The 72,089-nt window shown below is 38.5% G+C and overlaps 2 protein-coding genes across 2 annotated transcripts in view; one reads left to right on the top strand and one right to left on the bottom strand.

The window, feature by feature from the left end:
- Positions 1-17,246: 17,246 nt before the first annotated feature.
- On the top strand, positions 17,247-36,533 carry LOC124596089 (transmembrane protein 147). Its single transcript, XM_047135083.1, has 4 exons — positions 17,247-17,477; positions 17,707-17,836; positions 34,354-34,575; positions 36,037-36,533. The coding sequence occupies exons 1-4, from the start codon at positions 17,401-17,403 to the stop codon at positions 36,280-36,282; spliced, it is 675 nt and encodes a 224-aa protein (XP_046991039.1). The 5' UTR covers positions 17,247-17,400; the 3' UTR covers positions 36,283-36,533.
- An 18,475-nt stretch (positions 36,534-55,008) lies between these two features.
- LOC124595368 (cyclin-dependent kinase 8) overlaps positions 55,009-72,089 on the bottom strand; it is a 59,932-nt gene continuing 42,851 nt past the window's right edge. The window contains exons 8-10 of the mRNA XM_047134086.1: positions 71,538-71,635; positions 61,341-61,446; positions 55,009-55,692 (exon numbers count right to left, since the gene is read on the bottom strand). Coding sequence (XP_046990042.1) covers positions 55,363-55,692; positions 61,341-61,446; positions 71,538-71,635 — 534 coding nt within the window. The 3' untranslated portion in view covers positions 55,009-55,362. The remainder of the gene's footprint in view (positions 55,693-61,340; positions 61,447-71,537; positions 71,636-72,089) is intronic.

Here is a 72,089-nt window from a genome sequence, read left to right as displayed (position 1 = left end):
TCACTTCACCGAGACGTTTTGAGCAGCCACCGAAGGGTTGTGGCGCATCTTGCGCCCACCAACGAAGTGCACAAACTCGTCGCAATGGCTGAGGGCGCTCTCCGGGGTCTGCTCCAGTGGGGCGGGTTTCCGAGTGTGCTGCCCCCTGTCGAGCGTTCACTATGGAAGCAATGTCTGTCATCACTCCTATTGCCCATGGGTTGAGTGTGCCTAGTGGGCTGTTCCATGTGAATCGGAAATCTTGTATCTTGATGACCATCATATTTTCTTCTATTGCTGGAGCAGCAGTCTTGGTTGCTGACATCCTCCTGTGTGGATACAAAAGAAGATTCCAGATATACTAATTTTATTTCGTATGTTAAATGATTAAGATGTTGCTGCCATTTGAATTCACATTAAAACTGTTTTATTCCACACTTGTAATATCTTTGAAATAAACCCAATAATGAAAAATGCTTAAAATAAATGCCTTCAGTTCGAAGAAACTCCTACACCACTCACCTGCAATGAAGAACCAAGATAATGCAAAAGCTGGAAAGGTGCGAGTAGCATACATGCACTGAAGCTTCTGTACGTACTTCATTGTGTACACAGACAGTTCACCCACTCTGGGAATCGAGGATTTCGACGATTTTCGCGTTTTGTCCACATTGATACCGGCAAAATATCGGTCCAAGTGTTTGCAAGACTTTCTAGAATGTTCTAAAAGCATGTCTGAAGTTAGATAACAAATGACAGAAGAAATACAGAATGAAATTTTCTCTCTGCAGCATAGTTTCTTTGAGGAAAGAAATATTTTTGTGTGATATATTCACTAAACAACGTTTTTCCGATTCTTTTCTTTATTTTTCCTGTGAAAGATTGCATCTTGCCGAACTGGATGATTCTACATCAAGAGGAAGTGCTTTATAGGTTTTAATGAGTGAGTTTGCGAGTATCAAAATATGTGACATAAATGGCCATATCTTTTGTTTGCATTGACTTATAAGCTCCAGTTTTTTACATCGCCCAAAGACAACTGACCTTAGTATGTGACAAATTTCGAATTGATACACGCACCCGCTTCTGAGAAAACAGGGTGTTAACAGACATACAGACAGACAAACTGATATAATTACAAATTAATAATTTTCTCATTTTTTCTTTTGCTTGTACTGTGAAACCTTTATTCTTCCCAGATGCCATGATCCTGTGTCAAGGGAAACTACTAAATAGGCTTTCATGATTGAGTAATTTTTGGGAACATTTATTGTGGAGGGATAGCGATCTGGCTAAAATACTTTAAAAATGGATTTCAAACAGTCTCGACCTCAAAAACGTTTATTTCGTTGGTAACTGGTTTCAGTCAATACTTGACCATCCACTGACTGTCATACAGAAATATGAAGATAGAATGGGTTTAGAGAGCTGCCTAATAATAGTAATAACGTATAAAATTTACCATATATTACAAATATTAAAAGAAGAAATTATACCCATGATGGTAGATGATGGTGGTGAACAGAGTGGATGTTGTAACTCCATTAATGTCAACTGCAAAGGAGAGCATTTTTTTTATTGTTATCTCAATTCTCCCAATATGAGTGGATTGAGAGACGATAAAAACCGACCTTCAGCCAAAGGTAACATTAACTGTAGTTAAAGGTGGTTACAATTCATTTGGTACAAAATATTTAGGTGGACAATATTGATGATTTTTGCACAAAAATGAGTGGCGGTAAATAAAATTTTGTAAAATACACATAGATGGAATATATTGATCCATTTTAAAACTTGTTTCATGATTTTATATTACAGTCAAAATATAGTCAGTGATGAATGTGAATGATGCTGTGGTGTAATGATGATGTTAGGTGACAATGAAAAAATTGGCATTAAGAAGTTATGATGATGACTATGACCATGGGGTCCTGTAGGACTGCAGGTATCGACTAGAAGTCAGCAACTTGGATGAAGGAGGAAGGAGAAAATGGATGGATGGTGTGAGGTGGAGTGTTGTGATTAGGGTTGGAAAGAGGGGTATATCCCAGGACGAATTTTATCATTGTGGAGTGGGAACTGGTTAAAATTCTGGTACAAGAGGGTGGATAAGGAATGGAGGGGGATGAAAAATGGAATATGGGGGGTACTTGGATTGATTGTTAATGGGTGGGAGATTGGATGTTGGAAATGGGTTTTGCGATTCATGTCTTGGATCCGAACGTGCTCTATGAAGAGAAGAAAGTGTGAAAAGTGGATGAGTTGGTAAAGGAAGCGAGTTGAGGAAGGCAAGCAGATGTGGAAGGCAAGGCAAAGTGCATGTCTTTCCAGGATTTTAAAAGACTTACAGAACTTAGGTGAGGCAGAAATCCAGACAATGTTGGTGTCATCTAGGAAGGGGCATATGAGGTATTTACAGGTGAGGATAATGGTAGTAGGAAGTAGACCACAAATGCGACCTGTTAGTAGTCTTAGTCAGTTTCTGGCTTTATGTTCAATGATAAGAAGATCCACATTCCATGTTAGTTTCCTGTCGAGAGCTAGTCCTAAACATGCTAGTTGTTGCATGTTTTTCACTACCTCAATGGCTCAATGAAATCTTGTGTAGTAATTCTTTTGATGTAGGTCATTTTTCCATGCTTTAGATATTATGAACCCTATTTTTTGTTATCTTGTTAGTTACTTGGTCCATGTCATCTGGGGCCTCTAACACATATTAGAATATATTATAACAGTATTTGCATACCAGTATTTAGAAACAGATGGTCGCTGTCTCAACTTCAGATTCGTTTTCTGTTGAAACATGCACATCGACACATTGCATGGTAAATAACAGCATCACTCAAGCAGCATTCTCAAGGCACTGCTTGGAGCAATTCCACATGTCTGTTTACATTTCAGTACTTATTTACCATGTAGTCACTGTCACAGCTTTGAAAATGTCTTCTGCTGGAATCTGCATATCGATACGACAATGCACGGGAATAATTGGCAGCTGCTTAGTAAGAATCAGGTTTTAGAATTAGAAATACAAAAGATGTTGGCGAATTATGAAGAAGTGAAAAAGGAGAAGCTCAGGCTATACGAAGAGAATCTCGAATTGCACACAAAACTGCTTTGGTTAGGAAGTGACTGGATGCCACACATTCTTACTCTTGGCACTTAAAGCAGGGAATACCCAGTGTGAGCGAGGCAGTACCTCATCATGCCAGTAACACACATATACAGTCGGGATATACGGCATTGCACAACTTATCACAAATACAGATCAGTAGGGTGAACTTCTGTAACAGTCTGCATGCGTCTCCCAGATGTGTCCCCTTGTTCCCCTGACAACGAATGTGACACTGCAACAGGGAGATGTTAGACAGACACTGTGCACAAAGTTAATACTACACCAGGTTCGCCAGTCTGCCACAAGGATCGCAGACTGGCATCAGGCAATGAGCAGCTAAAACTGCTACTGATGAATTACTGCAGCTGACGTAGCCAGGTAGTCAGATAGCCCCCAAGAAAGATGGAACATACAGATAAATGGGCGATTATTGGGCCTTCAACACTCACACAGTACTCACCAGTTGTATATTACTGAACATCCAAGATTTTACTAACACCTTAGCAGGTGCTTCCATGTTTAGTGTTTTAGACTGTAAAGAAGCTTACCTTCAAATTCCCATGACTACTGAAGCATATCCAAAACAACAGTTATAACAGCGATCAGATGCATCCAAAATATGGAAACGCTTCACTGATAACATTCTCTTCACATCTCCCTTATGCTATGGATGCCTGTACAATGTTATAGGTTGTTTTTTTTGCGTCTCTGGAAGAACATGAGAACATCTAACACTCATTTTCGAGATCCTTGAACATTTCAATGTTGTGATAAACAACAAGTGCTAACTTCAACGAACTGAAGTAGCATTCATGGTTCTGTTAGTCGGAATAGGTTTCAATGCATGACCAAATCCATGAAACTTATCTGTCAGTTTCTATGGCTCAGAAATTATCTTGAGCTATGGCAATTTCTCAGCATGATTAATTTCTACAGAAGCCACTTGCCACAAACGGCAGCCAGATGGGTACCATTGGCAAACACTTGACTGGCAAAAACACATGCAGCACACAGATTCTGACTTGCGACTCTCAAATGTAAGAAGAATTTCACCAAATTAAGCTCAGCTTATTACATGTTGAAACGTTATCCCATCCAATCATGACAACTTAATGCAAGTGATATTGCAAACAGAGCTGTTCTTCAACAGATAGTTGCAGGTGAGCAACAACTGTTATGCTTCTTCTCAAAGAAGCTAACTGAGTCTCAGTGTGAGTGGTCAGCTTATGATAGAGAACTGCTCACTGAATACAAGGAAGCGTGGCAATTCAAAAATGACATCAAAGATAGATCATTCAATACTTACGTGGACCACTACCCACTGGCAGATTCCATATGTAATCCAGCAAAAGATTGTTGTCAATATCATTTCTGCCACCTCAATTATGCTGTACAGTTTACAACTGACGTTCAGCATCTCAAAAGTGCGGAAAATGTTGCGTTTGATTTCCTATCTTGAGTAAATACACTATCAGTTGTCAGTTACGACAAACTCGCCCAGCCCCAACAACAGGATATGCAAATCTATAACCACCTACAAGATACTACGACTGATTTGAAGCTTGTGCGGCACACTATCCCTGTTTTCCACACACAAGTCTGGTATGATGTGTCGCAAAACTGCACCTGTCCACTAGCCCCACTCACTAGGAGGAAGCTTATTTTCGATAGCTTGCATGGGCTGTCAGACTTGGGTGTATCCCCCATTACTAAACTTGTTACAGGAGGTTTTCCTGGCCATATGTCAAGCAAGACCGCAAACCATGAACCAAACCTACACAGCTTGCCAGCAGATTACCATTGCAGTGCCCCTGTCGTTATGAGAAGAAATGTAACCTCTGTGAGCTGCGACAATGTGTAGCTAAACCTCTCAGATAGGGTGTTACTCGTTTTGAGTACACATCGCGCCAGCCCTAGTTGTCTTTCAGAATTGGCCAGGCTCATTAAGTTAAAGGTGTGTAATATCTGTTCGGCCGTGTGCGTGAATAACGTTTAACTTTAGCGCAAGTGTAGAGAATGTCGTACCAGAAGGACTCATTTCAGAACGCAAGGCTTTGTTAGAATCTTGTAGTATGATATCATTATTTTTATTTCAGACCTGATGTCTACAAAGGCGTTAATGAATCAATTGTTGCAACCTAAGTCTGTTGTATCTTCTGAACTTCATCCACCGGTAATAGAATGTTATTAACTAGTCAACAAGTCATCCTTAGAAAGAACAGGTGTTATTATCAAGTGAGACAAAGAAGAGGAAGGTCTCACAACCGGCGACCCGCTTGTTGAACAATGATTTCATCCCAATCTTCGGCCAGCCAACGCAGCAAAAATGTAGCAAATGGTGAGTGCACAGCATTCCAGACAGCAGCGCTTCGTTTAGTTAAAACCTATGTTGGAAAGGAATGATGATTTATCAACAGTAAACTGCGTATAGCTGTGACTTTTAGAAGTAAGAGCCCGCATGTTGTAATTGACAATGAATACTAATGTTAATTGTGATGATACAGTCAGGAGTGTAGGAGATATCAATATGCAGGAAAATCCAGCCGAAAACGTTCATTCCGAGAATAAACTGGGAAGTTTGGTAAGTAACAGCAACATAAATAGTGAGAATAATGAACATTGCCGTCTGCTAACTGGCTAAACAATGGAGGTTGCCACACCAACAATTAGCCATCGACCAGTAACGGTGGGACTAAATCAGGTGTTTGCACACATTAAGGAAGTGAGCAATGATGTTATGCAAAAAATTATGATCTTAAACAGCAGACTGCCGATGTTCTTAAGCAACAAACTGTTGAAATTATCTGTCACATGGAGGATCAGGTAAAAAAGAGTGCACACGAACTTCGAGAAGCGTTAAAAAAAGGCGCAAAAGGAACTCATCAATATGTTCACAGTTAACAGGAAAGCACAATGAGTTCCATAACGAAGTCTAATAAAGTCGCATTCGGTCTGGTTGAAAATAAAATTAAAGATGAATCACGAGAGTAAAGGAGGACTGTTCACAGCACAAGGAGACACACTTTAAAGTGGTAATTGGTATAGGAACAATGTGTGATCCTGGCCAATCAAGTTTAAAACATGCAGAAACCCACTTCAGTTGAATATTGCTAGAAGAAAAAAATCAGTGATCCGATACAAGAGAAATGTCGCGTTATGTTGCGTGCAGCACCAAGCATGATTGTTGATACCAGTACTGTCACACGCAAATTTCACGAACTCAAGCCGAGTCAAGCATTGCACCCCATTGCGTTCGTACGTCAGTTTAAGCATGCTTTCTAAACATTGAGTTCCGAGAAATAAAAAATAGGTATTTATGCGAGTAACCTTAAAGACAGTGCACAAGCTTTGGACACGAGAGTCGTTGGTAATTACAGTCGTTTCGGTGGATTTCAGACGGCGTTCTTGAATAAATTTTGGTCTGTCGAACAACAGTGAGTAGTCTAAAGTCAAAATTATTTACACCGCCACCTTATGGCTGCAGTGACGGTGCCATTCGTGACTTCTTACAGATGTATTGGGATGAACCCGTGAAAGACACAGAACTCATAGAAATTCTTATTCAGTATTTTACCACTGGACGTCTGTGAGAAATTAGCTCTCTCAAGATACAAAGCCATCGATGATATATATTTGGTGGCAGAGCGAATTGAAGCTCTTGGCACCAAGAAAATAAGGCATGAGAATAATGATTCCGACGTTAGAAACCAAGCCAATGAGACATGGCGAAATGGGTACCATAGTGGACGGAATTTCGGGGCACCGAATCTGTGAAATGATCGTAACGGATCACGGATGTACGATGACCATTTTACAGACAGCAAGGATATCGTGAAGTTCGAAGGAGCGACAACACTGAGACTTGTGATCGATCCCCAAAACAGGGGATATACCATAACGCAGTTTAATTTCAGACACGACCCACTACGAAACTGAATGTACCGACATGGGTTCACCTATTACAAGACAAACAATGCAGACAGACAACGGAGGCGACGTTATGGAAGATGAACGCCGTCAGACCGATTGTTACAGTCGATGTATGCGGGGTTGATGTTGATATCTTATTGGATCCTGGCTTGCAACTGCAGAGAAGTTATTTCATGAACTCGGTGATAGTGCGACTATGCCAATTTTTCCGGTGGATAGACGCAGAATTGTAACCGTGGTTGGGAATCGAAGCAAGCCAATCTGAGATCAAGTTCTGTTGAAGTACGGAATTGGGAGAATAGTTTTTGAGCGGCCAATTTTTGTTGTTCCATTTTTGAACCTTCGAATCATATTCGATACCCAGTGGACGATATAAAGATGTTGCCGATTAGATTTTGTAGAAGGATGGGCTTACATAAAGAATTAGGAAGAAGAGATGAAGATTTGTTTTAAAGGCATTGTAGATGAGGATTCTGAGTGCACTGTGGGCGCAAACTTTCGTTAGGTTAGCATGAAAGAAGAAGTGGCACTTGTGACTCCACGAATTCCAAGGGTAGATAATAACATGAAATCGCTGTATGACGTTAATGATGCTGCACCAAATATTCAAACAAAGCTAAATAAATTAACAGAAGTGACCGAACGTCAAAGTGAATAACTGAGAAATATTCTGGTTACACTAAGGTGTATTTTCGTCTCATAATGGGATAATGAGAGGATGTGTTTGCAAATTAAATGTACATTCTCATGAACCATTTCATGTGAACTCTTACTCTGTTGCATCAAACAAGAAACCTGCAGTTGACAAATAAATTCAAAGAGTGTTAGATAAGAGAATCATCCAGCAATCAGATAGTGAGTAATTTGGTCCAATACGTCCAGTAACAAAGCAAGATGGTACGACCAGTGTTGATTTGGATGCCAGAGGAATCAACTAAGTAATTATTCTGCAAAGAGATCAATCCAAAAATTTAGAAGAAGTGCTGTAGCTATTTAATGGCGTTAAGCACCTGAACAGTTTAGACTTCACCGGTGTTATTGGCAACTTTTACTGCAGGCAGAAAGCCGAAAATGCGGTTTTACAAAATGGGAGGATCTATCAACTGTAGGGGACCCCTTTTGATTTAACGTATCTTCTGCCACCTTTATGAGGTCAGTTGGTCAAGTATTAGGACCAGAGCTACTTAAGTACATTATCGTATATGTGGATAATATTATACTCAGTTCAGCGTCGTGGGAAGAACTTTCTATACTTAAGAGAAATGGAGTTACTATAAACTTGGTGAAGTCAGAGTTTGGAGGAAACAGGTAAGCTTTCTCGGATATCATCACACAAGATGGGATTGATCCCAACCAACAGAATATGGAGGCATATTAGAACTTCCCTGTACCAACGTGTAAAAAACAATTGGAGATGTATTTGGGAGTGGCTGCTTTGTAGCGTCCCTTTTTCACTGGACACAACCTTTCGTCACCTCCTCTATTGAAACTACTAAAGAAAGACACAGTCCAGACATAAGGAGAGGAACCGCAGAAGGCTTTTGAAGATACTTCTTCAGACTTGTTATCTACACCAATTTTGCGCCAACTGGATCTGTCACAACCATTTTACTTAGGCTCAGATAGTAATGAACACAGCATCAGAGCCCATCTGTTTCAAGTTTACAAGGTCGATGGTAGAAATGAAACGCATATAGTCGCATTCACCAGTAGAGCCTTAGGGATACAGGGTACTTGTAAATGGTGGAAAAATTGAAATTTTTTATGACTTTATTAAATTCTATAGTCTTTCCTGATTACATTGATATATACGTTATTGGGTTTCAAATGAAAAATAACCTATATATACCAAATTTTAAAGTTACAGTCATGTATGACTCCACGCCCCCTTTATTTCTGTTACAGAAACCAGTATTATTTCAATAAGAACTGTGAACCTTCTGTTTCCAGCAATTATACGTATGATACATTGTATATGTTGGTAACAGTGCAGGCTTCTAGTGTCTGTAAATGATTATCATTTCTAGTATTTACCTTTGTTTCGTTGAAGCACTTTATTCATGTGTTACTGAATGTTTGTTGCCCAAATGCTACATATATTTGTGGAAGTACATATCCTTTAGTGTGCAATAAATACGAACTATACCATGCATCAAGAAATTCAATAAAAGGAAATTCCGTGGTAACCAGTTCACAAACAAAGCAAATCACACTGTTGCAAGTAACCTATGTATCAGCTCTTCAGGAAAGAAACTCCCACATGGCATGTGATTCAAATTTTTGTGGTAACAATGACGCTGTTTGTAGTGAATATGTTGTTGTTGATGTGGGCATTTTATCTTCTTTGGTAAAGGAAGTGGCGAAATGAAAACAATGGCTGTCTGGAAATAACTGGAGAACAAAGTAACAGGAAGAGTTTAGCGTCAAAATTAGTTGTTCTGTGTAGATCCTGCAATAAATCTACCTGCAATAAATGACTTCAAACATTGTGCATAATTCACATTATGTGAATTTGTAGTTAGTGCATGCAATGTGTGCAATAGGAAAAGGAAAAAAGGCTGCTCAAACGTTTTGTGGTTTGATGGTCCTTCCTCCTCCTCCCAGTAGGTTCAACAAGTATATAAAAATACTTTTAGGTGCATTGACGGTTGTGTCTAAAGCATCTATGGAACGTGCAGTAGAAGAAACTGTAAATATTAGTGGAATCAGGGACATTGCTGTTGCACTTGATGGGACATGACAATGTCAAGGACATCGTTCCTTGAATTATGTTGTAAGTACCACTTCGCTGGAGAATGGAAAAGTTATTGATGTTGAGTGCTTATCTAAGTACTGCCACACCGGCCATGGTAACACTGAAGGACATATTAAACATTAGTGTTCTAAGAATTATCATGGTTACAGAGTAGGTATGGAATGTGATGAAGCTCTAAAAATATTTCAGAGGTTGGTGCCCGTTTATAACGTTAGATATATGAAGTACCTAGGCGATGGGGACACTAAAGCTTTCAATAAAATTAATGAGTTCAATGTTTATGGTGATACCTCGGTAACAAAACTGGAGTGTTGTGGACATGTGCAAAAGAGGATGCTAGACTGAGGAAGCTAAGATGAGAAATGAAAGGAAAGTTGCTATGTGATCGTAAATCTCTTGGCCATTAGATGAACTGTACCTCTTGGTGTGGTTACCAAAAAGCAAAAGAAAGTGGTCAAATACACCATCATAAGCATTCTCTTCCTGAGCCTGTCCTGAATGAAGTAAAACTAATTTTTAGAAACCTGAGTGACTGTGCTTTGCTTAGTAAATGTCTTCATGGGGGCACTCAGAATACAAACGAAAGTTTCAACCATTGCATATGGGAAAGCTTACCCAAGAATGTTTTTGTAGGACTAAATACATTAAAAGTTAGTGTACTAGATGCAGTGATATGTTTCAATGATGGAGTTATAGGAAGGTTGGATGTCCTGAGATATTTAGGCATAAAATGTGGCTCTAATATGGAAGATCAGTTGCTTGCATGTGACAGACAACGAGTGTATGAAGCTGAAAGATTCACTCTTCAAGTTAGCAAAGAAGCAAGAAGTGTTAAAATGAATGCCAAGAGGAAGCTTGAAGATGAAGAAATGTTGCAGGATGAAGACTATGCTTCACAAATGTTCTGAGGCATAGTTTAATTAGACTCACATCTTCAATAGCAATTTTCTGCAGGTTGTATTTTGCAGAATTGAGGTACAAATGTTTCCTAGAGTTTATAATGCATTGCTCTAATTTTTTCTGTAACTTGCAATAGTCCATACTTATGTAGTAGACCTAAGCTTTATTGCAGAATCAAATAAATTATAGAAAAAATAACATTTTTATTAGGAAGAAAATTATAAAAATTAAAATGTAACATGTGATTTTTTTATCCTTGTATCATACATAATAGGTGGAATTAAATAGGTCTAGTACTTCAGTCATAATATCATGCATATCTGGCAAAAATATGGTCTCCTTCAAATGTATAACATTGGATTAAGTGGTACCTCAATTTGAGGAAGCATTTTGGAAAAAAATTGCATCAATTTAATTGTATTTTTTTAATAACCCTAAGCAGGTTCGAAGATATTCGAAATACTTCTAATTCGTTTAGAGAGTGTGTTGCATTACCTGATATCAACCAAAAATCTGTAAAACATATACATTACAAACAGTGCCTGGAAGAAATAGGTGTTGATTTTTACATAATATTGAGCCAGAAAAGTACCCTGTATCCTTAACTGTATGGGAAAGAAAATACACCATTACTGAGAGAGAACCATTGACCATTGTGTAGGGTTTGAATAACTTCAGATTCTATTTGCTTCGAAGACATGTCATTTTACACAAAGACCACAAAGCATTATCAGTTTTAATAAAGTGTAAACTGATGCAGAACTACCTGACAAGATGCGCCCTCAGAATTCAGTAAAACGACTTTGAAACTGAATACATGCAGAAATAGATAATATTACTCCTGACACACCTTCACGATTACCACAAAATCTGGGAGAAGCAAATACTACCCAACCAATAGCTGAGGAGATTTGCACAAGCCATATCAAGGATGTGGCAGGTGAAAAGACTAGAAGAAGCTGCTGAGGATTATTAGCATTGAACAGGATGAAGAAGAAATCTTGAAGATGGGCAAAGACATTTGTGACAAATCCTTACAAGTAAAGACCTGCACTTATTATTGAAACATAAGAATGTGTTATACTAGAGGACATACGCAAATTCTGGTCACTGGAGGCAGAGTATGCCCAGAAATGCAGTGGATAACTTCATCAACTACATACACAACAGTTACGGTAATTTTGGACAAGAAAATGTATACTGAAGTTGCAGGAGCACATGATTTTTAATAACATGGCTCATAGGGTATGTGCAGTTTTAAATGTGCGATCTTTGTCAAAAAAAACACAACTGCAGAACACAAGGAATTCATGCATCACGTGATACCTGATAAACCAGGATGGTTGTTCTCACTGTATCTCGTCGGCCGCCTATCAAACTCGAAAGGAAATTTTTCATAAGTATTGGTAATTTTAGAAATATTCTCAAAATAGGAAGATAATGATCAAAAAATTAATGGAGAACTATTTCGTACATACTATCAAACCAGATAGTATTTCGACAGACAGTGGCTCTTAGTTTAAATCTTATGAATGGAAAACATTTTTAGAAGAGAAAAGATAAGAAGATTGCAGCACTGCATTGATACCAATGGTCATCACTTTGAACACCTTTTGTAAATGGACGTTCATGTCACCTTATGATCTTTGTTGACCTTCAAAGACCTTACTGTTACACATCATTGGATTCATCTCAATAGCCGCTATCAGAATATAAGTACCAAACTATAGCATCCCATTTTAAAAAGTAGTTGACCTTCATATCTCTGACACGACCCCACCTAGCAACAAAAAACCAACATCATATTATGGCCCCCATTGTCCCCTGCAGTATTTGTCCCACAAACTTTCCAGCTACTATCACACTTTTGGAGTTATTCTAGGTGGCAATAGTTAGTGACTCACCCTGTATAGTGCACCATGAAAGAACATCGATATAAAAAGGCAATTTACAAATGTTGAAGGTATTTTTGAACTATTTTCTAACCTTATTTTAAACTTAATGATCCCAATTTTAGTATCCCTTTCTCTGTTGAGATAGTATTATCTAAATACTGTATAACATAGGATTTAATAATGTTGTGTTTACATCTCTGTTTATTTTCTTCTACCATGATTTCTATATACTAAACAGTGTTCTCTATAATTTTGACCTCTTTTTTAACATAGTTAACTATTTTTCTTCGAATGTATTCGCAGCTCAACTGTTATGTCAAAACATTTCTCCAATTGATAAGAGTCATAAACCAGTCAACCTAACAGAACTTTATAAGTTTTTGAATATTTGACACTGATATCATTTTAATTAATTGTCAGAGACAACAAAGTTGTGATTTTTGGCAACCTCCTTTCACCAGTGCTTAGTTTAAAATCTGGTTTTGAAATTTATGTCTTACCATTTTTTGTCACTCTCAAACTTTTCAGTTTCATCAAGTTTCTTCCATGAAATTGTGATTGACATTTATACAGTTATGTACTTGTAACATAGGACAATATATACATATAGTAGTATACACAGTAAATACATATAATAGCTTGCACAGCACACACATAGTGTTACATAATGCACAATGATTTACTATACAAGAGTTAAAAAGACACAATTTTGTGACATAATATTATCCTTAATTGTATATGAGTGGTACTAGTTGTAATTTAGTTTATAACACTAATTTCTAATGCTAGGCCAAACGTGGCAGCCACATGGTCTGGGGCACCTTGCCACGGTTTGTGCAGCTCCCCCTGTCGGAGGTTTGAGACCTCCCTCAGGCATGGGTGTGTTTTTGTCCTTAGCGTAAGTTAGTTTAAGTTAGATTAAGTAGTGTGTAACCCTAGGGACCAATGACCTCAGCATTTTGGTCCCATAGGAACTTACTGAAAATTTCCAATTTTTTCTAATGCTAGTTTCTTTCAATGTGGTACATAAAATTTATCACTCACACGGTAGACATTTGCTCACTGTCCGCTCATGTACTCAGTCATGCTTTAATATCGACCTTCTATTAGAAAATTTTTGGCATTGCAGGGATCATGCTCTCAGTTTTGAGCTTGTGAATTTCTCTTGGTATTGTTTATATTAACCTGATAAGGATTATTTAGGTCCTTTTTGAAAAATCTGTGGTCTACATGAAATGCACTGCAATTGTTTTGTGTTCCTTGTATTATGAGGATTAACAGTCTTATTGGTCTCCAGTTTTGTAGGATCTCATAATGCAGACACAACTGTCTTGACTGTATACAGTTATGGAAATGTCAAAATATTCTTCCATAGTATGAATATTCTTTTCATTCCTGAGGTGGTGATGTTTCCTCATTCTATGATTCCATATTGCATACATACCTCGAAAAGTCCATGATAGACAGTGCAGAAGAGGTCTTGATGTGTGTACTGGGAAAGCTGTTTCATTGCGCATATTGCTTAGTAAAAGTATTTATCTGGTGTTTCCAGTTTAACTAACTGTCTATTGTTACATCTAAAAACTTATTTTAAGCTATTTCTTCCAGTCCTTTTCCATATAAAACTGTCTATGCTTTTATTGTTGAAAATCAGATTAATAGGTAGCTCATTTTCTTTGAGCCATTGTGCTGTATTTTGATTGCAGTGCTTCAGAATTGTTAGAAACATTTAACACCGTCATATCATATGCATACAGTATCTTATTTTCACTTTCATGTGTTTGTACTTTATTTACAAATAAATTGTACAGTATAGGCCCCATTATAGATCCTTGAGGTACACCATATTTAACACCTGTAACTTTAGGTCTGTGTAAGTTGTCAGTGGTTACGTATTGCCCTGTGTTATTGAAATATGATGTTATCCAATCTGTTATATGTCTATGAATACGAGTATTCTCTAGTTTCATTATTAGGACTGCATGATTTTGTGACACGCCTTGGATAAGTCAAAAGAACTCCACACACTACCGTCCTGTAGTTCAAGATCTGCACAATAAATTCTGGTAATTATTCAATTGCTGTTTCCATTGATTATCCTTCCTGGTTTCCTTGCTGTGCTGGATTTATTACGTTATGTTTTTCCAGGTAAGCAGATGCACTGTTGAGCATAAGGATTTCTAGTATTTTTGAGAAGCCTGAAATTAAAAATAGTTGTCCGTAATTGTGACATCATTATCCTCTCCCTTTCTGTACACAACCTGCTACCACAATTCTTAAATCAAGTGTTAGCTATGATAAATTATGCTTATGTAAATTCTGCTGGTCAGCTTTCGCTTTCTTTAATATCCCCCAGTCCATGTGCTACTATTTTTCCTTCTGTAACCTCTCCCTTCGAAATTTTTTATGGACTGTGTACCTACTGTTTGGTGATCAGATTCTTCAGGGAGACAGTTAACAATGCATCATGTATGACAGAGGAAAAAAACCATGTACCTATTGTTCATTAATAGCCATCGACTTGGTAATTACACATTATCAGGATCTGTTATAAAGGGCAACACTACGTATACAAACTTGTTTATTGGTTCCCAGCAATGAAAATTCTTAACTATGCCTTCCACACCCACATTTTTGCAACTCACACTGACAATTTACCATTGTGGACAAATCACTATTTAAGTGAGCTTGATTCTTTCATCTGTACCAGTTTCTAATTTTACTATAGTCTCCTACAGGTCATTAATACAAATAAATACTAATCAGTAACTTCAGTTTAACTCACACTAGAAAGGCTAACTCTCACTCATCATGATTAACTTTCATATATGTAATTATTAAAGAATAACCACTTGTTTGTCCTCTCAACATTGCCTTCAACTTTTACCACAGCCAATCCCTATCCTATTGTCCAATCTACATTTCTACCTTCCGAAGCCAGCCTGCACGTTATGCACTGAAACAATGTTGGAATGACTCGACAATGTTTCCCCACAAAAACAGGCACCTAGCATACTGAAAGCTCCAGAACGTCAGACTCGCTGGTTAGCTTGTACTGACGAAAGAGTGCAAATGTAACAGACAGAGTACTCCAAAATTTCACTTCCTTTTCATATGGAATTCCAGTCTCCCATCACAAATAAATTTTCGTCTACTTTAACTATCTAGTTAATTTCTTTTATCTCATCACACATTCTTTCAACCTCTTAATGGTCTGCAGAGCTAGTTGGCACATACACATGTATTACTGTAGTAGGTGTTGGTTTTGTATATATTTTGGCTATGATAATGCATTCACTATACTGTTCATAGTAGCTACTATCGTTCCTACTTTCTTGTTCATTATTAGACCTACTCCTCCATTACCCCCATTTTGGTTTAGTGTTTATAACCTTATACTCACCCGACCCCCACAGTTCACTAATTACCTAACTTCAGTTTATCCATTTCCCTTTTCCGATTCCAGATTAAGAGATCTAACATTCTCTGACCAGTAGAATGCCTGTTTTGCTTTTTCTCATGACAGCATCCTCCTGAATAGTCCCCAAGTGGAAATCCAAATAGCAGACTATTTGAATGAAAAAGTTCTATGTTTCTGCCTGGAGACAAAGGCAAGTAATCATGGTGCACTGAAAAAGTTCCCAACTGTACTTCAATATTTTGATTACGAAACCAGCGGTATTCAAACAAAGGTCAATGACTTACGAGGCTGTCCAATCAAAACTCCAGAAAGTATTGCCAACTACACCACCACAAAAAATTAGTACACCTGACAACACCAATTTTGATGTGATGACAGACTGTGTCACCTGGGGGATAGCAGATGTATTGATAATGGTTTCAACGTCGTTTTCAATAGATAACGTAGGGGCATAGCTACAAGAGCGCCATTTTTGTCTACTCTATAATAGAGAATGCTCGCAACCAAAAGTCTCTGTGTGGTGCAAACATGTGAAGCAAGTGGGCAACCATGTCCCAGAGATGCACTACTGCTTCCTACAGCCAACTGAGCGAGTTTGAAAGGGGTCAAATTGTGGCCACCCGAATGGCGAGATGGTCCTTTCAGAGAATTGCCACACGAGTTGAACACTGCATCAGTTGTGCAACGATGCTGGTATCCGTGCTCACATCAACATTCTCACACCCGTAGATGAGTTCCTGGACGTCCATACAGCAAAGACACCTACCAGGATCGTCGTATTGTAAGGGCAGCAATGGCATATCATACAGCTTCGAGTACCACACCACAGACAAAAGGGCTTGTGAGCCCAGGCGTGTCAAAACCAACAGTTGTCAAATGGTTATTAGCAATGGGACTACGGGCACTCATACCTTTAGCTCGTCTTCCACCTAACGCCACAGCGTCGTCGTGCATGCCTCAACTGTTGCTACAAGAGGATCACTTGGAAGGTGTACTGGTGGTGACCTCTCCTTTCGAAATTCGAACAAGCGAAAGTTGCTGAAACTTATGGGCGTCAAGCTAGTAATTTAACTTCTCGGAATATCTGGCCAGTTGGCATGGTAGTGACGCAGTACGATGTTTCCTCAGGCAAACTGTCTGGCACGGGAGGCGATGGCGGTAGTCATGTGCAAGTTTTTATTGCCTATGGAAGCCCAGATTCAGTCGATTTCATAAAATGATCGATTATTGCATTGAATAAACAAAAGTCTTGTTTTTTTTTCCTACGATGTTTGGTTGGAAGGTTCCGAAATTAGAAGAAACTAGACAGCTGATAATATTTAGGTTAATGTAAACGTAACTAGGAATATTTATATGTAGCTGATACAAGTTATTTAGGGCATTTGGTCGAAGTGTGTTTTAGAGAATGACGTTATACCATTTTGGAAACTGCGTTGCTCTCGTTTATGTTCCTTATTATCTGACTTACAAATATTCCGGACTGTGAGTGTACACAATGTTTTTCTTTGTATTGATTAAGCCGTGTTACCGGTAGCTGTTAACTTACATGAACAACCACTACATAAAATTCTGCCACAATAATCTATATCTAATATAGTACGTATTTCTGAAAGTATGGAAACTTGAGAGTACACAGGAAAGTGTACCGGTTCCTTATTGTTTTCACCCTTACTATTGCCTTGCGAATGCAGTCTCATTTCTTGTGTTACAGATCCGAATATGGTGCCTTTTGGAAATGTGTTCAGGCAGGAGGCATATATGTGTTTACTCAGCTATGTAAAATGCTTGTGTTGGCTACCTTTTTCCCAGCTAGCGACGTTGGTGGACAAGACGTGATAGCGGTATGTGGAACTAATTAATTCCAACCAGATCTGAGCCAGTTTTCTAACGAAGAACACCGTAATGTTTTCTGGACAATACGTAAAACAACTTGAAATATTAATTTACGAGAATAAACACTATTGGAAGAGACTACCTTTTTGGAAAAAAATGGTTTCATGTTCACGTAGTGAACCAAATTAGTTGTGCAAATGGGCATAAAGAGCCTATGGAATATCGTCGTGGCCGTGTTGGAAAAAATTAAATTTATCAGTAATATTTACTGCTAGCTACTGCAATATGAGGACAGTGTAAGAGTTCCTTTTACTGACAAATGTATTGGTGACTCATCAGTACCTTAAAGTTCCTTTTTATATTATTTATAGCAATATTTTGTGTACCATACATCATTATTCAAAGCTAATGATGAAAGACCCTTCTATTATAAAGCTGTCGAAACATTTAATGAAACAATTTTATTGTCTGTTCCAACATTCAGTTATTATAATTTTAGATCTTACAGGCAATTTTCTCTCAAGTGCCAAAACTTTTTATTAATGTAGGTGTTCATGTTACATTTAGAAGCCAACAAATTAATGTGCTAAATGGTTCTTTGAAGATTATCTGTACTACTACTACTACTACTACTACTACTACTGGTCATTTCTTCTCCTCTTCCACTCACAAATAGAGCGAGGGAAAAACGACTGTCTATATGCCTCTGTATGAGCCCTAATGTCTCATATCTTTATGTACTACCCTGTACTACTACTACTACTACTACTACTACTACTGGTCATTTCTTCTCCTCTTCCACTCACAAATAGAGCGAGGGAAAAACAACTGTCTATATGCCTCTGTATGAGCCCTAATGTCTCATATCTTTATCTTTGTGGTCCTTATGTGAAGTGTGTTGGTGACAGCAGAATCTTCTGCAGTCAGCTTCAAATGCCGGTTCTCTAAATTTTCTCAGTAGTACTCCTCGAATTGCATCTTCCCTCCACTGATTCCCACTTAAGATCCAAAAGCATCCCAGAAATACTTGTGTGTTGTTTTAGCCTACCGGTAAGAAATCTAGCAGCCCATCTTTAAATTGCTTTGATACCTTCCTTTAATCCAACCCGGTACAGACCCCAAGCACTTGAGCACTATTCGAGAATAAGTTGCACCAGCATCCTATATGTGGCCTCCTTTACAGATGATCCACACTTTCCCAAAATTCTCCCAATAAAGTGAAGTCATCATTGACCTTCCCTACCACAATCCTCACATGTTTGTTGCATTTCATATTACTTTGCAAAGTTATGCATGGATAAATCTGAACATTATGAGTTTGTTTTTCCTACTCGTCTGCATTAACTTACAGTTTTCAACATTTACAGCAAGCTGCCTTTCCTCACGCCAACTAGAAATTTTGTCCAAGTCATCTTGTATCATCCTGCAGTCGCAGATTGCTGCCCACCCTGTCTGACATTATATGCAGCATTTCTCTTGGGCACTCCTGATGATACCCTTGTCTCTGGCGAACACTCACTTTCGAGGACAACATACTGGGTTCTATTACTTAGGAAGTCTTTGAGCCATTCACATATCTGGGAACCTATTCCATACTTCGTACCTTCGTTAACAGTCTGCAGTGGGGCGCCATGTCAAATGCTTTCCGGAAATCTTAGAACATAGTCGCACGAGTGATGCTTTCAAAAACAATGCTGATTCACAGACATAAACTTCGAAGTATCAAGAAAATTTATTATATTCTAACTGAGAATATGTTCAAGAATTTTGCAGCAAACCGATCTTAGGGATATTGGTATGTAATTTTGCCAGTCTGTTCTTATTGTCCTTCTTATACACAGAAGTCACCTGTGCTTGGGACTTTGCGCTGGGTGAGAAATTCACGATAATTGCAAGTTAGGCAAGGGGCCAGAGTTGTAGAGTACTCTTTGTAAAACTGAACGGGGTTTCTGTATGGACCTGGCAACTTATTTGTTTTCAACTCTTTCAGTTCTCTGTGCCAGGGATGCATATTACTGTGTCTACTATTACTATGGAAATCTGTTCGATGGTCAAACAACAGAATGTTTTTATTATTCTCCTGATGGAATGATTTCTGAGGTGCAAAATTTAAACCTTTGGCTTTCTGTTTGCTATTTTTATTATTATTATTATTATTATTATTATTATTATTATTACTTATGCTAGAAAGAGAGAGAGAATATGATATGTGGAGTATAGAGTGGCTAAAAATACGAAAATATGGCTCCCATATTAACTATTCATGGTAGAGACATTAGACTGTGGTAAACACACTATGTAAACTGTGTCACAATACTGTTGATTTACTTCTTTGTAATCTTTGACTAGACCTACGTTACATTACGATCTTTGTACAGATATAATGTAACAGGCCCAAATAAGTATTAAATCAAAGCAGATCACTGAAAAATGATTCCACAAGCCTCCCTATTCTTGGTACAGATGCTCAAGCATCACATGCTTACGAAACTTGATCAAGCATCAAACTGTGTGTGCAGTGCCGATTCTTGCGCAGATTTATCCTACACATACTCAAGGATGCTCGTCAAGCCTCTGAGAAAGCTAGTCCAGCAGTGAACACATTGGACTGGGAGGAATAGGGCTTAAATCCCCATTTTGGTCCTCCTCAGTTATGTTTTCCATTATTTTGCTGAACTGATTAAGGCAAATGCTGGTACAGTTCCTTTGACAAGGACATGACTAATAACCTTCTCTATCATTGGCCCCTCAGAGCTTGTGCTACAGCTTTAATGGTGTGGTCATCAATAGTATGTACAACTACAATCTTCTTTGTAAAGAGATCATCAGATATCAATTTGAGTCAGCCACAACAAGTTTAAAATGTTAACAGGTTGCATCAAGAACAGGAAGTAAGATGACAGAGGCAACAAATTTAAGATTTTGAAGCCATTGGCAGAGGCATGCATCGAGCCTGTGTGACCCAAGTGCGACTACAGCCGTGACAGCTGGACGAGCCTTGCCTCGCACTTCCTGGTTAGGTGGTGGATCTGCACTGAGACCCACCTAAATGCACAGTATCATAGCCCGGGTTCACTCAGAGGCCCATGTGGCTTGGCTGCTCATTGACTCGGGTGACCACCAGACAGGGAAATACAAAATTCTCTGTGGCCCATTTGCAAGCAGTTTTTACTTCGCACACTACTTTCCAGTGCAGTATTTCAACTCTGGTCTTGTATTAAATTGTATTTGTGTGAAAAGGCTTTCTTCCTTACACTTATATAAACAGGAAAGTCAGGAACAATGTGATTCCTTAATCTTCTCCACTGCTTGTAATTGGTGTATCAACATTTTGATACGTTTGTGTGAAAACAACTTTGTACATCAGTAGAAAGCAGATAATTTTGTTATAGGTGATCTAATTATCAAATTTTTGCAGTACTGTGTAAAGAATTAAGTTTTTATTGACACACATGGAAGTTAGGTGCTTATCTCATGGCAGAATTGTTCTCATATTGTATGAAGTTATCATTTTCTCATCAGCTACATCTTTCTGAAGCCAGACATGGACATATTTGGCAGGTATTTTCCTAAAAATCAACAGTTCAAATTTATTACTTCATGGACCTAACACAAGTCTGTGCAAGACTTTATCAATCATTAGTTTAAAAGTTAACAATTTAGGTGATCTGTATAAATTCCGATCAAAATCAGTTCTTTGATACCATTCACAATTTTGTAGTAGAAATTGATCTTTCTTGGGATGAAAATGTCAGGAACGTAATTAAAAAACATTTGAAGAGACTTGGAAAGTTTTCCCCAAACGATTTCCTATCAGATAAAGCCATAACAACTATGCTATGTCTCATCTGCATATTTGTGTGAAAAGTTTCTTTTTTCTTACACTTAATAAACAGTAAATACAGAAACAAACTTTCTGCTGAAAGTAATTTCAGTGTGGCTTTAACGTCCGTGAATCCCGACTTCGGATTTATGTACCAGGCAAAGTAGATGGATCCTTCTCACAGAATTCCAAGGACGGGTTGAGCAAGTTAATCCCCTGTGGGTTAACAGAGAAGTGTACAATATTTTAATATTACCAACTCAACCTACCCATTGTGCGAAAGCCTTCATCAGCTCTTCTGATGTTACACAACTGAAATATAATCTGTATGAAAGCAGTAGAACTATTAAACCATTTGCTTGTACTTAAGTTATTTGCATGATATAGTAAGTACAATTGATTTTATTAGTCGGGGTTTCGCACATACTAGATTTTTGTGAAAGGGGGTCGCTGGTTGAAAAAAGTTAGGAACCATTACTCATAGGTATTTGCAAAGAATATCAGCATGACATAATAGTAGTATGATACAGCCACTAACTTATCCGTTGGGTGCAAATACATTTGTTAAAATTAAAAACTAAAGTAAACAACGAACAAGAAAAGGATACAAAGTTTTAATGTTTAGTTGTTTATCTTATTCTTTCTTCCTCAATGAAGATTATTTTTGCTAGAAGCAAATCATTTTAAATTCATGTACTTCTGATGAATCTGGAGTGAGAAAGAAATGCAAAAATATAGATTTTCTGATAGGGAATATTTGTTTGGCTTGTCTAGGAGATTTGTCCGGATTCATTTTCTTTTAGTAAAGCACAATCACACCTGAAAAAGCATATTTTGCCAGGAAAATCAAAGGTTTGTCAACAGGTGAGCAGTTTAGCAGCCAATTGCAGACATGGCAGCAACCTGTAGGTGTCATAGGATGAAACCAGTTCCAACCCAATAAATGTATAATAAATGATTAATGGAAAATCTCATACAAAGATGTGAAACAAATACTATCAAAGAGATAGAGGGGCTGGCCAGTACTTACCTCAGCTCAGTACAAACGATAGATACACAAAACAGAACAGAAAATTTTTACATTCCTAGCTTTCGGAACTTTGTTCCTTCATCAGGTAGGAGAGAGGGGAAAGAAAGGGAAGAAGGGAAAGTGGATTCAGTTACTCACAACCCAGGTTATGAAGCAACAGGGAAAGGAAAACAGGGAGGGTAGCAAGGATGGGGGCATGGTTGCCAGAGGGAAGCCAAAGATATTCAAAGATATAGAGGGGCTGGCCAGTACTTAGCTCAGTACAGCCGATAGATACACAAAACAGAACAGAATATCTTTGGCTTCCCATGTGTCCATCCTTGCTACCCTCCCTGTTGCTTCATAACCTGGGTTGTGAGTAACTGAATCCACTTTCCCTTCTTCCCTTTCTTTCCCCTCTCTCCTCCCTGATGAAGGAACAAAGTTCCGAAAGCTAGGATTGTAAAAATTTTCTGTTTTGTGTATCTGTCGGCTGTACTGAGCTGAGGTAAGTACTGGCCAGCCCCTCTATCTCTTTGATAGTAAATGTATAATAATATAGCTGAGGTGGTTTTCACTGATCATTAGAATTAGCTTCAATTCAGCTGTGTTGCTCAACATAATGAAGTAAGAAAGTTTTCCATAAATATTTTTGCTTCAGATAAATAAAAAATATTTCTCTTCTCATAACACTTTTACAACCTTCTGGATGAATTGCAATTGCAGGCTTTCTCGGCATATTCCGGTGATGAACTCTTCTTGGGTGACCAGTCAAGTGGTGGCATCTTGTTGCAACTTTTCAGTGGGTTTCGTACCCATCATCCTCAAGCGAGGTGTTGGGATGTTGTGCCGCACATATCTATATAGATGCTTGACCACAGTCCTCTTTTGCAGGCGGGCCAATCACGTGCCTCTGGAAAGGGGTGCCGAGCGGCTTGGCCGGTGGTGGGGGATCACGGTGCAGCTCTGGTGTGGGTGTCAAGTCCTGGTTGCTGTCCATTCTGTCCATGGACGCCGCCACCTTCAGAATGGAGCATTCCTGACGTATCTTCCCAATTTCAAAATCCCACGCTGTGCTAAGCTGAAATCCACTATTCTGGTTGACGATTGTTGTGGAGACGTATTTCCACTGCCTCCTTGAAGATGGAGTCCCAGAATCCATTGTGGCACTGCATATCTTCTTCGTTTCTTCAAAGTTGAAGGTGTGCCCCTTGTTAACGCTGCACTCTGCTACTGCGGACTTGCTTACTTGTCCTCAGCACATGTTTCTGATTCGCTTTGTACAGTGCAGTGGTATACACCATTGTATTTGTCCGATGTACTGCCTTTCACATTCACATGGGATACTGTAGATGCCCCGCATCTGTAATCCTAAAGGTTCTTTGGTTGAGCCAAGTATGTCCGTTACGTTGTGTGGAAGATGGCTATAATACCATGCTTTTTCAGTATTATTGGATTTTGGCTGTTGGCGGGCCAGCATAGGGCAGGAATGCCACACAATTTGCTTCATCTTCTTCTTGCTTGTCTCCTCCCTCTGGTCTATCAATAAAACATGTCTTATCTGCGTCCTGCTGTAGTCGTTTTTTCAGAAAGTTTCACGCAGATGATGCAACTCCTGTGGCAAACTCCCTCTGTCACGAATGGACCTGGCTCTATGTACCAACATGTTTAGTACCGAGTTGCATATTGCTGGATGGTGGCAGCTCTGAGCATTAAGATAAAGGTCTGTTGTAACGTCGCCGGTTTTTCTAGTTGATAGTTGATAGATTAGTATTGATCAGCCCTGGCTAAAACTCGGCGATAGTCTGTAGAGCGATGATACTGTTATTAGGTAAAGATGACATTACAAAAAACAGTGCTGAACTGAACTCTCAACGTGTTCGTGACATTTACTTCACCAATTGTGACTAATATTATGCTACTCATCGTAATTAACTCGTTTATATTTGATGGTTTAACAGCTTCTGTAAAAACATTACTGATGAGTTCAATTTAGTTCCACCGACACCAACCTCCCCATAGTTTGGTAGTAATTTCAAATCTCTAATAAGTCATAACATTGCGATTACTTCCTAACATCAAAGAGTTTCTATATATGCGCCGAGCACTTCAGTCAAATATTATCGCAGCACGCGAAAGATCACAGTTATGTCTCTAAACAATTTTGTAATTTGGAATCACAAATGCGTAAATTGGCATGAAAGGGTGGTTTATTTCACAATAACAATTACTTCCGTGAGGAAGATGCTCCCCCAGGTGGGGGGAGGGGGGGGGGGAATTTATAAATTATCTGCTTTAAAACTATTGCCAAGTTCCAGAGTCCATTTATAATTACGAATGAACTTAATTGTCTATCACTGTTCAATGCCTATCTAGAGTTGAGTTCGAGTTATCTAATTAAAAAGTTCACTTCAGTCTTATACAAGGTAGTCCTCTATCTGAATTCTAAACAATGTTATAGTTGAAGTCAATGTTTCGTTTCACTGCATCATAGTAGATCGCAATTATCTATCCTTGAAAAATAATCTAACCATGCCTACATATACGAGTATTCAAACAAGTCTGACCAGCTTCGGCTAACTCCCGTAATGTAGTGACAGTGGGTAAAATTTTCCTTAGCCGTTACTCACGATTCTCGAAGAGTACTCACACAAAGCATTCTATGAGATCGTTGGTTCTACTTTGCTAATTTTAATTATAATGATTTTGCGATTTACTATGATTTTGAGTTTTATTTTACTGAGATTCTATCTTTCTTTTGTAAGTTGATAAATAACTAGGTATAAGGTTCTTCTTTCAATTACTGGTTATTGTCCAAATAATAGTGTTAAATGAACTTTGGTTACTTGTTCACTTTTCATAGAATTTTTAACTTTTTTGGGGGAAAATTTTGGGGTATTGGTTGCTATTTTTTCTTTTTTCATTTTTCGTCCGAGGAAGTGTCATTACACTGTGTGCGACTTTTTACTGTAGACAGTGTGTCCCAACGTACCATCCAGATTTCTCCTGGTTAAAATGTGCAGGAAGGGTAGGCATCCATTCTCTTCTACTTCCATGGTGAACTTTAAATTCTCATGTATGCCATTGAGATGACATAGAAACTCCTGTAGGTTTTCTTTGGCATGTGGGCACACCACAAAAGTGTTGGTAACGTATCTATGGAATGCCTTTGGTTTTAGGCCAGTGCCACATCTTCAAAGTGCTCCATGTAAAGGTTGGCAATACTCGGAGCTAAGGGGGAGCCAATGGCAACCCCATCTATTTGTTCATAGAATTTCCCCGCCGCATTTGAAATAGGTGGTAGTTAGTCTGATTGTGTCTTCAGTGAAGTGTCCCTCGAGAAGTGCTAAGGAATCATCCGGTGGCATTTGGGTGAAAAGGGACATAACATCAAAGCTGACTAGTAGGTTCTTCTCATCTATGCACAGCTCTTGGAGTACGTTTACAAATTCTGTCGAATTCTTGATGTGGTGTGGGCGGTGAGCCTCAAGTAGTTTTGGTAGTTGTGCTAGGTGTTTGGCTATCCCATACGTTGGTGCATTTGTGGTGTTCAGACAAGTACACCATCAGAAGGCTTTACCCCATGGCACCAACGTCTCCACAATTATATGGCCTCCCGAAGATTCTTAAGGAGAAGATTCCACTACATCTGATACTGAAAAAGCGCGGTATAAAAGCCATCTTCCACACAATGTGAGAAGTAAAGGACGTACTTGGCTCGACCAAAGACGTTTTAGGGTTGCAGACACCAGGCATCTACAGTATACAGTGTGAATGTGGGAGGCAGTACATTGGACAAATGGAATGGTGTAAATCACAGCACTGTAAAGAGCACATCAGAAATGTGCGCTCAGGACAAATAAGCAAGTCCGCAGTAGCAGAGCATAGAGTTAATGGGGGCACACCTTTAACTTTGAAGAAATGAAGATGATATGCAGTGCCAAATAATTTTGGGACTCCTCTTTCAAGGAGGCAGTGGAAATACGTCTTCACAACAATCTGGTCAACCAGGATAGTGGATTTCAACTTAGCGCAGCATGGGATTCCGAAGTTAGGAAGATATGTCAGGAACGCTCCATTCTGAACATGGCGGTGTCCGCAGACAGAAAGGACAGCGACCAGGATTCAATGCCCACACCAGAGCCACGCTGTGATCCCCCCCACCGCCAGCCATGCCGCCTGGAACCTGTTAACAGAAGAGGACAGCGGTCAAGTAACTACACAGATATGTGCAGCACAGCATCCCGACACCTCGCTTGAGGATGATGGGTACGAAACCCATTGAAACGTTGCCACAAGATGATGCCACCACTTGGCTGATCACCCAAGAAGATTTCTGGATGAATTTATTCCTGAAACAAGCAGTTAAGAAATTAGAGATATGTTATGACAGAAATTGGATGCTATGGAAAGGTATTATGAAACTTACAATGATATTGCAGGTAGCTCACATACTCCATAGATATTCCACTATGTTTATTGGTAATTATACCCAGCTCTACTAAATACCCTTTCATTATAGACACTGCCCATCTACTAGAGACAGTCTTGGGTAAGTTTTTACTCTTGACTTTCACCACTCCGGAAGTGACTTTCCCTTATCTGGTCTTTTCCATCATCAGATACATGGAAACTTCAACAACAGTTTCATCCTCCTCCGCCCACTATACAGAGGCACTCTTTGCACATTTAGAAAGTATCAATGCTGTGGCTTCATCCTCTGTATGCAATTCTGGTAGTAATACAACATCCTGCATGGAAGATGAATGTGTTATGTTGCATAGCTGATAATAAATTTGTTGCAGTTTTCATATGAATTTATTTCTTTCCACTATTACAGACTCAACCTTTGAGGATGATCCTACTGATAAAATGTTTACTTAGAAAACCTACTTGACATCATATATATACCTTGAAGGGCAGCACATCTTGAATGTGCTCCAACATAAACTTCATCTCTCTCAATTAGAAAAAGCTGCTTCAGATGAGGCACATGTGGTACTAGAAATAATGCAAGCAAGCGCACTGGCTTTGTTTCGATCTCAAGAAAGGTGCTTTTAGCAATGCTATTTTCTGCAAGTGATATACTGAGAAACACTGTCTTCTCTAAATACAATCTCTCATCCAGTTCTTAGTGTTTAAAATGTATAACAAAAAGTTTAAAATATATTTGTTTATAAATTCATTGTTTTATGGGAGTGTTTACTGCATTGTCTGCATTCTTGTCAGTGTTCCTGTAGCTGGTTCACCCATGGCACCAGCAGCTGCTGTGTTGAACCACTGTCAGCTTCCATTGCCTTGATGGCCTCATGAAATAGTTCAAGGAGCTGAATTAATATGTCAACTATCTACTGATCCCAATTCCCAAACAAGTTTATTTTCTGAATTCATGTAAAACTTCAGTTGTTTGTCCATGCTGCATAAACACAGATTTTAGCATGTGATACAAAGTATTCCAGTGAGTATCAACATGCTGCTTTACAATAAACTGCAACCACAAGCCTTTCTCAGGGCCACTCCTTTTTAAATAAATAATGGCATTTTCATTGCTTCCAACAGTGTCTGAACATTATGACAGTATTCCAACATTTTGACAGTATTCCTGCCACCATTTATCATCAACGGTGTGGTCTAGACCAGTGCCAAGGCAGTAGTTTTTGCACAGAAGGTGGTGATGGTTCTCAAGTGCCTTTTCCACAGTTGCGCCACCCGCCGCCACCCAGCCACGGCTCCCCCCACCGACCCGCCCACCCATCGATAGATGCGATAGATGGCTTGTACATATCCTAACTTGCACATGTTAATTTCAGTTTCCTCCTATATATTTGCAGCACTGTTTTTCACATCATATGGGAACTCTGCAACAAACAGAACCCAGTTTTTCCGCTTCAACTCTTGCAATATTGAATGCGCAGTGAGAGCCAACTAATGTTTTTTAGTGTGTGTGTCTGTCAGCTGTACAGGCACATGCACCATCCTTCATATCCTGCAGCACTTGGGGGGTGGGGGCATTGCTGTGCAATATTAGTTTGCAATTGTTGTTAAATTATAATGGATAAGGAAGCACATCTCTCTCACTTGCAGTGGAGTACTGTACTCCTACTTTTGGGTATCTGCGCAAGCTTTCTCCTGCAACTGTGCTGAATGGCTGCAGCTCTCTTGCACACATTCTTACACAATTCTCCAAGACAATTGATTTTTTGCTAGTACTCGTGATCTGGCTATTGGAAACAGTTCTGTAGATATTGAAGTGTCACAACATACTACTAGTACTGCCACCATCACAGGAAGCTAATAATGCATGACAGCTAGTACACTTAACAAAACCTGCAGATTTATTTTGAATATTTATAATTTGTGTAAAATTTTGCCATACCATGCTACTTTCTCAGTTCTTCAGACTAGTGTAGGTTCCTTCCTCCAGTTTCAGGGAACCTTCGTTTTTCTCTCCCATACATTTTTTTACCCCTTTGCTGTGCAATATGTATTTCTGACAATAATAATCCCCATGGAGGCCCGGGAAAAGAATAGGCCTCCGGTATGTTCTGCCAGTCGTAAAAGGCGACAAAAAGAACAAACCACTAATAGGGCTAACCCCCCTTTTAGTGTGATTAGTTGGTTCAGGGCAGAACTAAAGAAGCCTCGGATAAGCGCCGTCATGGTCGGGGACGACGCTTGAACCCTATGTCCGCCCACAGTGATAACGACACTGCTAGCCAACTGGAAAATGATTTAAATCCAAATAGAGGTGTTTTGCAGGATATGCTTCCTGCAGCCACCCTAGACGGAAAACAAAGACAGAGGATGAGATGGTCAGATGAAGTTAATCGACACCTCATGTTCTGTTATTACCAAGCAACAAACCTAGGAACCAACACAACTGGATACAGATCACAAGTATACACAACATTTATTACCAGATACCCAGAATTAAAATTTTTAACAGAACAACGACTAGCTGATCAGATCCGTGTAATAATCAAAAATAACAGGATACCCCAGTCAGAATTAGAAAACATGAAACAAGAAGTACAACAAATACTGGAACAAAATAATGTGCAATCAGAAGAAGAAGAAAATACAGTAATGGACTCAAACATCCCAGAGCAAACAAACAAAGAACAACACGCATCAATTAAACAATCAGAGCAAAACGAAATCTTAAGACAGCCACCAGAACAAGCACAAATAAAACACGAAGTGACACACATGTTAGATATAGAAGAAAAATTTCAGCTGACATATATAGAATACAAAGACACAAATACAGACATTAGACCATTCTTGCATAGACCGCCAAATAACCCACAAGTCGAAACAACAATAAAAATTATCAACACAATCATACACAACAAAATAAATGAAAACACAACTATGGAAGAGTTACAACTACTGGTTTATATAGGAGCACTCACTACACTAAATATACACACTAGGCAGAGATCAGAACCAACCAACACACAGAAGAAACCCACAAAACCAGCATGGCAACACAGGCTACAGATCAGAATAGAAAAACTGAGAAAAGACATCGGACAGCTAACACAATTTATAAGAAATGAAATGTCAGAAAAAAAATGAAAAAGGTTAGGTAAAATCTCTCAACAAGAAGCGATAGAGCAATTAGATGAAAAGAAGCAGAAATTACAAGCGTTGGCCAAACGACTTAGAAGATACAAAAAAAGTGAAAATAGAAGGAAACAAAACCAAACATTCAACACAAACCAAAAGAAATTTTACCAGACAATAGATAACACACACATTAAAATAGACAATTCACCAAACATAACAGACATGGAACACTTCTGGAGCAACATCTGGTCAAACCCGGTACAACATAACAGGCATGCACGGTGGATACAAGCAGAAACAGACACATACAAGATGATACCACAAATGCCTGAAGTGATAATTTTGCAACGTGAAGTCACCCAAGCAATTAATTCTACACACAATTGGAAAGCCCCTGGAAAAGATAAAATAGCAAATTTCTGGCTAAAGAAGTTCACCTCAACACATTCACATCTAACCAAATTATTTAACAGTTACATTGCAGACCCATACACATTCCCTGATACACTTACACATGGAATAACTTATCTGAAACCTAAAGATCAAGCAGACACAGCAAACCCAGCTAAATATCGCCCCATAACATGCCTACCAACAATATACAAAATATTAACTTCAGTCATTACACAGAAATTAATGACACATACAACACAGAACAAAATTATAAATGAAGAACAAAAAGGCTGTTGCAAAGGAGCACGAGGGTGTAAAGAGAAACTGATAATAGATGCAGAGGTGACATATCAAGCTAAAACTAAACAAAGGTCGCTGCACTACGCATACATTGATTACCAAAAAGCTTTTGATAGTGTACCCCACTCATGGTTACTACAAATATTGGAAATATACAAAGTAGATCCTAAATTGATACAGTTCCTAAACATAGTAATGAAAAATTGGAAAAGCACACTTAATATCCAAACAAATTAAAATAATATCACATCACAGCCAATACAGATTAAGCATGGAATATACCAAGGAGACTCATTAAGTCCTTTCTGGTTCTGCCTTGCTCTGAACCCACTATCCAACATGCTAAATAATACAAATTATGGATACAATATTACTGGAACATACCCACACAAAATCACACATTTGCTATACATGGATGATCTAAAACTACTGGCAGCAACAAATCAACAACTCAACCAATTACTAAAGATAACAGAAATATTCAGCAATGATATAAATATGGCTTTTGGAACAGACAAATGTAAGAAAAATAGCATTGTCAAGGGAAAACACACTAAACAAAAAGATTACATATTGGATAACCACAGCAACTGCATAGAAGCGATGGAAAAAACAGATGCCTATAAATATCTAGGATACAGACAAAAAATAGGAATAGATAATACAAATATTAAAGAAGAACTAAAAGAAAAATATAGACAAAGACTAACAAAAATACTGAAAACAGAATTGACAGCAAGAAACAAGACAAAAGCTATAAATACTTACGCTATTCCAATATTGACCTACTCATTTGGAGTAGTGAAATGGAGTAACACAGACCTAGAAGCACTCAATACACTTACACGATCACAATGCCACAAATATAGAATACATCACATACATTCAGCAACAGAAAGATTCACATTAAGCAGAAAGGGAGGAGGAAGGGGATTTATCGATATAAAAAACCTACATTATGGACAGGTAGACAATTTAAGAAAATTCTTTCTAGAACGAGCAGAAACTAGCAAAATACACAAAGCAATCACTCATATAAATACATCGGCTACACCACTGCAATTTCATAACCACCTCTACAACCCTTTAGATCACATAACCTCAACAGATACGAAGAAAGTAAATTGGAAAAAGAAAACACTACATGGCAAGCACCCGTATCATCTAACACAGCCACACATCGATCAAGATGCATCCAACACATGGCTAAGAAAAGGCAATATATACAGCGAGACAGAAGGATTCATGATTGCAATACAGGCTCAAACAATAAACACCAGATATTACAGCAAGCATATTATTAAAGATCCCAATACCACAACAGATAAATGCAGACTTTGCAAACAACAAATAGAAACAGTAGATCACATCACAAGCGGATGTACAATACTAGCAAATACAGAATACCCCAGAAGACATGACAATGTAGCAAAAATAATACATCAACAGCTTGCCTTACAATATAAACTTATAAAACAACATGTTCCCACATACAAGTATGCACCACAAAGTGTACTGGAGAATGATGAATTCAAATTATACTGGAACAGAACCATTATAACAGATAAAACACCACCACATAACAAACCTGACATCATACTCACCAATAAAAAGAAGAAATTAACACAACTAATCGAAATATCCATACCCAATACAACAAATATGCAAAAGAAAACAGGAGAAAAAATTGAAAAATACATCCAACTGGCTGAGGAAGTCAAGGACATGTGGCATCAGGATAAAGTTGACATTATACCAATTATACTATCAACTACAGGAGTCATACCACACAATATCCACCAGTACATCAATGCAATACAGCTACATCCAAACTTGTATATACAACTACAGAAATCCGTAATTATTGATACATGTTCAATTACCCGAAAGTTCCTAAATGCAATGTAACATATACCGAATAGTTAAAAAGAAGTCACGCTTGATCAAGGTCCGCGTCACTTTCCATTTTTGACCTGACGTGGCATCTGAGAGGGGAGAGAAATAATAATAATCCCAAAGTACAGTAAAGAAAATCAAAACAGTTGAGAGTTGCCTACACTGTAATCATTTCAGTGCCTTGCACTGAGCTATGTGTGTAGGACTGTAATATCACACTGTCCATTTTCCTGTAGCACTGAGTCCTGTTGACTTTTGGGGTTTGGCTGGGTACCCAAACGAGCTGCAGGCCTCGAAGGCACATTGCAGCTTGCCGCACTTTGTTCACAGTATAGTTGAGCTTTACTGCCTATGGTGCAAGCAACAGAATGGAATGGAGCAGTCGGCTGCAGGCAGTCTCAAATGGTTAAATCTGGTAGGATGCATGGCTCTGGCCATTGGATCTTTCATTGGGAGTGAAAAGGAAGAGAGGGAAAATATTTAAAAATAAGTAAAAGTGTTGGAGACAAGCATCGTTGAACTAGATTATGCAGTGCTAATGATATTTGCATTTGGTATGGCCATTGTTTCCGTAAATCATTTAAGGCTAATGCTGGGATGGTTCCTTTGTAAACACCAGCTGCTTTCTCCCAAAATCCATGCGTGTATTTTGTTACATTAAATTTCTGCCATTACAGGGACCACATTGACCACATATTACAGTTGAGAGATTAGCTTCAATTCATTGTTACAAAACACTGCTTGATTTCTGTATTTGTATAGGCTACTGGTTGCAGGTGTCTCACAACAAACTGCGGTCGCTCAAACCAACCACAAAAGCTTGGCAGACTTCGTGTCAGCCTCGCCGCTGGAAGGAGGTTTTGCTTAACACTGGAAGGAAGTTTTGCTTACCACATCTGGCATAACCCTTTCATACATGGCTTCCTCCTCCGGGGGTGGGGGGGGGGGGAGGATCCATCTTTCTGTGAAGTTTGTGGCATGCCGCTTTCAGTTCAGCATATTGTGGCTACGTGTGCCTGTATACTGATAATAGGGCAGCCCTTGGTCTTGCTGGAGATCTGCCCACCGTCCTCGCAGATACTGATCCCAGTGTTAAAACAGTTGTGCAATTTTGTGAACTATCAGGCCTCAGCCCTAAACCGGTGGGGAAGGGCGGCAGACTTACAAACTACTCTGCATGTGGGGCAGCCTTTGTCCCTACCCATGAGATTTCATGTTGACTTTTCGTCAGGGCACTGATGACCGTGATGTCAAGCGCCCCCCTCAACCCAACTCATCATCATCATCATCATCATCATCATCTCCCCCCCCCCCTTTTCACCTCCTTCAAACAGCTCACATAAAGTGCTGCCAACATTGCTTTAAAAAACATGTAGTGGCATTGCTTCTGTTTGTGTCTTTTGATAATATTGCTATACTTGTTACAATTTGGCAATTGGCTGTAAGTGCTCCTTTTCTGTTCTAATTTTTTAATTTTTTTTTTTTAATTAAAAGCAACAGGATGATGAAACTGCCCTCTTTTTCCCCCACAGGAATTCCTTAAGGCATCTGTTGAGGTTGCAGATCTCTGTGGAATGTATGCTGTGCTGGCAGGCATACCAGGCAAAGGTCATGCTAAGGTGTTGACAGCTGGTATTGGTTGGGCAGGTGCTGATGTACTGCTGACACGTCTCCTGCTGCTTTGGGTAGGAGCTCGTGGTGCTGAATTTGACTGGACTTATATACGTGCCTCTCTGGACTCAAATATCAGTCTAGTAAGTAGTCATCTCCATGTAAAATCTGTAAAAAATATGTTTAACAATATCGCTTATATTAAGTGGCAACAGCAATATATGCCTTAAGTCATTATTATTCTTTAGTAGGTGACGATACACTAGTCCTATTACTGTTCTGATGCTTGGTACAGTACAGTGACAAAGTTTGGGAGCTCCAGATGTCTTTGATTCTTTGAACTTAATGTTGCATTTCCCAGAATTTTTCTGTGATCTGCTTGAAGGACGGCACCTTAAAGTATCATAGCTGAGTAATGAGGGCTTAGGGCTTGTGGTAGTTAAAAGAAATGTAATATTTTAAATTTTTTTGGTATCATTAACTGTATTGTCACCCAAAAGCTGCATGATGTACTGACAAGAGTGCTTATGATGTAATGACTGACTGCGTCCTTATACAAAGAGATAATATGGCAAATTACACATTCAGTTTTTTGTAGCTGGTTTGCTGTTGCCTTCTTGCAACTTACAGATGGTATTTCTAGAAATGATTGCATGATTATCAGAATGAAAGTAAAGGACAGGGTGAAACCTTCAGCTATAACATACAATGCTTCTTTCAAGACATACTAATAGGATGCTGGTACTATCAAACTCATCTGACAATCAAACTTTGTTTCATCACAGAGGTATTGGGGCCTTTGTCTGCATGTAGGCTGGTAGACTTCAGATCTGTTTTGACACCATGGATTATTGCTCCTTTACCCAGTTTTTGAAGGTAAGTGCTATTGAGAAGGCTCCTAGGAATGGAGGTGAGAAATTTCTGGAAATTTAGGAGGGTGTATGGTAACTGGCAGGTGATCTCAAATGGAAAGAAATGAAATGGGTGATGCATTGTGCAATATGGGCATAGGATCAGTTTTGGTTCTTAAGTTAGATGGCAAAGCAATATCTCCACTGTAGGAAGTGCAGATCCTTGACTGGTGCAGCAAGGTTCAATTTAGGTATGGGAATAAAGGGGAGGCTTCCTATTGGGTCTGAAACTTCTTCCCAATCTACAAAATTTTGTGTTCCACTTTCACTGTTAATCCCATTCATCTGGGGCATATCCCTACTAAAAACAAAGTTGCAAGATTTCCACATAAATCCTCAGTACATCCTATTCAAGCCTGTTAGTGGTGTATTCTATCACATCCATGGCAAGGTTGCCTGTGAAAGAAGCCATCTACATATAGCAGCTTCTCTACAATCATATTTTTTAGAATCCATCTGAATCTCCAGTAATTTCCATCATATACTTGACTCTGCTCCTGACTATCTCCATCTCCTTCCCCAACTCAATCTGTTTCTTACTACTCTCTGTTAGATTTGTATTTTTGTGGATTCTTATCACCCTAGTTTTCTCTGAAGTCTTCCTTTTTCGTACTCCCTTCTCAAGGAACTTCTCTCCTAGTACCCCTTATGTATGAGTGTTACTTGTTGCTACATATGTGTACGTTGTTTCAGGTTCGGCATCTTACAAGTGCAGTGTTGGTTTGGTTGTGGTCTCGTCATGACCTAAAACGCTCACTACTTCCTGCTGTGTCTGCATTGCTGCTGCTCTGTGCCTACCAACTCCCACTGTGTGATGTGATAGCAGCCACTGCAAATGTGGGACCCTGGATGGCACTGCTGGTTCGTGCCGTGTCTACACTATGCCTCGCAGCTGCAGCTCTTTGGTTTTATGCAGGACTTGCTGGGGCAAATACGTAGTGTAATTACACCTACACAGTTTTCAGTTTGTTTTGAGTACACAACTTGTGTGTGCTGTCAGTGAAGCTGAACTGCTGTGCAGCAGTTTCATCATATGGACTCAGACAATTGAGCTTGTTTCTCCCTGCAGTTTCAGAAACAATAATGAACCAAACTTTCATGTACTCATGTTGCTAAACGATAGAAAAAGGTAATGAATTGTGTGATAGTTGTATTTGATGTAAATTAAATGAGGAACCTTTCAGTGGAAACACTCAACTTCACACCTACTTCCTGTTTTCCGTTGTATACTAAAAATTCTACACAAAATTACAGTCTCATATTTTCTGCATATTAAGTTTGACGACAGCGGGTAGTTTATAATTGTTTTGGTATAGCTGAGGAAAGTCATTACTACTTGGTGTTTTTGTACCTTGTCCCTTCATCCCCTGTTTATATGTTATAGTTGTGAAAGTTATCACCAAGAAGAGGAATGATCTAAGTGCAGTGTGATTTTAGAGTGAAATAATATGCTTGTGAATTTGAGATATTCCGTTATCCAAAAGGTTTTCATAGACCTTTTTTTGTGGCGCCTTTTAAATCCAGATATATAACAAAATTATTATTTTGGCACCTTTGTAACAGAATAGTGTTTGCTAGATTTGTACATGTCATGAGGAGAAATGCCATGAAATTTATGCAGCTTTGGTTGATTTATTTCACATTACTCTTAGTTTTGTGCAAAGATAATTTATGCATCAGGAGAATAATACTGCTACTAAAAAGTCCTTTTTCATTTTATTTACTTATAGTGCAGAAAATCTTGAAGTAAAATTTATTGCCCTTGTGCTGGTAGTAAACTATGAAAATGGCTGACATTTATAGACAAAATTGATTTCTAGTCAAAGTTTAAAAATTGCTTGATTTGGCTGTACAGTTTAATCTACACTCAAAAGTGCCCCGTGGTGCATTTTGAATCCTTAATCATTTCCTTTCCTAGTATGGTGCAATGGTAAAAATGAGTGTTCTCTTGCATTACCTTTGTATGTAAATCCAGCTTTTCATCTGCAGCTTCACCCACGCAAGCTCATGTCACATATATTGCATACCGTATATGTCTGAACCCCCTTCTGTTTTCCTATACATGACTCCAAAGAGGATGTTAAATTTATTTGTAGAATTCAGCCTTGTTGCATGATTTTTGGTACCAAAACACATTGTAAAACTATTAGCTCCCAGTAGGGCCAATTCTTGTGACCTGGTTGATACACTTTACACAAATTACGCTTCATACTGCTAAAGTACTCCAATTAAATACAAGGAAAGGAATGTCAAAAGCTGTTTAATACGTACAGACTGTTTCAGAATGTTGTTACAGATCAACCCCCTCTTACTCTCATTCCTGTTCCTGGGTAGTAGAAGTATTTCCACATTACTTTTATACAAAATATGAGTCATCAGTTTATATATAGAATTATGTGAAATGCTTTCATAAAAATAATCAGGAAAAATTTAAATCTCTCTCTTCTAATTTGAAATCCCCCCCCCCCCCTGTGGCCCCCTCTCTCTGCTCAGCTGTGCCCATCCACTCGTACAGTCTCTGGAACACATTCCAATACTACTGTTGTGCTGAGCAACCTAGATGTGAGAGGTTACCGACTGTACTACCTCCACCCCGATGGGAGCTAGGTGATTCTTATCCCCACAGTACTTCTTGCCAGCCAATAAGCAGTATGTGTGCCATATTTGGCTAAAATCAGTCCAGTTTCTGTCACCCGGCATGGATAGTGGACATTCTCAAGATGTTGATTCGTCCAGCCTATACCATCTGAGATGCTGATGGAATTGGGAGATTGCCAAACTGTGGCACAAAATAGATATTCATCTTGTCAGATACTGAGGGTGCTACAGATGTATGAATGGCAGAACACGGATGAGAATGAGGTCCGCCAAGTCAACAGCTTACCTTCCAAATGTTGTGAATATATCTGCAAAAATAGAGTACTCAGGAAACATCATGTTAATGTGGTCTTCTGTCCTCCATGCAAGTTTTAATTCTTGTATAAGGCAAACTGCATGTACTATTTAGAAGTGCATTGTGGAGCACCAGCAGTATACTTACACCCTCCAAACAAGGCAATTCTCTATTGTCACTCAATGTGTTTCTGCTGGTCATTAAATGAACTACAATGAATCAAAAATTGTTGCCATAATCGAAATTCCGGGACTCTATCATATGGAATCGATGGAAATACAACTACCTGAGAACTTGATTGGATCAAGACTGTGATTTAGTGTAACAGTACATGTAAGCCTGTCATTGGGAATCTTCCAGTGCTGCATTGCTGTCTTTTTGTGAGTTCACTGAGTAAAGATGGTTGATCAGAAAATGATAGGGCAGTAGTAGAATTTTCTGTGCTCAAATATTGTCTGCATACCAAGTTAGAGTACACCAGGGTAGTTTACTTTTGCCAGTATACATCTGAAAATGGCCAGAAAACTTATGAACTCGAGTTGCTGTTATGCAGCAGTCCTTCCAAAATTGGAACTCTTATGTAGTGACTAAAGTTAGTCAGTTAGAATTAGGCATGCACATTTCTCAAAAGCTACCTCTGTAACTGACGCATAATTGTGCAGTGGCACTCAACCCATAGAAAGCAGGTTAAAATCCTAATGGTAGAAGAAATCATCACTATTATTCAACTGGCAAGGAGAAGTGATGGTGTAGAGTTTGTTATTACAAATCTCATTGCCACTGTCTGGAGTTAAATTCCAAACAATTCCACAGTGCATCACAAAACTGTAAACAGTGATCTATCCATTACCGTATTTACTTGAATCTAAGCCGCACTTTTTTTCCGGTTTTTGTAATCCAAAAAACCGCCTGCGGCTTAGAATCGAGTGCAAAGCAAGCGGAAGTTCTGAAAAATGTTGGTAGGTGCCACCACAACTAACTTCTGCCGTCGAATATATGTGGCGCTACACAGGCATGCTTTGTAGGCACAGAGATAAATACTGGCGCCAAAACCTCTGCGTCAGTTAATAAATTAAAAAAAAAAAAGGTGGAAGATGAGCCTTTTTTTCTCCGCCCCGAGTTTCGACCACTGCATTTTCATACATTATCCAACGAAGTAAATACAAATTCCGTATTGTTCATCTTCGAAAGTAGCAAAATTTCAATGTACTACGAAAATCCGACTGGCAAGACTGTTGCTAATAGGAACCTGATGAAATGTGAATCACGTGCAGTTTTCTCTTCACCATAAGAATAATACGAATATAAACATTTTGCCATGTATTCTTTCGTGTTTGCTGCTATCTCATTTAAATCCTGTCTGCCTAATAAACTACGAAACTAGAGTGAGACAACAGCAAACGCGGAAGAATATACGTATCGTGTCATGTTTATATTCGTATTATTCTTATGCCTAATAGTGATACAGTCATAAATGAAGCACGGCAACTGACTAGATTTTTAAATCTAAAATGAATAATTTCTATGCAGAATTTGATATACTAAAGAAGCGGCCGCAAAGATTTTCAAACGGAGAAAAACCGAGCGAGGTGGCGCAGTGGTTAGCACACTGGACTCGCATTCGGGAGGACGACGGTTCAATCCCGTCTCCGGCCATCCTGATTTAGGTTTTCCGTGATTTCCCTAAATCGTTTCAGGCGAATGCCGAGATGGTTCCTTTGAAAGGGCACAGCCGATTTCCTTCCCAATCCTTCCCTAACTCGAGCTTGCGCTCCGTCTCTAATGACCTCGTTGTCGATGGGACGTTAAACACTAACCACCACCACCACCAAACGGAGAAAAATTTTCGCCTAACTCTCGTTCAGAACATGTTCTATCAAACGCAGTCTATTATTTGGTTCTTGTTGATCATTATCAAAGAAAACAGCAGTGTAAGTAACAACAAGTAGCAGTCACTTGCCATTGTTTCGCTAATGAGACAATTCCTCTCTTTTTTTAATTGTAAGCGGCGGTAGCGCGCACAAAAGCTAGCCATGCCGCGGGCGGCGACAGGCCGTAAACACGCACTATCAGAATGCGACAAACAATGCATGACGCAGTACAGTAATGCATTTACAGCTTAGAGTGATGTAAACGCCTATAACAAAAAAAAAAAAAAAAAAAAAAAAAAAAAAAAACGGTACTTATCAGATCAAAGCAAAATAAGCAATCGATTCAAACCACACGAAGCACGTGAAAAAGGGAGGGTACCCGTATAAATACGGACGGAGCGCCTGCCGCATAGCAATGGCTACCTGGTAAAGCTTAACTGCTAAGCTTCCGACTCGAACCAAACTATTGTAGCTGTATCGTCTTTCATTTGAACTAAATTGTGTCTCATATTACAATGGACCAACTTTGTTTCGATTTGAAGGTGCGGCCTAAAACTTTTCTCTCCCCTTGAATTTCGAGTCTCAAATTTCAGGTGCGGCTTAGATTCGGGAATTTTTTTTTTCCTTGATTTCGAGTCTCATTTTTCAGGTGCGGCTTAGATTCGAGTAAATACGGTAGATACAAATGTTAAGCTCAGTAGTCCCCTTGATCCAACACTACACTATACAATCAATCATCAGTTATCCACAGTCAGGGGGTGGGATCCCTGCTCAATGAAAAATGGTGAGGCCTCACATCACACATTCTTGGCATACAGCCACGCTACAATTTGTGGCAGCACTTTCAACCCATTAATGCCCATGTTGCATTATAGCAAGCCATACTATACACATCACTGAAAATTAAACAGTATACCTGGATGTGTAGGATATCGATAGCAAAATAAATAGTGATTTGATTGGTAGCACTAGGTGCGGCCTGAAGAAGGTGTTCACATTGCTGTGCAAATAGCTCCGGGTCAAAGTGACTAATATTCTCAACATTCTTCAGGTAACTCAATATTCCATGTGGTATCTCTGGAGTATTTAGGGCCCTATAGGCCTACACACCCATTTGAATTGGATAATGTCAAGCTTTCAAGTAAACTGTGCCAAAGAGCAGAGAAAATGGAACCTGTTTCAGGCAGAGAATTGCAGTTTGCATAGATAATTGCTCAGTTGACTACCTGCCATGACTCTGGTATGAGGGGTGCTTCTTGCATTAAAGAGCTATGGAGGTCTACCTTAAGTCTGGAACCTAGAACACTCTCACTATAGTAATAACAGCAACCTATGACTGTCTTATACATAAGCTGATGGTAACTGATGTTCCCATGCGAAGGGGGAGGGGAAAGCCTATAACTTCTGCTTAACACATTGATCGCCGCACACTTAGTGATGAAATGTTTCACCACCCGGCCATACACACAGAGTTGGGCATGAGGCTCTGCTGTAGCTGCTGCCACCCACAAGGCATCAAGTGTGCAGTTCTGCTGTGAACACCAGGGACCACACGGCATTCAACATGCCAGTATTTTGAAAGGTAAATTATACCAAAGAATTTGGGCTGCCAGAAACAAAGTGTACATTGCTTCACTATGTTATTTCAAGGACATGATGTTTGTCAACCAAGAAATGTCAGACCAAAATGTGTCAACATTCCAAGAAGGCTGAGGATCGTGATTCCCTTCTGATCACACTGTTGTTTGATATCCTACCATTAATACTAACATCAGCTAAGAGGATTACACTACGAATCACTAACAAAACAATGCAGTATGTACCTTTGTAAATGTAATTCATAGTCCCGGATCCTAGACATTGTGGAAATTACCATACCGTGCGGAATTCCTCCACTTAGCCATTTCCATTGTTCTTCATCACGTGGAATCTGATGGTACACATTTAATAGATGTCAACATGTTGTATGTTTAGTTTCCAGGTTACACTTCATAAGAAAATCTCTCTCCAAAGCATGAAATTGTAAAATAATACTAAACAGAGAATAACCAAATAGAATACTGTGTAAAGAAGTAAGTGCTGACCTGTCCTCAGTGTAATATCGTACTCTGCAGTAAAATGTCCCATTGCAGACTGAAAAACAATTTTTGGAAGGTGTTGGAGGGCATTTGTGACACATCACTGCTCCAAAAACTGCCCCAACCAGTTGGTAAAAAAAAAAAAAAATATCTTGGTCCTATCTATGCACAATATCTTTCTATGGCTACATCATATCTACAGAAGGAAGATTTTTTCTCTTCATATAATAAATGAAGCGTTATTGGATGCAAAACTGAAGAATTGAGCAGGTGGACATTAACATCCTCAACAACTCCAGTCAATCCATTGTCAAGCCAATCTTGGAACAATTACTCTATGTTCATGAAGGCATTGTCCATTTTTGTAATTATATTTCATTTCCTACTGTCAGTAAATTTCATTTAGTTGCAAAGATGCAAAATGGACAAGATGATGCTTACTCAAAGTTAAACAGTTTCTGAAGCTGAAGGACGCACACAATAAAACACTAATAATTTTCTTGAAACATTGTAAAGCTAATAAGAATTCAATACGCTCCTTTAATGGCTTAAATGTGTTTATTTTCACATGATGTGTTCTACAATTGTAATTGGTTGCCATTTGAAATGCACACTCACCTAGATATAGCCTTTCAAACCTTTGCATATTGTCAAACACATCTCTATTAAGATTTCTCCAAGTTCACATGCAGATAAAGAGCTAAGGTCTTTCAAAGCTGCTGTCAGTTGCTAGGTATCAGAGTACAGCAGTGAGTTATTTTTGGTAGTATTGCCCCTCTGAACATTTAAAAAAAAATGTATTGCGATATAGAGCAACACATCAAATGTTTCTTTATTCGTTCTTAAATAGTTCTCATAGTTTTCAGCATCTGTTTCTCACAATTTGTTCAACATATAATTGCATGACATTCTCCTTTACAAATACGGTCTACCTAAATACCAAGTGAGGTGGTGGAGTGATTAGCACACTAGACTCTCATTTGGGAGGGTTGTTGTACAGCGCGCGCACGCGTGCAAATATTGGTTTGAGAAGCACGGTCCTGTTGGAGATGGTATGCCCTTGCGTTCCTTCAAACTGTTAACTGACGTACCCAATCAGTTAAAGGGTGGCAATAGTTTAATGTGGGCTTAGAGCTACATTTTCAACTTTGCAATTTTCATGTAAACACATCATTGCCAGAGGTAAAAAACTCATTTTACTGACCAGAGACTGAACCGGGGATCTTGGGATTAGAAGTCTGCGACCTACTCATTGAGGCACCAAGCCACACTCCTCTCCATTATGAATTCTAATTTAGTATGGAATTATTTAACAGTCAAAACCCATACTTACAAACAAAGCAAGAGTGCCACAATAACTTCATGATGAGTGAACTTCTTCATAAGCTTGCAAGGGAAGATGTTTGCTCAAGCCCAGGCAGCCACTGAACTGGTTCAGCTCCAGGGGTAAATCACATTAGCATCTGACTCATGATGAACCAAAATTTCTCAATTTCTGAAATAGATAAACGCTTCTATGATATAAAACTGACATGACACTAAAAGAAACAGAAAAACAGTATGTGTTTGCTGATTGTTGAAACAGTAGTGGCCATAATGAGGCTAACAAATACACAGACAGAAAATTTGCAAAGAACTTTACTCTGTTTTTCCTCACAATGTTACAAATATTGTTAAGATCTCTCATTTTCTCAGCTTGGTTGATAAATAGTATACTTCAGGTTGGAGTCCAAGCAGTGCGTATATGTAACAGCACATCTTGCAGCACCTGAAGATGAATGGATCGGTCATTGAAATAATATGCATAAAATGGAAACAACTCAGCTGGACACTCGGGAGGACACTATTAAATACTGTTAAGCCTCAATAGCTCAAGATTTTATTTCTCCTTTTCCTATTCAAATGTTATTCAGCTCTAATGTGGTTGTTATTGTGTTAGTCTTCTTTTCTTTAGATGATTTTTTTTTTCCTTCCTGATTATCACTCCCAATAGCAGAAGCTTCGCATTGACAGCTGCCACATTTCTTAAGCATCCTCTCTCTTTCATTCTATCTCCTGAGTTCACTCACATTCTTTTGTAAACTTGCACAGTGATTTATTGTATGCCCAGTTAATGTTTCAGTTTGATACCCATATTAAAGTTCATTAATTAAGCAAATTTAAGTTGCATAGGCTCATGTCAAATGTGATGAGCCTGTCTCTGAAGAACTCCAGTGAGTTTCAAGCTGTCCAAATAATTGTGCATAAATAGTTACCAAATTCTTCATGAGCTGATAAACTGTTTTTGTTTCAGTGCGTGGGGTCAATATGGCTCCTATCCACTGAATTACAAAGTCTGCACATTATAAAACATACTGAAGATGTATTGCTTTTAATTAGAACACACAATATTCTAGAAACAGCTAAGGACAGTGGTGCATTGGTTAAGTATGGCCATCCTTTTGGGGGGGGGGGGGGGGGGGGGAGATTGTGTTAAAATTTCTGTCCAACCACCCAGATTTAAGTTGCCTGTTGTTTCTTAAATTGCTTAAGGTGAGTTACAACACAGATTATGTGAAAAGAACACAGCTAGGCCTAAACATTTTATTTATCCACATCTGAGCGTAATCTACAATAATCCAGTTATCAACCCTTCCTTCAGTCTTAGTATATATAAATGCAATAAACAATGGGCCACACACACATCAAATGCTTCAGTGTCTGCCAGACTATAACTTTTCACTATTTAATGGAATTGAGTGTACATACATGAAATATAAATGCATTTAAATTTAGGAGAAAAGATAAAAGAAAGTCTCAATTTATTTTTCCAAACAAACATTCACAAGTAATGTCCTCTGTGAATGGATTTAACTTGCAAACTATGCAATACAATCTTGGCATCTGTTATCAGTCCAAGTTGTGTCAGTCCTCACTAATATATTATCAAGCAGACTCCTTCACTTAACGTTCCAGTAATTCCCTGGGCACCTTAGCCTCATAGATGAAATTGTGTGCAAACATCACACTGGCTCTGAGATTCAGCCGAAGCCAAAAAAGAGAAGAATGTACCCTTCATTTCACAACACAGTCTAACCCATTAATTAGTTGCTGTGTTAGAAATTTGAATTCTATGAGTCATGTTTTGAAATGAGGCCGACGTTAGTGAAAACCCATACCTCACAGAGTTGCAGAGATATCCAACCTTGTCACATATGCAAGGTATATGTAATCTTTCTAATGTGTTGGGGAAAGGGCAACTGAAACTAGTTGAATTCTTACAATAATGCCATGGACTTGTAAAGGAAGAGGTGTCCATGGCCATGAATATTTCAGTTCTATGGTGCAAAATTTAAGTGGGGGTGTAATATCTGTAGGGGGGGGGGGGGGGGCGCGTGTGCTTGAAGACTATCTGTTAAAGAATAGTTCTTGTTGGACAGCAGGCAAGAGCACTATTAGAGGAGTACTGGAATGGGCGAAAATTAACGTCTCTAACTGGGTATCCAGAACAAATGTGCTTTCAGATGGTGAAAAGATCCCAATACCTGGACAAATGGAGAGACGGACCTGTTAGAGACAATCCTGGAGAAATCAAGTCATATTCCAATTTTGCCTTGATAATAAAGTGAGAAGCGGCAATATCTTTCCATGAGAATACAGATATTTTGAGAAGATAGTTGATACTAGAAAGTAGGAGTGTAGTAAAGAGAAACTGGCAGCCACAATGAACATTAATTGATTATTGAAGATGGGGAAGCCTATAAGAGAAGGCCAGGTCCAAGAAATTAGCAATAGACAGCTCGCTGGTTTCTTGGTAATCCACTTGTGAAGTTATTAGAAGGGGGCTGGGAGGTCAATACTAGTAAACAGAAGTCAAGATGTCAGAAAAAGATGGACTTCTGGACACTGGTTTAACAAAAGGGTAGAAAGAAACATATTGAGACTTTTCCTGTAGTAAAAATGGAGCTAATAAGCAGGCTGACAATTATGCAGATGTATTGCCAAGTGGCAGATGAAGAATAGATATGGAACATAGAGCTGGAATTAAGCTTTCATAGATAGTTGGCATCTATCTTTAAGCATCTGCCAATTCAGTATTTACAAGGCATTTTCCCATGGTTCCAACAAACTTCTGACCATTCATGCCGCCCTTCTGTGCATACATTCATTATCTGCTGTTGGTCTTATTTGGTGTGGATCGTGCACTAGAGCAATATTCTAGAGTGGGTCGCATGGGTATTTTGTAATCAATCTCCTTTCATGACATTGCATTTTTTCAGTGTTCTACCAACGGACCGAAGTCTGCCACTGCTTCACCTTCGTCTGACGCCATGTCATTACTCCATTTCATATCCCTACAAATTGTTACACTCAAGTGTTTGTATGAATTGAATGATTCCTCTAGTACTAGAGGAATTAACCAGTCCCTGTAATTCTTGGTGCCAAGTGGAAGAATAGAGCCAAAGTAAGTCTTGACTTTAACAAGATAGCACAAGAGCAGGTGGGGGTGCTGAATTAATTTTCTTATGAAGTGAAGTGAAGAGAAGAGAAGAGAAATGGACAGATACTAGGGCCAAGCTACAAGGATGAAATTATATTGTGGCAGGAAGAGAGTATAATAGAAAATGGAGAACAAGAATTTCAGAGGAAGAATAATTGCTGGAGATGTTTGGAACAGGAGGAAAAATAACCAAGAGCTAGAGATGACCATTTCAATACATTCTGGCACCCGGAGGAATAGTTTCACATCACCACATTAACCTGAGTAGAGTGGAGTGTTACTCCAGAATAGATATAATACCATCTTTGCCAGCAAGCAGTATAGTATCCTACTCAGATGGAGGGAAGCAGGTAGCCAGGTAATCAAACAGATTTGATTCCTCTTGCAGCAATAGATGAAGATAATAGGGAGGTGAGACTGATGTCAGGTGCAACAGAGCTGAATCACTACATCTGTGTGCAATGCTGCCAATGATGGGGATATCACTAAGAAATTCAAAGGAACCAAGTTCTTTTCTCCACAGATTTGACACAATGCTATTGGCAGGTGAGTGTAAATAAAAATCTCAACCACTTTTACATTCGGGTGGAGAGCTTACATATTTACATCCTTTTTTGGCCTTAATCTTTCAGTATTCTCCTTCATTTGAGCTCTAGATAAATTGCTGGGTCCTGAGATGAGACACATTTAGTGTTGTGTAGGTGCTATTTTAGTGGCTTCTCATACTTTTGAAGAACATTATGAAGTAGTGCGAAAGTTAAGTTGGAGAATGGAGGCAGAGGAGGTCAAGACGATTAAAATAAGGAAGTGCCATTTTATTAGAAAAGAAATCATGAGCAGCAGGCATCTGAGCTGATAAAGAACACCTCCAAGCCATTAGAAATTAGTAGCAAAGGTATATTTACATTGGATTGGCTGTTAGTGCGCATGTCATTGAACTCTTCCAAAATTACCATTGATCCACCTCTCTGAGAACATTAAAATGCAATGAAAGATTGACAGCACAATATGGTCCCAAAGCACATTAGCCTAGTTAATGAGACAGGTGCTAGAGGAGACAATATAGTTCCCAAAAGGGAGGAATAGACAAGAGAACTGCGTATTGTGCTTGGGTCAAGGGCATCTTGAGGTGGTAGACAAATGGAACCTACTTTTATGCTGTTGGGCATGTATCAGCTGTCATCAGGTCTATCCTGTGCTACAAGTTTCAATTTTTTCCACATATCCTTAATCTGTTTATGTTCCACTGATTTCAGTGATTTATTGATTTCTTTATCCATGATGTTTTTATAGGTAGGTATGGTAGTTGCTGTAGGAGTTCTAAGATAGTCTATTAGTTGGGCAGGAAGATCATCACACTTGTCAGACAGAATTAACATTAATGTTATTTTTAGAGTATTTTTTATTTCTGGTGCTTAAATCCATGTTTATCCTTTGTGTTGAGTCATCAAGTATTTATAACTGAGAACACACTGATTAATTTACAATTGCTTCTCTTGAGGGTTGCATTTGCAAATTTTGTGCTGCTTATAACCTGTATTCTAACTTGTGGGTGATACAAATTTTAAGCCATTATACTTGTGGAATTAAGCTCTCAAGCAGAGATAATAGATAATAATATTTTCTTGGGGGTCAATGTTGAGGCATGAAAAAAGATAGCAAATTTGTTAAGTACCAAAGCAAAAGATGTATGTAGCAAATGGTGGAGGTTGCACTGCCACACAGGCAATTTTTGCTTCATTGTATGAAATTTGCCTTGTAATTTTACGTTCTTGTACTTCTCTTTCTTCGAGCTACACAGGAGAACACTACTTGAGACAGTGGAGGCAAATATGAGTCAGACATTAAGTTTTTTTGTATTTCCTGTAAGTTTTCCCTCACTAGAATCTCAATATCATGTGGTACAACTGCTGACATGAAAAAGACTTTGGGGCGTATGAAAACAGGCATAATTTGCTTTGTCACCAAATCCCAAGCCAGATGTTGCAGGCTGAAACCTCCATTTAGTATTACCATGGAGCATTTTTAGTTTACAGCATGCTACAGATGCAGGGAGCATTAGTAACTTCTTATATTGCCCAATGAAGAATAGTATCTGGGAGATTCTGTGCCTGCCGCAGATCTGCTGACACTGCCTCACCCCCCCCCCCCCCTCCTCCTCCTCTTCTTCTTCTTCTCCATACTAACAAACTATTTTCTGAATTCTTTTCTATGCAGATGCATCCAATATTATAACTTTGTAAGGGGTTTTATTGAAAAATAACTCTCCTGTGAGATTTGATACAAGAACTACACGGGTTACACATTTAGCACAGTGATTAGCAGTGAAACTAAGTGTCAGAGTTTGATTCACAGAAGAATAACAACAAAATACCTAACACGTACTTGTAAGTAATGCCTAATTCCAGCAGTCTTATGACACCTGGTGCTTGAACAATGCAGTCAGTGACCAATGGCAACACACAATTATTATTATTATATATTGTTCAAACTGAAGAAACAAGTGGTCTTTGCTCACACAAAGTTTTGTATGGCTGGTCAACATATCAGAACTGAATTACATAAAGTAACACACTCACCTTGAGACTTTTAGGTATAGAGGTTTATATGTTTCTCAAAACCTACATATCACTTTCTCCTAAGATGATTTCCATGCGCCACAGTGCCACCTGTGCGGAGCAAGATGAAGATATTCGAATCAACTGGAGAACTGGGTGTCCCTCCATGAAGAGACAGAGGACCAGTCGCACCACAGGAGGCTGATGAAGTCACTGTTGCTATGGCAGACAACGCTGCATGCAATTCCTGATCTTCAGACAATGCACATGCTGTGTCACGACAGTTGAATATCCTGTGGTCCACTGTATGGAAGGTGCTGCACCACAGGATGCGCAATGACGTATCGACTTCGCTCTCCACTTTCTCGCAAGGATTGAAGTTGATGAGGGCTGGCCCTGAACCATCTTATGGTCAGACGAAGATCATTTTTCTCTGACGGGTGAGGTGAGCACACAGAGTATTGCTGAGTATGGGGATCTTCACCTTCAGTCATGTGCGTTGCATGAAGTTCCTCTGTATGGTGAACGTGTCACCATATGGTGTGGCTTCACGGCTATGTTCGTCATTGGCCCATTATTTTTTGAACAGGTTGGCTCTCAAGGACCAAAGATGTGCAGTGTGAGTGAAGTTCACCCGCTTCTCCGAAACACATTTGGAAATGATCAAATTATCAGCTGATCGTTTCCAAATGCGTGGCTGGTACGATCATCTGATCTAACTCCCTGTGATTGATTTCTGGTTGTGGGGCTACCTGAAGAACAGGGTTTACCAGGGGAACATTCACACATGTGCTGATCTGAAATGCAGCATATCAACAGAGGCAGCCAGCATACCTAAGGAGATACTTCATTTGCTGTGTAGAATGCAATCCTGCACTTTCAGTCTCTTCTGGATTATGATGGGTGCCATATTGAGCCCCTTTTGTAGCAGTAATGGTACCAGTATGTATTGGTATGATGTACCGTAGCAGCACATTAAAAGTGTTTCAATTGAATTGATTTTGCATTATTTCTCTTCCCCATGCCCTTGACATTAATGCTACCAAGTTTGATCCTCGTACGATAACTAGTTTCTGTGTGATAATGTGTTAAATAGGGCAAGTTTGATTATAACCACCTGGTATTCTTTTATTGTCTGAACTGCATATCATCCATGTTTCGCTTTTGTACCAGGCTACACTGCAAACAAATACCCTTAGAAAATACTTCTTAAGATTTAAATTAATATTAGACGTCAAAAAATTTCCCCTTTTTTCAGAAATGCTTTTCGTGCTATAGGCAGCATGCATTGTACATCTTCTCTAATTCAGCCATCATGTTATTTTGTTGCCAAAATAGTAAAACTTATTTACTACTTTTAGTGTCTCATTTTCTATCTAATTCCTTCAGTGCCACCTGATTTAATTTTACTACATTCCGCTGACCTTTCTACTTTTGTTGATTTTCATCTTATAATCTTTTATTCAGGAAACTATCCATTACATTCAACTGCTCTTCCAAGTCCTTTGGTGACTCTGACAGAATTACAATGTCATCAGCAAACCTCAAAGCTCTTGTTTCTTCTCCCTGAGCGTACATTCCCTCTCCTCATTTCTGTCCAATGTACAAACTGAATAACGTCAGGGGCAACCTACAATCCTGTTCCCTCCTCTCTCAACTACAACTTCCGTTTTACATCCTCCAACTTTAGTCTGCAGCCTGGTTTCTGTATAAACCGTAATCACCTTTTGGTCCCTGTGTTTTATCAACTGCTATTTTCAGAATTTCAAAGAGTGCATTCCAATCAAGACTGCCAAAAGCTGCTTCATAATAATGTACAGCCATATATGGCACATGTTCTAACAAAGAACTTATGCCAATTCAAGTGGGAAACACTCAAGCACCTGCTCTATAGTCCCGATCTTTCACCATGTGATTGTCACACCTTCAGTCCCTTAAAAAAGGCCCTGAAAGGTCAACAATTTCAGTCAGATGAGGATGTACAGCAGGCATTTATGGACTTCTTCATGCAACAGGACACAATGTTTTATCAACAGATATCTTAGAACTGGTGCATCGGTGGTATGATTACCTCAATGTTCACAGTGATTATGTCCAATTGGCATACCAATTCTGGACTGTATGGTCTTCGAACAGTTCTTTTTGATTGATGCTTACATATAACATGTCGAATTTTTTTTAGCAAGATAACCACAATAAATACCAGTTTTTACATAGATGTTTTTGGTGTAAGATAGCCACAAGCCTAATATAATATTGCTTAGTGAGAAAACTACAAATAATGTCAGTTCTTATTCTACATATATACTACACAAAATTTCATTGAGAAGAAGACATCTAAAATATATCTGGGAATATGATCACTCTCCATGACAATCAGTCCATACTTGGCACAGCCTCCCATTTGGAGCCCTTGTTCATTGCTTCCTACTGTGCAGATTTCTAATGATATTTGCTTACGTCCCTTAAAATGTACCTGTCAGGTAGAAACTAGAAACAAGTTAACCACTATAGATTACTGGTTTCCACATGTTATGACAGTAGCCCATATCTTTCTGCACCACTGGGATTATGGAATTCTCATAACAGTAACAGTGTCCATAAACATGCAGGTAGAAATTTTAAGAAACTGGCAATTTTGTGACTATCAACCACCCCCATTTTCAGACAAAAATACTGGCTAACCACTGATAAGTTATAATAAACTCACTTTCTACCAAGTGGTTAAATTTACTAACATTGGGTGTAATATAGTTTTTCCTTTAAACATATTGATCATGCTCTCCCTACCATGGCCTTCTCAATACTCACTTATGCACAGTGCTCTGTATCTTTTAGGGAAGGCTTAATAAATCTCAGAACCTAAGGAATCAGTTACTCCCTCAGTCTTTTCTATTTGTGTACAATTATGATTATTATTCTATAAAACAAGAATAATGTTTTCTCTAACTGTGAAACTCAGTTTAAAGTGCTACACTGTTAGTAAAATATACTGAACTTGGTTCAAAGGAATTCTTAGGTTAGTGTCACATAGTGACGCCTTAGATAGAAAGAGAAAAACACAAAAATGCATACTACGGTAGCCCAGTGTCCTGAGTATTACTTTGGAATTTTGCTCTAAATACATGAAATAACATAAATTCCATGAAAGCCAACCCTATTTCATTCCACCAACTATTCACATGTACAAATACACCATTTATGGAGTATAAATTTATCAAACAGTATCATATCTGGAGATATCAAAAGTTTACAATAACAGCAGACACCATGTGACTAAAAGTCTGTTTAATACTGTTCATTTGTAGTCATTACATGTAAAGTTTCACAAGACATATATAAATAAGACCAGCAATGTGAATAAACTTTTATTAAAATCTATGCACAATCATCTTGAAAGTCACAGTTCATGAAAATTCACAATGATGTTCATTAGATTCATACGTCTTGGCACAAATTTTCGGTGCACACCTAATAAATACATACTCCTTCCTGTACAACACAGTGTAGTTTTGAATGTTTGGGACATTGATTTATATAAACCCACTATCAAAATGCTTTTTGTGCTTGTCAAGAACAAACCGCTCTTACACAAATCAGTTACACGTAGGAAAGTATCCCAGTGCTTAGTCTGCAAATTTGAATATATAAACTGTGTCAACTGATTAACAATTCTAAAATGAGACACTACATGAAAAATTATTCCCAAATATGCATTTAGTTCACCACATTACATTCTTACAAATATAATCATGATCACACAACTACATATGCAGTTCTTTCTTCCCCCCCTCCCTCCAAGACTTAGTTATCAATGGGATGCTAACTAGTTCCCTCCCATTTCTATTTATGAATTTAAAAATGAAATTATAAACATGTTTTCATGTTTTCCATAGTTGTGAAATTCATATAACTAATGAAGGAGAAAGTAAGCTTTTGTAAGTACAAATAATCACTGTGATATTTTTTTGTTGCCTTCAAAGAGACAACGGTTTTCTAGGTCCGTGTACTTGTGTCTTGTGTAAGACCATATGATTCTGCTGAAAATTAGGTTTCCATATGTTGAGATTTCTTCAGATATATTAATTGTGTATATTTTTCTTGAAAAGTAGTGTGCATACATGAAGTACAATTACACAAGAAACATATTGTTACAGTTACCATGAAAGTACAGAGAGAGACAGCAGTAATGCTAAATATAGTTGTGAGACAGTTTATCAAAAGAAACATAATGACAGTCTACGAAAATTCAAGGGAAGAAGAAACTTTAAAACTGTCTGTAACTAAAGGTTGGTTTGAGCACCACAGTGTTATCACTGGGTATAATTCTGGAAGAGTTTGGAACCTACCACTATTCTTGTTGGACAGAGAAAGAACATCATTCTTCAAAGAGGTTTATCAAATATTTATAATGCGGCTGGATGTCATAAAAAGAAATGTTAGAGATGATGTAGTTATGTTTGCTACTGAACAAAAAATTTACCATCCTTGGTATTTTGTCAGCTGTTTCATTAAAAATATATGGATGGAATGTGCTAATATTTTGTATCCTAATATTTTGTAATGTGGGAAGGCAGAGAGAGACCTTCTTATCATTTGAAAGTACTTCACACAGCAATTATATTGATTTCAATGGAGCATGAATTCAAATATTATCTTAAATGTCTGCAAACACACTGATTCGCTGTAGGAACAATAAATAGCAGGTACACAATGCTGTAAACATACCCTGATACGTTTGTAGATAGTGGAAGACCTCCAGGCACCTGATACTTCTCATACAAAGAACTTCTAATACACAGCTCTATGAAAATACAAAATGTTGTTACATGCAAGTAGTTGCAACCATCACTGGGATTAGAGCTTCTGGGTAACAGTCAAAATTTCTAAGTCTTTAACGACATGTATTCTTCCTTCTGAATATCTCTTTACTTCTGAGTATCACTTAAATAATGATTCTGCATTTGATTTACCTGTTACGTATAACTTGACTCATTCCACATCCCTCAATAACACTTTTGATGATGGGATTTATGGAACACAATGCATGAAAGAATGAATGATTTCTTTGTTGTATTTCTCAGCAACATTAATATACTGCTTTTCCACCTTCAATAATTGTCAAATGAGTACTAAAAAACAGCTAAACACATCATGGTAGAGGAAATTGTTTTCCATTGGTAATAAGAAGAAAAATGATGAAATTTATTTACACTACAGAATAACTGCACAATGAATAACCATAATTTGAAAACTGCTTTTATGAAGTCTTTACTTTCATTTTAATCTTTTATGAAGATATGTTAACGTAAACATAGACAAAGGAGACCATGTGCACCAAAACTTAATGTCAGTCTTTAACAGCAGGCATTAAAAGTGAGCTTTCAGACACAAAGGTTCCTCCTCCTAAGCTGATGTACAGGGAGTGGGGAGAGGTAGGGGATCGGGGTGGAGAACCTTTTACACTGCATTCCGGCACACGATAGACCAAAGTAATAAAAGTCGTATGTCTACTCCAATTTGTGTTATCACTCCTCTTTTGCTCTTTTATCAGTTCCCTCTCTTTTTTTTTAAAAAAAAAAAAAAAAGACCCTAAAGATATTGAAATTCAGCAGCAGTTGCAGGTTAGATATTTATGGTGGTCTTTCTCCATCCTCGTGCACTTAGAATATTGTTGTTCAGTGTATCATCTTTACGTATATTTGCAATGTACATTAATAATTAAAAGATAACATGGTATGCATGCTGAGAAATGTACATGAGAAATCAATAACATGGAACTGAATTTAGATGTAAACTTTTATTGCACTTGTGTAAGACATACCCGTCACATGTACAGTATTTTTAAATGATCATTTAGTTAAAAGTCATTTCCCTTCATAAGAGCACTTTATGTGAGTGGTGGGTGCCTTGTATGTCCTGTCAGCAACCTATAAGTTTGTGTCTCTCAAGAGCGCGTTTGTAGCGTTTACGCATTCAGTAAAAATGTTGGTGCTGAAAGTCACCTGCAGTCCTGAACGACAGACATCAACACAATGGTTTGTGCACTATCATCAGTCTATTCAATGAATCATGGCATTAAAAAATAGCACCAATTTTTGGCACTCAACAGTCATTCACAAGGCAATATTGCTGCCAGTCAGAAACGTTGGAACGATGCTTGCGGTTGTGTGTTTGCAGTGGATGTATATATCATGGCAGCAGCAGCGACTGCAGCTGCTGCTGCTTGCTGTTGTTGCTGTTGCTGTTGCTGCTGATGAAAATCTGCCTGTTGTTGCTGTGCCTGCTGCTGCTGTGCTTGTTGTTGTTGCTGCTGTTGGGCTTGCTGCTGTTGCTGTTGTTGCTGCTGTTGCTGCTGAGCTGAGAGCCCTCCTGCACCTGGCTGCTGAAGACGTACACGTTTTGCACTTGGCCCATGGCCATTGTGGTGGTTGTGATTGCCTTGGTCTCCTCCACCACCTTGGTTGCCCTGAAGAGAATCCTTCATATATGAGCACATTAGAGGCACCACCTCTCTTTCTTAAAAATACATTTTTCCAAGCATCACAATTACAGAACACAATAAAGACACACAAATATAAAGTTTTATATTTTTTTAAGAAGGGTATAATTTATGCTTGTTAGCAAGCTTCAGTTTCAAACATGCAGTTTTTGTTTCTATTTTCATTTCATTCTCTCAGACAGTGGTGAGAATTGATCATTTTAATGCGGAATCCCGTCTGTTTTTTGCTCAATCAACTTTTCCCATGTTCTGGTATCTCCTCAATTCTTCCCTTCAAAGCTGTCATAAGCAAATTTACCAAGCCCTCTTCTGGTACATGCTTCACTGAATATTTTTCTGCAAATCTTATTACTTACAATTCCATTTATCAGGAATATAGAGAACATGTAACACCAAGACAAACTCTCATGCACTGGAAAAAGCATCTTATCTCCTTCAGAAATTACTTAGAACAAAATAATGGCTTATCATTTATGAGGGAAAAAATACAAGGAAAATGACTGGGAAACTGCTAATCAAAGGCAAAACCACAACAGATGTAATGACTGGGAAATCAAGAGGAAATAAAGGATTATTACATTTCCAATTTAACTGGTGTCAGTTCAGCATGTTATTACACTAGTGTCACGTATCTTCAAGTTACTGCAAACTTATGCCTTACACCAGAGGTGATTCACTTATTTCATTACACTTGTGTTGCTGCTTCAAGGTTCACACAATGACAATATTTCATGCTGTCTCCAAAAAGCCCTCAGCTCACTACACACCACCTTTCGGCAAAATAACCTTATGCAAATCTTTTTTTTCAAACTTTCTTCGTTTCTGCTTATAACTCCTTAAAAAATCGTGTCTTGACACTATATTAATGTTTTATAATATGAAATTCTCACTTCTGTATTCAGTACCTCAGGGAACAATATATAAATTCTTTTCCAACTTAAAAAAGAAATGAGAGTTCAAATTGTAAGTATAATCTTTTTTATATATAAATGATACTTAAAAAATATCTACTGCTGGTCTCTCAATAGTGACACCCTTCCTCATGTTGCCTTCTGCACCATTTTCACAAACCAGGGTCTCAGTGGCTCTTACAAGAACCTTTTTTTTTTATTTCCCTTGCATTCTGACATGTGCTCAATATCATCTTCACAATTTCAGGCAGCTTTCATATGGTATCCCAAAAACAGCTCTGAGTTCAAGAACAATAAACTGAACAACCTAGCTTTTCTGGCTTTTTTTATCAGCATTTGCTTGAAACTGATCCATGATAGCACTACATATTTCTTGTCCAAATTGAATGATTCTATCTCCTGTCTGAGGAATGAGGAAATGTCTTGTTTATACATTTAATGAATATATTGGGGGATGGTTAAAATCTCGTTCAACTCTTCTGGTTCCTTGTGGGAATGTAGGTATTAGTGTATTAAGGCTTTCCACAACATTCTCAGTTACATCTAGAAGTTAGTGTAGAAGTTGACAGCTTAATGAAATTACAACTTCTATTCTTTTCTTGATAACTGTATACATGCAATGCTGTGAATACATCACCTTCCATCCCCTTGAATCGTTTTTTATCGGAAAGATTCCACTACCATCAGTTTCTGCTACTAACCAACTCCCATAATTGATTATTATGTGAACTCCATATATTTCCAATGGTGTTTCAAACTCTAGTGCACAGTGAGGTGGCATGGCGGTGGACTCGCATTCAGCAGGAGTGAGGTTCAAACACTCACACAGCCATTCAAATTTATGTTTTCGGTTGTTTTCTTACATCACTTATGGCAAATAACAGAATGGTTCATTTGAAAAGACTGTGCTGATTTTCTTCTCTATACTTGTCCAACCCAAGATTGAGCTCCATCCCAAATCATCTTGTCAGTGATGGCGTATGGTCTTTTTGCAACTTGTGCACTTTTTTACTCTTGATTACCAATATCTTACTATTTTTACCAACTACACATATTCCCTGGAGTCTGGAATGTGCATTTTGAAGGCCTCTGCAGCACTGTTTATAGTGACTGGAATCTAAAACATTCTTGTGTCCATTCCTTGCACAGCTACTTTGGTACCTGACTCGAGTGTTTAATGCCCTTTAAGGTAACTATGTAACCCTGTGCTATGTTTGCTCTAAACAGAACATGATGTATATGCAAGTCTCCACGGCTACAGCATACACAACAAGAGTACACCAGATAGCGATACTGCATGGCCAAGGGACACTATGAAGAGTGTTTCCCGTTCATAGTATGAGCAGCACTAGAGAAAGAGACTACTGATAAGCAACATCACATGATAACTCGCCCATGCTTGTATGGGCTATAAAACAACCGTACAGCAAGGAGGCGGCACATTCGCCATTGACTCCACTTCCTGGACAACGCCAAGTCAACACGCTGACCTCTGACTGATTGCTATTCACCTGTACTATGACTGGAACACTGACGTGTATTCTTTAACACTGCTGAAGATGACCTGGTAACAGATTGTTCAATGCTCCACTTTAAGTATACAACAGCCAGGGTGTTTCATATACCAAGCGATAGCTTTTTCACATCAGCTTCACTGACATGTGGAACTGTGCTGTGCGCTGTCATCATTGCGTTAATGAATCCTTTGTGTTTACTAGTTATGTTAGTGACTCCAATTAACATCCAGATACATCATATATACAAAATATTGTATCAGGTTTCATAACAGCTGGTATCACATTAACATTTGTTATGCTAAAGATGTAAACCTATGAAGCCACACAAAAATATTTATAATGTGGAAGGAGAATAATCTTTGTCAAGTAGCAGCACACAGAACCGCTTAGGAAGACAAAATTGGCATTTTGCAGGCTTTCAAAGGAAGGGGTGCCTTCTTTTTAGGAGGATGGGAGAAAAGTGTTAAAGCTAGAGACTTGTAAGCCTAAGGACATTGTAAAAGTCAAAAACAGTCATTAAGGACCCAGAAACTGTATTGTCAACCTCATGTACTTAGATAATAGTACCAGATTTTAATTTGCTGATGCAAGTGAGCAACATGTCACAGTGGATAAGACACTGGATTCACATTTAGGAGTAAGGCAGTTCAAATCTGTGTCCGACCGTCTAGATTTATGTTTCCTGCAGTTTCACTAAATCGATGGTTTCTGCAATAAGAACATGGCTGATCTCCCTACTCGTAATTCCCCAAACTGAGCTTGGCTCCATCTCTACTGAGTTCATCATCTTAATCTTCTTTAATTAGTTGACAAGATGTGTTCAGCTTAGATTTTATTAAGACATTGTTCACTGCTGGAAATGATCAGATCTGATCATTATAGTATGTGGCGTGGGACCACCATAGTACAGCACTCAAAATTAATTTGCTCATGAAAAAATGATCGTGGGCAGAAACATCCCTCAGTGTACAAACAATTCAAGTAGTTTCTTCAGAAGCAGTCTTTACTGCACAACAGGTACAACCAATGACATATCTTCTAATGGGTATACATTACATGCCTGGCTAACAAATGGACACTGTGCAAAGCCTTCAGCAATAATTACAACAATATATTTTCGTCTATCAGGTTTTCTTGGAGTGACTGATTAGTGGGCTTCTGTGTGTTTTGCCAAGTTGTTGTTTCCATTTTATACACAGTATTTCGATGACCAACTGAGCCGTCTTCTTCAGACACTGAGTTCCACTGTTAGGTGTACCTGAGAAAGACGTTGATACTGAGTCCAAGTGGGAGAAGCCAAATATCACTTATCTACATTATGCTGGCCCAATATCTGAAAAGATTGGACAGATTCCTACGGGAACATGCCCTCCAGTGTTATTTTGCTCCCTTCATCCAATATAAAAAGGTATTCTTTGTAATGTTAAAGATGATCCAGGTCTCCAACACCTGGGCATGTATCGCATTCTATGCAAATGTGGCACGTCTTACTGGGGCAGACAATCAGAACAGTCAAGAGGAGATGCAAGGAACATCAGTGACATACCCGACCAAAACAACCGAGCAAATCAGCTGTCACTGAGCACTACCTCAAATATAATCTTGAGATACAATGAGACCAGTATCGTGGTGCAAATGCCAGGTTTCTGGGACAGCATAACTAAGGAGTCTATCAAAATAAGCATGTCAGAAAACCTAATAAACAGGAATGGCAGCTTCAATTTAAATAATGCTTGGGGTCCAGCACTCAATATATTAAAATCTCACCAGTTATCATATTCACCAGATTGGAAAACAGTAAGAGAATCTGTGTTTTATGGAATATCAATGCAAGCTCTGGAAAACAAAAGACCATCAAAAGGCATAGTGTATGGTGGGAACTGAACCGGGCTTTAAATAGTGGTGTGAGACCAACAACAGTCTGCAGACTGCTTGAAGTCCAGCAAAACTCACAGCACCTAAAGAAGACAGCTGGGTTGTTCATCATCAAAATTTGTGCATAAAATGGAAGCAACAACTTGGCAGAACACCCAGAAACACACTGTTAATATATAACCACATAAACTCTCCCCAGAGCCTAAAAATTTTGTCCAATGTGAAGATCGCCAGTAGAACAAAAATTAGTGCCCACACACTTGCAGATAATAAAAATATATAAAACTGAAATGATAGATCAAGTGAATTCTGTCTTCAAACATTTCCTCACAGAGAAAAATTGAAATATCTTATCCCATTCATTTTTTTCTACTTTGGCAAAATTTAGATGGCACAATATTCAATAGTAATGAAAAGGAGCTGAAATCATGTAAGTTCAACAAAGTATCAGAGAATGTTAGAATTCTTTTCAAGTTCTACACAAAGCTGGATTTACTAAGATGAAAAATTGACATTTAGGGGTGATACCATTTACTTTTATATTTTTGTAGGTGCTGCAAAATTATAATATGTACTGACTGACAGGAACACAAATGAGCACTGTCATGTGAAGATCACCATTGGTCAATAAACAACTAAACAAAAAAAGATTATATTTTTTTAGCAACAATAATGAGTATGGATTGCAAATACTTTTAAAAAAATCATGGTGATGTTCCTGGACATTTAGAAGGACTGTATTGATGTTTAAGGAGGGCAAAGGAAAATATGTCTGCAAAAAGTGGGTGTAGGATTATGGAGAAGAGGATTCACATAGCAATATGAAAAAAGTATGACGACGATAGGATAACAAGAAATGAAACTCATTTGTTTATTGCTCTAAACAACATGGCTTCACTGTTTTATTTGTGGGTTGTAGGAGGACAGAAAAGGAAATTGGGCACATCATTTTCAAAAGAACGATCCTTCTATTTGCTTTGAGCAATTTAGGGAAACCAAGGAAATGATAAACCTGGATGGCAAGACAAGAATTTGAACCACCATTCTCTTGTGACACGTCACTCAGTCACTTCCTACAAACTGGAGATGAAAAATACAATGATGACTGATGTATGAACTAACATGTACGTGTTACTCAGCAACAAACATGAAATAAAAATTAAAGACGCATATGTCATCACATTTATTGAAGCTGAATTAAGAATAACATGAGTGTTATACAAATTGCTGAACTCTCACACAATTATTGTTTCACAATAAACCCAGAAGCAAGGAACATACATGGCAAGCCCACGCAAGAGACTCTACTTACATTGGGCGGCTGATTCTGTCGAGCCTTGTTGTCTGACTTATCCTCGTTGTCATCATCAGTCAAGAATTCCCTCTTTGGATATGGAATTGCACAGCCAGCAAACACACTAAACATAAGATAACAACATTATCTAAACACAGTATTCACCCCACATACTTATGTGATAAGAAAGAAATAAACAAAAAGTTACAACTTCTGAAATTTTCCTGGCATATTTCTTCTTCTAATTATTTTCAGGTGTGTGGGCAGATCTCGTTGACATTCTGCCACTATATTTCAGCCCAGAGATATCCAGCCATCTTCAGATGAGTAGACAAGTACTGAAGAGCCTAGGTACTTTCCCGCTATTTATACCAAATCTCGTGCTTGCATCTTTCAGCATATGTGCATGCGACGGGGTCATTCGATAATCAATGATTAGATCATCTCTCACTTTCACTACCAAAGGCAGCACACACAACATGGCTGTCCCACACATGTCATCATCACCTGACGCATGCACCAGAAGATGCCAGAATATTTCGCATGCTTGAATTCGGCATAAATACCATGAATGCACCTGGGCTCTTTGGTAGTTGCTCACTCACCTGAAGATGGCTGGATGTCTCTGGGCCAAAATATCATGGCAGAATGTCAACAGGATGTGGCTACACACCCAAAAACTACTAGAAAAACAAAAAAAATGTTTCTTGCTTGTGAAAACTGCCGCTTTCATTTTTAACCTCATCCAAAGTGTTTTCTTCTGCAGATACAAATGCACACAACAGAAAACTGACACTGAATTAGTACTAACACATTACAGCCCAGCTTTACATTTAGGACTGAACTTTTCCTGAAATGCACACAACAGAAAACTGACACTGAATTAGTACTAACACATTACAGCCCAGCTTTACATTTAGGACTGAACTTTTCCTGAAGTTTTGGACCACAGTGAACTTCTATAACCCTGCTATGGCTATTTAAGGATTGTTAAATATCCATTCTTTGTTTTCTGTTAGTAGTAATTAAAAGCACACCATACTACTGGAAACAATTCACAAATGAATTTAAACATTTTTTCAATGACTAGAATCTCTTCACATCATGGATTTTGGGTATGCATAATAATCAAAATATTTTATCATTTGTTCCTTAATAAACAAACAATCACACATGTCATTTATTGACACTTACGCAACATTATTTGAATGTCAGGGACACATACTACATTTTCAGTGTCACATAAAAGTAATGCCAACAACTAATAAAAGCACTTTTAATAATTCTTACCTCAGTTTTGACAATTTTTCTATAAGTCTTGATTTGTTAACTTTTTTGTGGCGAATAAGGTTTCAAGGGCACTGGGACTTTGAGAGAAAACTGTATCCCCCAAAACTCCTCTCTTCCAAAAGAGGAAATATGGCAAGATGAAAGAGGTACCACTCATTCTGCCTTACAAAAGAAAAAAGTGGTCTGTTGCTGTACGAATGGCATGACAATTCCATTGTTTCTGCAGCACCAAATACGAATGGTATGAAAACCCAGTAACTAATCTTAAAAGGTATTCTCAGCAGTCAAGGAAACACACTGAAGTTTCTTGACACTCTATCCTGACTGAATGCAAGCATACTGGGTAGAACTGACTGAATGGCTAAAAACGACAAACAGAACAGGATAAATACCCATAAGAGGAAATGGTACCATATTTGACAGACTATAAGAGACACTTTTTTCTTCAAAAAATTGCCTTCAAAATTCAGGTGCATCTTATACTCGAGATTAATGTAATAATTACCTATATTTGCTTTAAAATTCCTGCCACTCTTAAAAATGGACACATATTAGGTGCCACAGCCATGGAAGTCTATCTCTATCTGGCAACATCGGATTCAACTGGCAGCAGCAGTGCACTGATGAAAACAACATGAGTTGCAGGGATTAACAAGCTTGTTCTCTCCTGCCGTGCCATCACAAACTGAGAACATTGACTAGCCTACGATGTGTCACTGCAGTCTATGGTGCCAGTGAACTTGAATTCAAAGTCATTTGTGTTATTGGGAACAGTGCAATATTTTTATTAGTTGCTAGTTTCGTAATAGAAAAAAATAAAAGATATTCATATGATGTGGGCTATAAATTGAAAGTAATGTATATGCAGAAGAACATGGAAACAGAACTGCTGAGTGGTAATTTGGTCCTCCACCAACAGAAAAAAAGTAAAGAAGAACTGAAAAAAATGAGGAAGACTAAATGTGCAAATACAGAACTGAATGCAAAATGGCCAAAACTAGATAGTGGTGTATTGAAATGGAGTCAAGGACATCGTCAAAATGGCACTGGAATTGATACAAAAATTATTCAAAAACACACTAGTAAGCTAGTGCAAACAGTGGAACTTAACAGACTTTAATGATGGAGTTAGTTGGTACTACAGGTTTATGAAGTGACATGGACTTAGCATGTGAACCAAAACCAAAATACCTTAGAAAATGTCAAAAGAGTATGAAGAGAAAATATTATCTTTCCATTGCTTTATTATTCAACATCGAAAGAAAACCACTATGGAATTAAGACAAATAGCGAATATGGACAAAACTTCTCTGACATTTGATGTGCTGAATAACAGAACTGTTGCCATGAAAAATGCTAAAACTGTAACTATAAAAAGAAGTGGACAAGAAAAATTGCACTACGCTGGTTTCCTTTCATGTTGTGCTGATGGTACTAAACTTAATTCAATGATAACTTTCAAATGTAAAACAATGCCAAAACCTTTTGAAATATCACCAGATGGTGTTGTTCACGTACATGACAAGAGTTGGATGGACATGGGAGGTACGAAATTATGGATTAAAAGAGTGCAGGAGAGAAGGAAAGGTACTTTATTGGAAAAGAGTTCTGTTCTTATGCTAGATCAGTTTGGTAGTCATTTGAAAAATTCTGTGAAAGAGAAACTGAGACAGGGAAATACAGAGCTTTCTGTTATTGCAGGAGGACTTACTTTACAATTGGAACCTCTTGATGTCTCGATAAATCAACCATTTAAAGTGTATATCAGAGAGAATGGAACAAATGGATGATGGATGAAACACAACATGAATTCACACGAAAGGAAGCTTTAAAGTGACCTACAATCAAATAAGTGTGTCAGTGGATAAAACAGTCATGTTCTAGAGTAAGAGAAGACATTACTGTTAAATCTTTCAAGAATTGTGATGTATGTAACACTCTTGATGGCAGTGAGGATCATCTTATATATGAAGAGGACAACGGTGATAACAAAGTGGAAGAGGAGGAGGAGGAGGAGGAGGAGGAGGAAGAAGAAGAAGAAGAAGAAGAAGAAAATTTAGATGACAAGTTTCAGGGATTTTAAAGGTCAATTCAGTTTTATAAACTAAGAATTTTTTTAGTTTGGCTCTGCAGTCTAATAACAAAAATGGTAAAAATGTTCTTTCCTTAAAAAAAATTGCTTCAAAATTAAAGTGTCTCTTACAGTCCATAAAATATAGTACTGGCCTCTTTTCAGTTAGTTATTGGATACCACTGTACACAGTGCCTGGATACTCTACCACAACAGTGGAAATATAATGTCATATAAATTTTCAAAGATAAATTGTGCAGTTATACTTGGGGAGTTATGCGACGGTACCAAAAGGACTTGGACGAACACTGCACTCCAGTACTGTTAGCAGATGAGCTGCAGACTGATGGAATGAACCATCTGATTGTGAAAAAAACTCAAAACAAGATGATGTGTTGGAATAAACTGTATGACATCAGCTTGTACCCAAGCAAAAAAATGTAATGTGGGACACTGTGTTGAATATTTCATTGGTTGTCATATCAAGTAATTTGTTATACTTTTTTTTATTTGTAATTTGTACTCATTTTTAACTTATTTCATTCAGTACAAAAATGTGTAACTTTTTCATATAAATTTATGTTTTGCTCTCAACACTGCTTAGCATTACATATTTGGTATGATAGATTAAATTAAATACTTCTTTTTCAATGTAACAAACGTGGTAAAAGTAATAAATTTAAAAAAAAGTTTATTTGGGCACTAATGGGTTAATGCAGTACATTGCCAAAAAAATATGATGAAGTTTTTCAGCATTACATTTTTAGTTGTTCTTTTTATAACTATTTGCTTGACTCTGTCTTTATAAGTTTTATCCATGTAGCGCCCCCCCCCCCCCCCCATTCATTTAATCATTTCTTATTGTAGCCCAACAGTTTTCTCACACTGATGGCAACATTTCTGCAACACTGCACTGTTTTGAAGTAAGAAGAATGGAAGATTTGGGTTTAACATCCTGTCAGCAATGAGGCCATTAGAGATACAGCACAAACTCCGATTGGGATGGATAGTGTGGGTAACTGGCTGTATCCTTTCAAAGGAACCACACCGCTTGCATTCACCTTAAACTATTTAGGAAAATCACAGACAACCTAAATCTGGATGACCACTTGGGGATTTGGATCACACTGCTGCGAGGTAATTATTCAGTTATAATTTTCAAAATTTGTGTCTCTTTTATTTTGTTTCATAGTCTGTAGGATTCATCACCATATTAATGCACTCGCACATAGATGCATTTCAGCAGAAGCTGTATTCACTCCTATGGTCTACGAATTACAGTCAGCCTGTAAACATCCAATGCTTGCTGTTAGATTTTGGGGAATCTGGATCTTATGTAAAAGTTTGCTCACCCAACTACATATTGCATGGAGAGGTGTCTGAAATTACATGCCCAGAGTATTTTCATTGATTGCAGAATTTAGTTGCTAAATGCAAATAGTTCAATGTCAGAATTCATGAGCAATTCTCTGAAGTCTTATAATCTGATAATGTATTACAGATGTTGGTGTTCTCTTTTGTTCAGTAATTGAATAATGACTACCTATTCAAAAATGTCAGTGTGTGGCTGAGGATGTGTGATAAACTAGTTTTCTCCCTACACAATTTTGTTTTGTTATTGTCATTCTCGTCCTTATATGTATAACCTTCAATACAAGATTCCTCTGATAATACAAAAATGAAAATGAGGATGGGCTGTTAAAGAAAGCAGTAAAAAGAAATTGCACTCCCCCCACTTGAAAGCAAAGTTGGCAACATTCCACTTCTACATTTACAACTGCATCAATAGTCTGCAAGCCACCTAACGGTGCGTGGTGGAGCGTGCTGCTTCCTGGCACTGCAGACTGATCCAACCCTTCCCTTTTCATTCACAAATGACATGTGGAAAGAATGATTATCGGTAAGGTAACCTCTGTATTAGCTCTAATTTCTTGAATTTTCTTGTTGTGGTCATTTTGCACGACAAAAGAGGGAGGGACTAACATGTTGTCTGATTCTTCCTGGAAAGTACTCTCTAGAAATTTCGAGAGTGAACCTCTCCGTGACATACAACACCTCTATTGTAACATCTGCCACTGGAGTTTATTGAGCATCTCGGTAACATTCTCATGTATACTCAGTGATGCTGTGACAAAATACGCCCACCACTACTACTTGGTAATGATCCCAGAGAAGATGAACAATACTCATAATCAATTGCAAGCCACTTCCTTAGTGGATGAACTGCATATTTCCTACATTTATTAACATTCTGGGTCAACTGCTAGTTCCTGCACCATTCATGAATCCTCTGTAGGTCCTGCAAAATGTCATAAAACATGTTGCATAATTCTACAACAGACTGATGTCAACAGTGTAAGATTATAAGTATGAGCGTGTATCATATGACCCTTTCTGCAAACGAGATTGATCTGTGCTTTTTTCCAGTCACTAGGTACCCTTTGTTGCTCCATCAATCGATAATAAACTCCTATTAGAAGGAGAGTAAATTCTTTCACACAATTTCTGTAGAATCTTACAGGTATCTTATCTGGTCCTGATATTTTTCCACTACAAAGGGATTGTAGCTGTTTTTCTATTCCATGGTCAAGTTATCTCTATATCTGCCATTATGAAGTTCGTACAATGACTGAAAAGAGGGACTGTACTACGATCATCTGCTGTGAAACAATTTTTAAAGACTAAATACAGTATTTCAGCCTGCTCTCTGTCATTTTCCATTATGGTTCCATTGGGGTCACTGAATGACTGAAAAGATGATTTCGAACCAGTTATTGATTTTATGTAAGACCAAAACCTCTTACAGTTTTCACTCGCATCAGTTGACATAAATTTACTTTCAAAGTCATCGAATGCTTCTCCCACTGCTCTCCTTATGCTCATTTTTGCTTCATTCAGGTTTTATTTGTCAATTATCTTTTGATTCTCTTGAATCTGCACTGAAGCTCTCTTTGTTTACACAGCAGTTTTCTAACACAACTATTAAAACGAGATTGATCTGTGCTTTTTTCCAGTCGCTAGGTACCCTTTGTTGCTCCATCAATCGATAATAAACTCCTGTTAGAAGGAGAGTAAGTTCTTTCACACAATTTCTGTAGAATCTTACAGGTATCTTATCTGGTCCTGATATTTTTCCACTACAAAGGGATTGTAGCTGTTTTTCTATTCCATGGTCAAGTTATCTCTATATCTGCCATTTTGAAGTTCGTACAATGACTGAAAAGAGGGACTGTACTACGATCATCTGCTGTGAAACAATTTTTAAAGACTAAATACAGTATTTCAGCCTGCTCTCTGTCATTTTCCATTATGGTTCCATTGTGGTCACTGAATGACTGAAAAGATGATTTCGAACCAGTTATTGATTTTATGTAAGACCAAAACCTCTTACAGTTTTCACTCGGATCAGTTGACATAAATTTACTTTCAAAGTCATCGAATGCTTCTCCCACTGCTCTCCTTATGCTCATTTTTGCTTCATTCAGGTTTCATTTGTCAATTATCTTTTGATTCTCTTGAATCTGCACTGAAGCTCTCTTTGTTTACACAGCAGTTTTCTAACACAACTATTAAAACATGGTGAGGGCTTTCCTAGCCCTTGAAGACCTTGCTTGGAACACACTTGCCAAAGGCATACTGCAGGATGGTTTTGAATTTTCTCCATTTGTGCTCCAGCTTAGCCAAAATATTTTCTTACTTTTTTTTTAACATTTCTTGTAATAACCGTAGTCACAGATACTGTCACAGCCTTATGGTCACTGATACCATCTTCTACGTTAACTGATTCAAGAAATTCAGGTCTGTTTGTTCCTAGGAGCTTTACAATGTTACTTTCACAAGTTGGTTCTCTAACCATCTGCTCAAAGTACTTTTCAGACAAGACATTCAGAATAATGTCCTGCAAATCTCTGTCTCTGGCACCAGTTTTGATAGCATGACTCTCCCAATCTGGCAAGTTGAAGTCACCCTTATTACAACAAGTGCTCTACCACTACAGCTCCTGACAAAAGTGGTCTAGAAAAGCATCCAGTTTCTTCACCTATATTAATTCACATTTGGAATCTGTGATAACCTCAGTATATATTATCAAATTCTTTACCGAAATAAATGTGTTACCATTGTTGGTGACTAACCTATCCATACAATAAAAATTCCAATTTTAATTTAAGGATTTCATTGCTATTCACTTCTGATTTCCACCAACTTTCTGTCCCTAATACTACTTAGGCATTATAACCTTCAATAAGAGAAACAAATTCCAGGACCTTACTATGGGTGCTCCTGCAGTTTACTAATATCATATGAACCTTTTCTGTTCCTGATCTGTGGGGACCAGAATTCTCTGAGAATACTGTAGCTGATGTACTTTCGATTTTGGCAACAATTCATCTTTGAATTCAAGGGAGGTGGCGGGGATGGTTCTCTAATGTAAAAAGCCTCCATGTTCATGCAACACATACTCCACTACCCTAGAAGCCCCTTCCTAAATGTAATGCATAAAACTAAACTCTGTTCCAACAGATCTTGGAAGGCCCAAAGGTACCGATCACCCACCATGTCATACTCAGCCCATAGGCCTCACTGGATGCGGACATGGAGGGGCATGTGGTCAGCATACCGTTCTCCAGGCTGTATGTCAGTTTACGATAATGGAGCCGCTACTTCTCAATCATGTAGCTCCTCAGTTTGTCTCACAAGGTCTGAGTGCACCCCATTTGCCAACAGCGCTGCAGACCGGACGGTCACTCATCCAAGTGCTAGCCCAGCCCGACAGCACTTAACTTTGTGATCTGACGAGGACCGGTGCTACCACTGCGGCAAGGCTGTTGGCTTCATGCAGTGCATGCTTGGCCAATTAAGAGGGACCCTAAAACTTTCCACCCAACAGCGGAGGTCAAGAAATTTGCATCCAATACTGTACCAGCATCACCTGAGTCTCCAGTTTTGATCTTCCACTCAGCTCCAAAACAAAGGACCACAATCACCCCTGGGTACAATCTACAAATACTGAGCTTAGCGAGCACTCTGTGTCTGATGATGGCCGTCTTCACAAAATTAGCCATCGACTGCAGGAACGGAGAATGGTCTCAAAACCCAAGCACTGTGCCAACATAAGCCAAGATTTGCAGCCATCTGCAGCAAGTGTGCTTGACAGCCAGTGATACAGGCTCCTCCAAGTACTGGACGGGAATTCCCAGCAAACATACCGAGTGCACAATGGCATTCTTTCCCAAACTGTCCACTATTTTCCAGACTGGCTCCATTATCTGCCTAACACTGAAGCTCCCAATGATCAGCATACCTGCACGGTCTGGACTGCATAGGAAAATCAGACACTGATCATACCTGATGCTAAGTTAAAAGGAGCAACCACGCACCCACTTCCCTCTTTCATCTTCCGCAGAGTGATGCACAAACCCACTAATGTCCGCCACTCACTCTTGACCGAGGACAGACCAGTCAGATGTGTTTCAGAAGTTGCAGTGACAAACAGGTCACCAACGGATTCCAGTGGAACCAAAGGTCTCGTTTCCAGTGCCGCAATGTCATCACAGCTTTGAGCAATAGCAAGAAGCATGCTGACTGCGGCCAACACAGCTTCCAGCTGTTTACAGAGAGCAGGCAATTACCCTTGTGTCCGCACATAACAAGCACACCACTATCCATATCAAACTGTGTGAAAACTGTATGAAATCTCATAAAATACAAACAAAGCAGTCTGAACTAACTGAGAAAGAACAAGTAGACTCCAGCAAAAGAGAACATTACATGGCTGTGGAGCAAGTTGGGACACATGCAAAATATAAACTAGAAGAATAAACAAACACTAAAATCTGCTCTTTAGAGTTCTCATTACAGTCTAGGATCACATGTGTCTATCATTTGAACAATTTTCTTTCTAGCATCAATAGAATCCTTCTTTATCTTTACCTATTTTCTTCTTGCTTATGTCTGCATAAATCATCCTGAAAGCTACACAGTCATGCATCAAGTTCTTTTCATGTTTGGGTAACTGTCACCCAGTTCTTGAGAAAGAAAGGAACGTAACAAGACGCACCACCTTTGCAGTACTCACTAATCAGTTTAGAATTTCTCCCAAGGGCAAATGAATATCTCCAAAGGAAAGATGGTGGTTCACAATGCTGTTGGCTTAATCATGATGATGGTTTGTGGAGCACTCAACATCGAGGTCATCAGTGACCATACAAGTTCCCATTCTTTTTAGTCCCAATCTCGCCACTTGCCGAATTATGGCGAGATTATGAGGGCAACACAAACACCCAGTCCTCGGGTGGAGAAAAATCCCTGACCCAGACGGGAATTGAACCTGGGACCCTGTGATCCAGAGGTAGCAACGCTAGCCACTAGACCATGAGCGGCGGACTGTTGGCTTAATATCTAATAAACTATGAGAGAGAACGAACTATATAAATACAAGAAAACATCCACAAATTAGCACTGATATGTACAAGATGGTTTGAATATCTGAGTATCAAACAATGGAAAATCCAGGGTGGAATAATATACACACACACACACACACACACACACACACACACACACACACTTGCATGCACATCCATATGCAACTCACACACGTACATGATCACAGTCTGGCCGCCAAGGCATGTAACATGGACATTTATGCTTGGCAGTTTTTATACAGAAATTTAACTTCAAAATGCACTCAAGAACATGAGCAATCAAATAGTCTGCTGTACATACACATTACTAACTACGAACATTAACCATAATGTGAACAGTATTTGATAAATTAAGTAAAGAATCACACATGACACTTGAAGGTAATTAAATAAAAGAAAATGGCATTTGAAACAGTTTAGAGCACTCACTCAGCTGTATGAAGTGGCTCCTCCTGAAAATAGGCATCCTGCATAGCCTGCTCAGATGTTATCCTCTTTGTTGGGTCCATCAACAGTAGCTTTTGTAACTACAAAAATGAGAAACATTTTCGTCAATGGCAAAGGAAAATTAATCAAATAACTCAGTCAGAAACATTAACAAGCCATTTGACATCATTCATATTTACTTACCAAATTTTGTTTGTTCTTAACATACGGTATTTTTTGAGTATTCATACTTCACACATCACTATTCTCACCAAATAAGGGAAGTGATTTGACAGTAAATCTCATTAATTTGAGTTTCTCACGGTTTCCTGATGACTCAACCCTTAAACCAGTTTTGGCTAGTTGGAAACTAAACTCATGCTCATAAATTAAGGACAATTGCAGAACGTGGTGCCACACAACACGGCACTACAGAAAACTGGCTCTAATAGCATAGACAGATAGGGAACACACGCGACACAGATCTGCAAGTCCACAGTATTGGTGATATGTTGAGAAAACCATCCCAAAACACATGTGCTACAAAACGTCACT

This window comes from Schistocerca americana, chromosome 2 (assembly GCF_021461395.2).
Source record: "Schistocerca americana isolate TAMUIC-IGC-003095 chromosome 2, iqSchAmer2.1, whole genome shotgun sequence".
Classification (NCBI taxonomy): Eukaryota; Metazoa; Arthropoda; class Insecta; order Orthoptera; family Acrididae; genus Schistocerca; species Schistocerca americana.
This window is presented reverse-complemented; position numbering and strand designations above follow the sequence as displayed.

Bases quoted from the DNA above. Each gene is read 5' to 3' on its own strand.
- LOC124596089 (XM_047135083.1), top strand. From the start codon at position 17,401: ATGACGTTATACCATTTTGGAAACTGCGTTGCTCTCGTTTATGTTCCT. The intron at 17,837-34,353 runs GTATGTGGAACT...TTTCCCCCACAG, and splicing joins GTGGACAAGACGTGATAGCG to GAATTCCTTAAGGCATCTGT. The intron at 34,576-36,036 runs GTAAGTAGTCAT...ACGTTGTTTCAG, and splicing joins TGGACTCAAATATCAGTCTA to GTTCGGCATCTTACAAGTGC.